The sequence below is a fragment of the Lolium rigidum genome, chromosome 4 (genome assembly GCF_022539505.1).
Source record: "Lolium rigidum isolate FL_2022 chromosome 4, APGP_CSIRO_Lrig_0.1, whole genome shotgun sequence".
Classification (NCBI taxonomy): Eukaryota; Viridiplantae; Streptophyta; class Magnoliopsida; order Poales; family Poaceae; genus Lolium; species Lolium rigidum.
In genome coordinates, this window is record NC_061511.1 from 196,881,638 (window position 1) to 196,953,726 (window position 72,089).

The following is a 72,089-nucleotide window of genomic DNA, read 5'->3' on the forward strand; positions in this document are numbered from 1 at the left end:
GGAGTAACCCTTCCAAGGTCCTGTAGAACATGTCATCCCCAATCAGGACGTACTTCATGGCCTTGTATCTTATCCGTTTAGGTGCCCCCCGAGCCGAATCTTTCAAGTAATTGAAAGATTCGGCTCTCCAATCATCTGGTTCCATGAACTGCACCTGGACATCGGTTCCATCTGCTACGTCCTTGTATCCTGATGCCATCTGTGCGAGATCGTTCGCCTCGATATTCTGCAACCTTGGGATCCAATTGAAATTCATATACCTGAACTGTGCCATCAGCTCACGGCATTGTATCCATAATGGGAAGAGCGACTCGCTCTCACATTTGTATTCCTCCGTGAGTTGGGAAATCACCAATTTGGAGTCTCCAAAAATTTCCACTGCTTCTGCCCCGGCTTCAAATAGCAACTCCATTCCCTTGCATATTGCTTCATACTCAGCGACATTGTTGGTGCAAGGGGTAGGTAGCCTGATGGAGAAGGAATATGTTGCCCCCCGAGGCGACACGAGTAGAAAGCCGATGCCGCAACCATCCTCACAGACCGATCCATCGAAGAACATGGCCCATGCACGCACGTACGGTGCTCGCTATATCGTTGTTTATTCGTTCAGCAATAAGATCGGCCAACGCCTGTCCCTTGACTGCTTTCGCAGGTTGATACCGGATATCAAATTCCGATAATGCAAACATACATTTACCGAGTCGACCTTTGAACACAGGAGCCGACAACATATGCTTGATGACATCCGATTTGCATATGACGATAATTTCGCCGACGACAAGATGTGCCGAATCTTGGTGCAGGTGAAAAACAAACAGAGGCACAACTTCTCGATCTCGGGGTACCTCGTTTCGCATCCAACATCCTTCCGTCGGGGTAGAAAACCACTCTCTCCAGCACCATCATAAACTTGCACCACCACCGAGGCGATGGAGGTGTCGCCTATCGACAAGTAAATGTAGAATGGCATGTCTTGCTGTGGCGGAACCAACACAGGTGGCTTCGTTAGATACTCCTTAATCTCGTCAAATGCTTGCTATTGCTCTGCCCCCAGCGAAACTCCTCATCAGATTTAATTTTCACCAAGCCTATGAATGGCTCGATTCGCCCTGACAGATTGGAGATGAATCTTCTGACGAAGTTGATTTTGCCGATGAGACACTGGAGTTCTTTCTTCGTGGTAGGTGGCTTCATCGTTCGCACTGCCTCTTGGCTTTTCAGGCCGATCTCAATTCTGCGTTCATGAACCAAGAAACCCAAGAATTGACCGGCCGTTACACCAAAAGCACACTTCTTTGGATTCATTCTTAGTCCGAACTTTCTAGTTCGGTCCAGGACGTGTCGCAAATCCTCCAAGTGTCCTTCCACTGCAACATGACTTGACCACCACGTCATCAATGTAAATCTCCACCAATTTGCCGATCAGATCATGAAAGATGTAATTCATGGCTCTTTGGTACGTTGCGCCGGCATTTTTCAGCCCAAATGTCATGACTACATACTCAAACAAGCCCACCGAGCCTGGTACTCTAAATGCAGTCTTGTGTATATCTTCTGGAGCCATGAAAATTTGGTTGTAGCCGGCATTGCCATCCATGAAACTTAGAACCTTATGACCAGCAGCTGCATTAATCAATGTCTCTGCTACCGGCATTGGGTACTCATCCTTTGGAGTGGCTCTATTGAGATCCCGAAAATCTATGGCGACGCGCCATCGGCCGTCCTTTTTCTCTACAGGTACGACGTTAGAAATCCACTCAAGCATACCCGCATGGCCTGATGAATCCGGCGTTCAGCATTTTCTCGATCTCTTTCTTGACTTCTACCAGAATTTCGGCCTTCATCTGTCGTGCTCGCTGCTGGAACGGCCAAAATCCTTTCTTCAGAGGGAGTCGATGCTCAATGATGCTCCTGTCTAACCCTGGCATCTCTGTGTAATCCCATGCAAAACAATCTGGGTATTCTTTCAACAAAGCTATCATCAGGCTCCTCAGATGCGGATCTAATTTTTTGCTGATAAATGTTGGTCGTGGCTTATCCCCAGGACCAATGTCAATCTCTTCTAGCTCATCAGCTGATGTAAACCCATATCCTAGCTTTCCGTTGCCTGCTAGATCGATGCTGAACACAGGCAAAACATGTGGTGAGGATAATACAGGCCGATTGCTTGAATCGGCCTCCTTTTCCATTGCATTACTCAATGAGGGTTTACAACTTAATTGTGCTCTACGACAACTACGTGACATGCTTGAGGTGAGATCATTGCTTTTTATTTTTTGGGGCCGATCGCAGGGATCGGCCTTGCCACGTACGTCCATTGACTTTAGTATTGCTCCTCTGTCAGGCCGGTGGATAAGACCAGCCTCACCCCGTTTTTTGAAGCTTCGATGCGCTCACAACCATCCAAACTGATTCCAGAGATCGGCTCTTGGTCGTCTGCATCCCAAATATTCATGCCAGCTAGTGAGATCTCGATCGAGTCATCTGCATGAACGACCTCCACTTCGTCTCCATCCCACCGTATCGAGCATTGGTGCATCGTGGATGGAATGCGACAGCTTGGCGTGAATCCAATCCCTCCCTAGCAGGACAGCGTAGGTGCTTTTGCTGTCGACGATGAAGAACGACGTAGGGATAGTTTTCCGGCCCACGGTTAGATCAACGTTCAGAACGCCTTGTGCTTCTGATGCTTGGCCGTTGAAATCGCTTAGCGTGACGTTGGTCTTGATCAGATCTACATTAGAGCGTCCCAAACGCCGTAGCATGGAGTATGGCATTATATTGACTGCCACTCCCGTGTCGACCAACATCTTGTTGACAGGCTGCCCATTGATATAACCTCTTAGGTACAGGGCCTTCAAGTGCCTGTAGCTCCTCTCTCGTGGCTTCTCAAAGATAACTGGCCGTGGACCGCAGTCAAACTGTGCTACTGGCACCTCTTCAGTTCTTGGAGCATGAAACTCCGACGGCATTATGAAGACCATATTTGTGTCAGCCGATGCCTTTGCATCGGCTTTTGTCTGCTTGGGGCGCCATTCTTTCTTTTGCGGGCGCGTCTCCGTCTCCAATGTTTGCTGAATTTTCACGGCCAGATCGGGCCGTGCTTTCCTCAACGTGTACAGGTACTGCGCTTCGGCTTCCTCCAAGTTACGTAGCCTCTGAACCCTACGCTTTTGGGAATGACTGAGTCCATCAGGGCACCACCTTGGCCGGTGATACCTATCTTCTTCTTCATCTTCTGACTCCTCGAAGTCTTCATCTCGAGATGACTCAGCTCGTCTGTTCTAAGGTGGGAGAGGCCCTAGACGCTTGAACACTGAAACCTCGTTTGTGTCCTTCCTCTACTGTCTACATTCTGGGCAGTTGTCGATTGTAGGCAATCGGCTCATTCCTGAGTCCCAGCAGTGCTTAAAGAAAGGACACTCCCAGTGCCTGTCCATGTCTTCCTGCTCTCTTGACCTCCCTTTAGCGCGGTGTTCATATCCTTCGTCGTTTCTATCATATCGATGATGCTTTATGTTGTCTGCATCAGACCGACGATATCTGTCGTCATCTACGTCGTACCGCTGGCGTCGGTCGTACTGATGCTCATATTTGTTAAGGAGATGCGCGGAGAGTGGTCGTTGGTACCGCACGCTTCTCACTTGTTCCTCGGTGAGGTACCGTTTGTCATCATATCGGGGCCGGTCGCGTGGATCGGCCTCCTTCTTATCCTTGCCACGGGAGTGACTGCTCTCCTCTTTATCTTTGCCATGGCGGTCTACAGGCCCTGCCATGTTGATATCGAAAGAGAAACCTGGCTTGCACCTCATGGAGTGATCGAGTTCCACCATGTTGACGCCAGGAAACGGTTGTATGTCCACTTTCATGGCAAACTGACCGAAGATCAACCGGCCTTGCTCTATCGCCATTTGAATCTGTCGACGCAACTCTTTGGAGTCGTTGGTGACGTGGGTGAACGTGTGATGCCATTTGCAGTACGGTCTCCCGTTCATCTCTTGCACCGTAGGGATTTTATGGCCTTCGGGTAACTTCAGCTGTTTTTCCTTCAGCAGCAAATCGAAAATCTGCTCAGTTGTGCTTATATCAAAGTCAAACCCTTTCGCACGCCCTGGTTCTTTCACCCATTTGCAGGACACGGGTACTGCCCCCGAGCCCATTCAGCCACGGCGACTTCCTGATCTTCTGCAGAGTCTTCAACTTCTTCTACCTCGACCAGGCTTATCGGGCGTTTGAACTTGTCTTGGTACAATTCTGGGTGGCGCTGCTCATACAATGTTAGTTTCTGGACCATGTGCGCCAGTGAATTGTAGTCCACTTGGAAAGCCAAATCTTTGATCGGCGCTGCGAGACCCACCACTGCCAGATCGACTGCTTCTTTCTCAGTTAAACGAACCGAATAACATCGGTTCTTGACAGTCTTGAAACGCTGAATGTAATCAGACACCGTCTCTCCCCGCTTTTGCCGCACCTGCGTCAGATCGGCAACGCCAGCCTCGGTAGCTTCTGAGTGATATTGCACATGAAACTGCTCTTCCAGTTGCTTCCATGTCCGGATCGAATCTGGTGGCAACGAGGTGTACCACCCAAAAGCTGGTCCTGTGAGAGACTGCGCGAAAAACCTTACTCGTAGCGGGTCTGATACTAAAATCATGCCCAATTGTGCCAAGTATCGGCCCACATGCTCAATTGAGCTAGACCCTTCTGATCCACTGAACTTTGTGAACTCAGTGAGCCGATACTTGGGCGGCAGCGGGATCAGGTCATATTCGTTGGGGTACGGCTTGGAATAGCCGATTGTCCTCCTCTTTGGCAGGATACCGAACTGATCTCTCAAGATTGTACTGATTTGATCCACGGTATGAGCTGCAGGGGCTGAGCTTTCATGACTCGTTCCAGTGGCATATTTAGCTAACCACGCCTGTTTATCAGCGTCTGCTCCAGAACTCCCTCCTGCTCCAGCAATTCCTCCTGCTGTAATCTGGTTCGTGCGCGCCCAGTTATTGCAATCCGGCACGTATGTGCATACGTATCCATGTGGGATCTCTTTGGGCGGCTCATACAGGAATTGGTAATCGCCAGGATGACCTCCAACCTCGTAGACGACGTATGCCGGTGAACCCTGTGGCTCTGGAGCTGCAAGCGTGAATGGTAGTTGTGGTCTGGTGTGGAATGGTATTTCTCCCTGGTGAGTCCCTAGGGCAGGTCCTGACGGAGAAAACTGATGCTTCATGATTTCCTGAACCACGCGAAGTGCAACACGCTCGAAAGCGTTCACCGGGCTCTCAGAATGACGATGTAGAGAATGAGCCACCAAATAATTGGTTTCCTGGCGCAGGGCTCTGGTGCGCTCCTCCGAAGGAAGAGACAGATCTACTCCATCGAGCACGCCTTCGGGTGTGAATCCTTTGAACCTAATGCCATGTGAACGGGTTTTTTCGAAAGAGCCGATGAGATCGGCTTCGAAGAGAGCCTTAAGCTCATCATACTTCTTCTTGTGCTCTTCAGGCAGATCTTCGTACTTGACTGGTTCGTCCGACATCTCAGCTGCAGATGTTGACGTGGTTGCTGCAGATTGTCCCACCGGGCGTGCCAGAATGTGTTGCCTGGCCAAAACCCACCGGCGAGCGGCCGACGAGCAACACGAAGAGCCGGGAGGCTCCCGAGACTCGCTAGTGGGCCCTGGTCCCTCGGGCGACGGCCCACAATGCTCTGGCACACGTCCTGACGGTCGCAAGGGCGTGCCACCTGACCTATACCTGGTCTGGAAGGTGTTTGATCGCTTCGATTAGTTTCCTGCATGGTAGACACGTAAACATTAAATGAGCCTCGATCGGCTCTCAGGTTACCTCGCTCATCGGCTCAAAGAGCCGATTGACCCATGGTTCATATTAGATCTTGCAATAACGTGGGTATCCTGCTTCATTAATATTAAGCTAAATCGATCTACGACAGTTTAGGGTTTTCACCGCATAACCGGAACATCCTACACGTAGTTGAGTCTAGCAGATACGAAAGATGATGGAAAACTAACCCTAAAAGAGGCCTAAAAACCAACACGGAGTCGATTCCCGGAACATCCCTTCTAGGATCGGCAAACCATACCTAACGCACTACCGGATCGTTCAACCCGTTTGCAAGGCCTAACCATACGGATATTAAACTAATCCTTGAAGAACAAGGAGCAACTATAACAGATCAAATCTACTAAATAAAGACGAAGCAAGATGCCGCCCTTACACCTAAGATAGGTGTAAGGGCGGCTAGATATCGAGGGGCAGCATAGCTAAGCAAGCATATCGAGGGGCTAGATAACAAGGCTTTAGTACGAGCAACACCAGATAACGAATAAACCTATAATGCCTAGATCGCAAGATGCGATCTAGGCAGCATGATGCTTACCCGGAAGAAACCCTCGAAACAAGGGGTGGCGATGCGCCTAGATTGTGTTGGTTGTGAACGTGATCGTCCTCCTTTCTCAATAACCCTAGGTACATATTTATAGTCCGGGGACTATCTATCTTTGGAATACACCTAACCGTGTACGGGCTAAACTCTATCTCTTGATTCTAACGAAATCTACCATAATATACAGATACACGGGCAATCTAGCCCAAACTCTCGTACAAGGCCGATTCAGAGACACTTCACGTGTATATCCTTCAAGCCCATCTCAATTACGGCCCATCTCCTGATTTGGCCAAAATCTGGTGATAACACATAGAGGGTGAAATTCTGGAAACCTATAGCTATGAAGATGTAATTGAAGACTTTAGAAGCGAAAAAGGTCGGAGAGCTGATCTTTAGTATGTAAATCATTGGCCTGCGGTCAAACTTATTCTTAGTATGCTATTGTGTTGTATTTTGTTTTGGAGCAGTTCATGTATGATGATCTGCTGGACCAATGTAGTACTTATGAAATCTGAACTAATGTATAGTTTTGGAGCAATTCTCTGTGTCTTCTCTGATTTCGCCCGCCCAGGTTTTTCTTTCAAGCTCCGCCACTGCCTACATCCGCCCAGGTTTTTCTTTCAAGCTCCGCCACTGCCTACATGGTGTAGTGTCTTCGCCACTGAGAAGGTGCTTGGGATAGTGGGTTCGCACGCCAGCGGCGCCATGGGTGTCCCTCATCTTCGTCCACCAACGTGGGAGTGCGGAGGTTCGGTTGCTTCGAGCGAAAGCTGACGGCACGACAGCTGCGGATGTCGGGTATAATCATTTGGAGAAGATAAATATCAGTAATCTTATTTTTCAATTTGGCAGCAAAGTAGATCTTCAAAATTCTAATATATTATCCTAACATAATTTATTTTTCCGAAATTCCCTAACATAACGTTTTACACCCTTGCAAAAGAAAAAAAATCGCAACGGGAGAAGCACTTCTCTCTCCTCAATCAGTCTACAGTCCCCACTCTCAAGCTTCATCTCCGCGTAAAACGTTATCCCCTGGCTGCCGCGTCCATCGCCTCCCCGCTGCCGGCGGGAGGACCGCGCTCTCCCCTCCGCCGGCGCGAGGGCCACCCTGCTAGTGCCGCAAGCTCTTCCCCTCCCTGCCTTGGTAGCGCTCCAGGGACGGCTGGCCCTTTCCCTACTCCCTGCTCATGTCGCCATTTCCAAGCGTGGTCATCATGCCCTGATCTTGTTTCTCCCCTCTTCGCCCATTCTAGCTGGAGAAGAGCCCGAGGAGGCGCTGGAGCTCCACCCTTCCTCCAAGCATCCACAGACACAGACCCCTGCATAGCCAAGTGCGCAGATGCCTTCGATGTGCAGCTGGAGGCGGATGAAGTGCTTCCACCGTTGTCGACTCTGTTGCTTCTGATCTAGGTTCGTTTCTGCTTATTTACCTTTTCTAGAGCATTTATTTTGGCCTGCTGCTTCTCAAGCCACTTCAATATCTGTCTTGGCAAGCATCCCACTGAACAAACAGTTTCATACATGTTAGTCTTGTGATGAAATACTTAACTGCGCATTCAGGACACTTTCCAAACCTGTTTTAGTCCCGATCAATTCTGGTAGAATCAGCGTATCTACCAGGTCTAGGGCGGAGATTGTAGGGGAAGGAAGGGGCGGTGTGCGTGCGGAGGCGAGGGCGCCGGCGGCAGGGCGCCGTCGCGCGGCTTGGGGAGAGGCGGCGGCGTAAGGCTGGGCGGTGGCTAGGGTTTGGGACTCCGACTCCTGAGGGAGTCGGCAACAAAATATGTTTATTGCTTGATTGTTCTTGTCGATTACAACTCATATATATAAGAGAAATCTGCTAAAACCCTAATCTGCTAATTGGGCTAAGCCCCTAACTAAGCCTGGCCGGCCTGGCCGGTGGGCCCCCTGCGGCGGTAGACCAGCCCGGTCATAACATCTCTCCCTGCCTGCGCAAACAGCTCGTCCTCGAGCTGGTAGTCTGGATAATGCTGCTGGAACGCCTCACGTGGTTCCCAAGTCGCCTCCTCAGCTGGAAGGCCCTCCCACTGCACCAACAAGTGCCAAATATCACGACGTCGCTGGGTGCGCCGCACCTTGGCCAGGCTGGGAAGCAGACGACCCTCTGCCGTCGGCGGAAGTGGTGGAGTGGCGACCGGCGGCTCGCCGCGGTAGGGCTTCAGCAGCCCCACGTGGAAGACGTCGTGAATGCGTGCCCCATCAGGCAACTGAAGGCGGTACGCCAAGGTCCCAATCCACTCCAAGATGACGAAGGGCCCCGCATAGCGCGGACCAAGCTTGCGCTTTGCTCGCGGGTCGAGGGACTGGTGAGAGCGGTGTAACAGACGTAACCACACCCAGTCACCCACCGCGTACTCCACCTCACGGTGACGACCGTCATAGTAGTGCTTGGCGACCTGCTGAGCCTGGACAAGACGCTGCCGCACCTCGGCTAGCATCTCGTCGCGGGTGCGGATGAGCTGGCCAGCTGCCTCCGTCCGCGCCGTTGCCGGGTCCACCGGCAGAATAGGCGGAGGTGGCCTGCCGTAGACCACCTCGAATGGCGTGGCGCGCAGGGCGGAGTGGTAGGAGGTGTTGTAGCAGTACTCCGCCCATGCAAGCCAATCCACCCAAGCGCGAGGACGATCACCTGTAACACAACGCAAATACATGGCGATCACCTTATTGACCACCTAGGACTGGCCGTCCGTCTGGGGGTGGAACGCCGTGCTGAATCGGAGTTGGACCCCCGCCATGCGGAAGAGATCCCGCCACACGTGCCCCGTGAACACCGGATCCCGGTCACACACGATGGACGAGGGAAATCCGTGTAGGCGGACGATTCCGTCGAAGAAGGCGCGGGCCACCGACGAGGCCGTGTAGGGATGGCCAAGCGCGGTGAAGTGGGCGTACTTGGAGAAGCGGTCAACCACTGTGAGAATGACAGACTTGCCTCCCACCTTAGGAGGGCCCTCGATGAAGTCCATGGAGATGTCGGCCCACACCTGCGATGGTACGTAAAGCGGCTGCAAAACGCCAGCTGGACGCAACTCCGTCTTGTTGCGCTGGCACGTCTCACACGAACGCACCCAATCCTGGACCATGGCCCAATCGCCAGGGACGTAGAAGTCAGAGCGGAGGCGGTGGAGTGTCTTTTGGACACCCTCATGACCCGCGGAATGCGCCAAGAGCAGCACCTGGTGGCGGAGGTCATCGTGGTCGGGCACGAACACGCGGCGCCCATGGAGGAGAAGACCGTCGGCGAAGCGCCAGGGGTCGTCCAGCTCGCCCGCGTCGAGCTGCTGCCGCAGAAGCTGGGCGTCCGGCGCGGTCGCGGTCGCCTGGCGGACGCGGTCGAAGAGGGCGAAGGAGGGCCCCGGACGGATGCATAGCAGGCGCCCCTCCGAGGCGCCCTCGGCAGTGTCTGGATCGGCGTCGCGGCGGGACAAGGCGTCGGCCACCGTGTTGAGGCGCCCAGGATGGTACTCCACCGTGAATTCGAAGCCGAATAGCTTGCTGATCCACTGGTGCTGTAGCACCGTCGACAGCCGCTGGTCCAAGAGGAACTTAAGACTGTAGTGGTCCGTACGTACGCGGAACGAGCGCCCCCATAGGTAGGGTCGCCACTGGCGGACGGCCGGGACCAAGCCAATGAGTTCTTGCTCGTACGCCGCAAGCTTGAGGTGGCGTGCAGCAAACGACCGGCTGAAGTAGGCGAGCGGCCCGTCGCCCTGGTGAAGGACGGCGCCGAACCCCGCTCCGGAGGCGTCGCAGTCGACGATGAACGGCCTGTCGAAGTCCGGCATCTGGAGGACGGGACCCGTCGTGAGGGCCCCCTTGAGGGCCTCGAAGGCAGCGGTAGCCTCGTCGTCCCAAGCGAAGGCATCGTGCCGCAACAGGCACGTGAGTGGCGAGGCGATGAGGCCAAACTCCCGGATGAACTTCCGGTAGTATCCAGCGAGGCCCAGGAACCCGCGTAGGGCGCGTGGGGAGTGCGGCGTTGGCTAGGCGGCGACGGCCGCCACCTTGTCCGCATCCATCGCTACCCCGTCGGCGGAGATGACGTGACCGAGGTAGGCCACAGAGGTCGTCGCAAACGAGCACTTCGAGCGCTTAAGGTGAAGTCGATGCGCTCGAAGCTCGTTGAAGACGATGGCGATATGCTGCAGGTGCTCCGCCCATGATGCACTGTAGATCAAAATATCATCGAAAAAACCCAGCACAAAACGGCGTAAGTATGGGCGGAGTACGTCGTTCATCAGGGCCTGGAAGGTCGTGGGCGCATTGCCGAAGGGCATCACCACGAACTCGAAGTGGCCATGATGCGTCCGGAATGCCGTCTTGGCGATGTCCTCCGGGTGCATGCGCACCTGATGATTGCCTGATCGGAGGTCGAGCTTGGTGAAGAATCGCGCCCCGTGGAGCTCGTCGAACAGTTCGTCAACCACCGGGATCGGGAACTTGTCCTTGAGCGTCAGGGCGTTGAGGGCGCGGTAGTCGATGCAGAAGCGCCACGTGCCATCCGACTTGCGCACCAATAGCACCGGCGCGGAGAACGGGGATGTGGAGATCCAAATGATGCCCGCCGCCAGCATGAGCGCGCACTGGCGCTCCAGCTTGTCCTTCTGCAGCTGTGGGTAGCGGTATGGGCGCACCGCCACTTGGCGCCGACCCTGGGAGCAGGTGGATACGGTGGTCACACGCGCGTGGGGGCGGCAGGGCCTGCGGCTCCTCGAAGATGTCGTCGTGCTGCTGCAGGAGGTGCGTTAGGAGGGGGTGCTCAGCGTCGTCGGCCCCGAAGACGAGCTGAAGGTGCGGTGCGGGGGCGGCGCCCCCGAGACCCTCCCAGCGAATGTGGCGACCCTGGCGCCAGAAGGTCATCATCAGGGCGTCGAAGTCCCAAAGGATGGGACCGAGCGTCCGCAGAAAGTCGACGCCAAGGATGAAGTCGAAGCAGCCTAAGTCGATGCCGGCGCACGTGATGACGAAGTGCTCGGCGCCAATGGTGAGGGGTACGTGCTGGACCACCCCATGGCAGTGAAGACAGTCACCATTGGCCACGGTCACGCGGAGGTGATCCCCGCCTATCGGCTGTAGCGCGAGGCGGTGGGGAGAAAGTTGTGCGTGGAGCCCGTGTCCAGCAGCGCCACCTGGGTCTCGCCATGGATCGTGACCGGTAGCAGCATCGTCCGCTCGTGGCGGATGCCGGCGAGTGCGTGGAGAGAGACGACGAAGGCCGTGGCGGCCGCGGCGGTCGGCTCGGCCGGCTCGGGCGTGGTGGCCACCGTACCGGTCGTCGGGTCGCCCTCCTCCACGTCGACGGTCTCCAGGTTGAAGAGGCGCGGGAACACGTGGCCGGGCGTGTAGGGATCATCACAGTTGAAGCAGAGCCCAAGGCGGCGGCGTTCGAGCTGCTCTGCCGGGGTGAGGCGGCGGAACGTGCGAGCAGCCGCGGGGGCGGGGCCGGTCGGTCCCGGTGGGGCGGGGCGGGTGGCAGCCGCGGCCGTAGGAGGAGGCCGAGCGGCACGGGCGCCGCGGGACAGGGGTGCCTGCTGAACCGCCTGGGCACGACGCTCATAAGCGCGCGCGTAGTGCATCGCCGTCTGGAGGTCCTGCGGGGCCTGGAGCTCCACGTCGGCGCGCAGCACCTTGACCGGGATGGGAAGCAGACGACCCTCTGCCGTTGGCAGAAGTGGTGGAGTGGCGACCGGCGGCTCGCCGCGGTAGGGCTTCAGCAGCCCCACATGGAAGACGTCGTGAATGCGTGCCCCATCAGGCAACTGAAGGCGGTACGCCAAGGTCCCAATCCGCTCCAAGATGACGAAGGGCCCCGCATAGCGCGGACCAAGCTTGCGCTTTGCTCGCGGGTCGAGGGACTGGTGAGAGCGGTGTAACAGACGTAACCACACCCAGTCACCCACCGCGTACTCCACCTCACGGTGACGACCGTCATAGTAGTGCTTGGCGACCTGCTGAGCTAGGAGGGCCCCGAACGGATGCATAGCAGGCGCCCCTCCGAGGCGCCCTCGGCAGTGTCTGGATCGGCGTCGCGGCGGGACAAGGCGTCGGCCACCGTGTTGAGGCGCCCAGGACGGTACTCCACCGTGAAGTCGAAGCCGAACAACTGCTCTTGGCGCATTCCGCGGGTCATGAGGGTGTCCAAAAGACACTCCACCGCCTCCGCGCTGACTTCACCTCCAACGCCGCCGCAGCTGCTGCTGTCCTCACCGACGCTGTCCCTGCCGTTCGGTGGGCAGCTGCAACAGCAGCAGCTGCTGCCGTCGCCACCAACACCGCAGCAGTGGCTGCTGCCGCCACCATCGCCGTCCCTGCCTTTCGGCAGTGTGGGAGCGACCTTGGCCCCGGGCTCTACATCGACACTGCCCGGGATGCCCTTCCACCAGGTCCGTTTCCCTCCGCCGCCGTCACCGCTACCGGCTTGGATCGCTATCCGCCACGTGTCGGCGGCGGTGAGGCTGCAGGCTGCTGCGTGCGGCCTCCTAGTGCGTCGGCGTGTGCAGAGATGCGTGATCTGCAGCTCCTCCAAGTTGCGCTTCGTTGCGCAACGGACCTCGATCTCGTCCGCTGCGTCGGGGATCTTGGGCGTGTGGTTTCCCCCACGGGCGGCAGACATGTTGTTTTTCCCGCGGGCAGCGACCTCAAAGTCTGCGCCATCGACAGTCATCCGGCGGGGAGAAGGCGTGGTGTCACCGACAGGAGCGAACCGCGTAGCACCACTGCATTTCGCCGCCGGCCGCCGCGTGGGCTCCTTTTGTCCCGCTGGTTTCCATGGGATCCAGGTGGCTGTACAGGTGCACGTTCGACGGGCGGATGGTGTCCACTTTATGTTCAGGGGTCAACAATAAAGCGTCCCAGTCCATTTCAGGTTGAGAGAAACAAGCCGAGATGTAAAAGACTTGTTTTTTAGGTGTTAGGTTTGTGTTGCGTCGAGTCATGGTTTGTTTAGGTTGCAGCTCGAGGACGAGAGGTGGGGTGTAGTGTTAGAGTACGTAATGGGCTTGGGCTGGCGGTATAGCCCGTTAGTCTTAGGGTTAAGGGTCGCTTGCTTAGGGGTCAAGTAAACCTCTCTATATATGGAGAGGAGACGTATCAATCTAAGGAAGCAAGAATTAAGAAGGAAATCCCTTCCCTCTTGCCATCGGCCGTGGGCAAGGCCCCCGACCGGCCCTCTCGCGCCATCCCTCTAGCAGCACCATAACAAATTCCTAGTAAAATTAATGCATTAATTAATTGTTCCCCCTTCCTTTCAGCAAGGAGTATTTCGTATATATCTCTGTACAAACGATCAGCCTACAAAATTTTATCAACTGAAACCATCGTGATTGCAAAAGTGCAAGTTTCTTCAACAGCCATTGTTTCACAAAATAAAAAATGCACAAGATTAGTTTTATAAAAAAATGTACACGCATCCCTGTCAATACCTGTTTTGTTCAGTTTGTGCTTGTGAATGTTAACTTTCAACATCTGAATTTCTCGGGCAACAGCTAATCCAATAGCCAGTAAGCTATACAACCATAATCATTCAGAAGTTCCATCTGAAAGGAAATGGGCTCCAAGTTGATTGTTTTTGCTTTGATGCATGAAACAGATTAATAATAATTTTTTTGACTTGCTCGTTCTTGATAGCTCCTATAACTACTATATTAAATGGCAACAAACATCTTTTTTCTCCTAATTTTGAGTTTTTTTCCGGATTAACACTGATTTGACACGTCTGCTCTCTTGTAGTTAATTGCCCTTTTGATTTTCTTGTGTACACTTTCGGTGCCTCTTAGATGTTTGGTTGTCACTTTTCTTTGTTGCGTGAGCATGATGTGCTTCTTTCCGGTCTAGGTGGACATAGCATTTTTTTTTGAACCGCTTTGACCGCTCCCTCGAGCTCCTCTCTCCCCATTATCTCCTCAGCCATGAGCTCCTCCCCATTACTCCCAGCGGCATCCTTGCCCCAGGGCCGCCGCCCTCCTCCCCTTCTCTGGCCAGGTTCGGCGCTGTCGCCTCCTCTTCCCCCGTTTCCACACCACCGTGGAGCTCGGCAGCGCCCCTACGCGCGCGCTCGCGAAATCCTAGGCACGCCCTGGGCTTGGTCGCCGGCATCCCCGGCCACCATGGTGACGGCGCCCCTCCACTTGCCCCCTTCCTCCTCCTAAATCAATGGATTCAGGCCACTACAACCTGCTCACAGAGTTAATTGGATTCTTGCATGTCCTTCGGCATCCCCAGACACCATTGCGACGGCGCCCCTCCACCTGCCCCCTTCCTCCTCCTGAATCAATGGATTTAGGACACTATAACCTCTTCAAAGAGTTAATTGGATTCCTGCATGGAGTAGCTACTACTGCTGCCCTGAACATAGCCAAACAGGTGAGATGTGCACGGTTCGGTACGGTCAACATCACCTAGCTAATAACTGTGTATTTTGCTTTCTTCCAATGTGATTGATAACAAAATATTTCCCTTCCTGAAGCAAGGCTTTCATTTCTTTGGCCAGGGTAATTTTCTCTGCATTGACATCCGACGAAACCTTCGTCCGGTGACTCTGTGCCGCTTCCACATGGTGAAGTCTGAAGTGCCACCGATCAGCTGCAATGTCATGTCTAGCAACAGCGGAGCACATGACCTTTAAATGTTTCTTTATAATGTTTGCACAGATTGATTAAACTGAGGTAAATCGATTCCCTTTCTACATTATTATGTATAGTACTTTATTTTTCAACATACCAATTAATGTATATATATGTATTTAAAGTGTGCAGTTGATAATTTTGTACACCTGCGTATTTGAAGTGTGCAATGGATAATTTGTGTTGCTTACTTCGATAATTTGTATTCATGTATAAGTCGCGGGGAAAAAAGTAGGATCTACCACAAATGTCATTTTCTCTATTGTTTGCTGACTGAATCTTCATCTTCTCTTCTTAACTATAAAAATCTGTCAAAATCTTATTGGGACTGTAAAACATCGAGCATCATATGCATCAAATCTGTGGTGACAATAAATGAAGAATACATACTAACTATTGTACACCCTTTGACCACACACTTATGTACATTGTGATTGCTTATCATGTTCTATATTATTTTTTGAAAGAGCTTGGCTGAGAGATGCTTTACATGCAGATACTACAATGCAGATCCGTGGTTGAGACCACTTGCCAACCAAGTGATCAGGTTTAGTACTTCAGTGCCTTCAAACCTCTTCAACTTTCTTTGGATTGACACTTTTTTCCTTTCACTATAGGGATTGCTAATGAGGCACTGTTTTTTTTTTCTTTACTGTATCTTGGATGTAAAAATTGGGAGAATCATCGTATTTCTGATATTGCAGCTATTTAGTTACATTCAGATTTGGTGTGTACATAAGTACTATGTTCAAATCAGACTTCAGAACAAAAAAGGTTGTGATAGAAGTTCACTAATGACTTGCCCTATGATAAGATACTGCAAGCGCATGCTAATTTACTGCCTAGCTAAGAAGACGATCCACATGGGGGTGCTTGAGATCATGCTACTGTCTGAGAAGGTGGGCTAGGTGGTTGGTCTGGGTCTGTAATGTTATATAGGGTCTTCTATTCTATTTTTCTTTCAGGAATATGTACTATATATCCTAAGAGCGATCTCTCTGGTCTCCTCTCCCTCATCCAACAGCAGGTGCAGCGACGGTGAAGGCCACCACGTCAACCACGGCCTCGGAGGTGACGAGAGCGGAGCGATCGACGAGGATGGAGACGGTTGCGACGCCATGTGAGCTCGATCGCAGATGTCGAACTTTTGTTTTTTCACATGTTTTTCCTTTTTGTGTTCTTTCTGTGAATTTTGCGGACATTTGTATGGCCAGATATTGATTTTCACATGCTTTTCGTATTTAGGTTTATTGATTTTCTTGCATATTGTACTTCACTGAAATCTTATTGATGAATGGCATGGCCGTAAAAGAACATTAGAAAATCTGCACTTCTCGCCCTTATTTTAGGCATTGGTACCAGATTAATCAAGTTTTCTATTCATTCAGAGTTGCACTTTCTGTCCAATCTACTTTTATATCTTGATATTTGGGATCAAACAAATTATTGCGGGTGCGGGAAAAAGTTGCATCATATCCTGTCCTTTCTGGACTAGCAAAGCTTTTCTATCCTGTAGTAACTAGGCGATAGTTTTCATCTTCCCCATTGAGAGGGCACTCTCGCTGATGAGAATGATACCTGGTCTTGGAGAATTCCAGGTTTTAGCATCTCCAAGGGATATATAAAGTTCACACTGAATATTATACTATCCATGCAAATTTTCATTAGTTATGAAGTCATGTACTCAACTCAACCGTGTTGTTTTTCTTGACTTTACTTTTGGATAGGCTGAACACAAGAGACATGTTGCAGCGTCGATTTTTTTTTAAATATTAGTGGTGTATAATGTAAAACGAACTCACAATTGAGGGGAACTCTCATTCTTTCAACACAGTTTGCCTAGACATGGCTGAAATTATCTTTATTCAGATCTCACGGCTACAAGTTCAATTAATAGTAACACTCGAAATATGTTGATTGTCCCATTTCATATGAAAATTATTACATCAATTTTCTGGAGTATCTGGTGGCTATTTTCGTACTTTTTACCCTCCAAATAAAATATTGTAGCTCATATGGACCCTCAAACTGATTCTGCTACCAGTATGTTCATGTTTTCTTTTCAACTGGAATCCAAAATTTACATATCCATGGCTATATTTTCTTGACAGCTTTGAGAGATGCAGAGTAATAACTGCCTTTTCACAAATTTTAGTTGTTACTTGTTAGTAACCACCTGTTCATATGTTCCTGTTTTTTTTCTATCATATATAGATAAATGAGCAAGGATCCATTTAGTTTGGTTTCCAAGTATTCCATTAGGGATTGCACATTATTGAAAACTCTACAAGTCCGAGTAGTTTTGATCTGTTTTGGTGCTGCCTAGGTTGTGCACGAATTAATGAATATCAATCATTATGGCTTCCTTTATGGAATCGAAACTGATAATACATCTTAGAATTGATCTTTAGTTGGTCCTTCCGGAGTATACAACTATTATTGACCAAATTTATCGGAGTGGAATATGTAGTGTATCATAATCCAATACACAATGCCCTTCAATTTTTTAACTGTCGTTGTATTTTTTCATTGTTTTGGTGTGCTTGATTAGTTGATTTTGTGATAACACAATGGAAGGGTTTCCGTAGCAGATAGGGATGGGCTTGGATGGATGAGAAAACACCTTGTTAATGATCTCTCGAGTTCAATAGAACTATAGTTGCCCCCTTTATTTGAAAATATGAAGCAGGTGGTTTCCATCGGGTGGAGGTAGAGACAACAACTTATTCCATTTGGTTTCGTGGCAACACCGAATCCTCACTAGAAAAAAAAACTTTGAATGGTCAATGCAACTATGCAGTAAAGAGGGACCAATAGTTTATTTTTTTATTGAGCAGCTCCAGAACATATTACATGTGCTTGAATATCTACTTCAGCTTATTTCCAAAGGTGGTTGCTGTAATGTCTCAACAACCTAACTAAGTAAAAAAGGTTTTAGAAGGTATCTCTCCTTTCTTTCAGAATATTTTCATCTATCTACTGTTGTATTTGGATTTTTTGGTCTATTGTTCAGATGATTCATATGTGCATCTAGGTTGTTCTCATAAGTTCTATATTTATTTGTCATTACAGTGTCTTTGGTTTGTCGGCGCAAAATGGAATGTACTTACATTTATTCAGTTATCTCTGAAAGTTTAATTGAAGTCTGAGTGATCGACTTTTTGTTTATATGCAGATTCTACGGAGTGGTCCATCCTTACAAGTCGTTTCTACAACTTATTCCAGGTATTTGAGGTTGCTTCTCTTTTGTATGGAAATCAATCAGCCATTTGCTTTCTCTGTGTTAATGCATATGCAAACATTGTCTTATCTGAGGTTGCCTCTAAATATGATTACAAAATATTATATGCACATACTACCTCCTCTATCCAACTATTGAAGAATGTCTCTTCTAAGCTATTGCTAACATGTAGTTATTCTTATAAGTATCAGCAAAAGGTACTTGTATGCTTCAGTGATACTGATATCGGTTGGCGGTATGGTCCACAATTTCTAGAGCCCACAGAAAAGTCAATATTGTTACCAATCAGACACCAATTGTGTTAGATAAATTATAAATTTCTTAACTAGGGCAAAAAAGAAAAATTTCGGTTACATTTGTAGTTGTACCCGTATGTTACTAGCACTAGGTAATATATTTGGATTGACGTTTAGATTCTCCACCTTGACGCAAAGAGCAGACCCAACAGTGACACTACAATCAAATATACACTTTCTCACCATGGAACTACTTCAAGGAAAACAAAGCTAGCCATTACCTTATAGTCCTGGCAACACTCGGCAGAATACCTGCGCTAACATGTTGATGGTTGCGGCCTAACATGCATATGTGCACTGGTATGGAATACTTGCCAGAATACTGTTGCCAAAGGTCAATAGCAACACGAAATATTTCAACGTACATACACGACCACTGCTATTCTCCATATAAAACATGGGTGTTAGTTTTGCTCCAGGTACAGGTAAGAACGCTCCAGTTCTCTCCGCGTACTTCTTTTGGTTCTTTCCAGGTATAATATATTATGTTATTTCTCAAATGTTTTTGTTGCTGCAGAAAAGATTTCTGCCATCCCAGAACAATTGTTCCTTTATACTTTTTAAATGTTTATCATATGCCTAGATCAATTTTTTCTTTACCACTTTGATGTCCTTTCCTTGAAATTGTCTGTATCGGAATCTTTTTCTTTACTGCTTACTCAGTTCTTAGAGTTTTCTCATTCACACACAATCTAAATTTTCATAGTATATTTATTGTTTCTGTACATGCCAAGTATGAGGCTATGAGCATTCAAGAAGGCTACGTGGTCGAATTCCCCTCAGTTTTAGAGATTGGCAACTACTCCCTCCGTACCGCTTTAATCGATGCACAGTGATGCCTACCCAAGCATATACGTATGTGATGGCCGGCGTCAATTAAATAGGAATCGAGGTAGTAATTACAGTAATTCAATCTATTCCAGGGATATGTTCATTCATTTCTCTGCAGTACCGGTTATCACTATCAGATTTAATTTTTGTGTCTTTTTAATGCTTGCTTATTTACTTGATGCTTAGAATCAACTTTTTATGCACATAATTTCAATGTATGATGTATCAAAAAAAAATCAACCACCTTGAAACCAATTGTTTAAATAACGAAATATACGTTATTTTTATCAATTCAAGTGTGATGTTGGCGCGGCGTGCCGCTGCGCCCATTTCTGCTAGTGTGTTTTAAAGTAGTACACTGGAGCACAATTCTAGTGCGCCGTCGGTGAGGATAAAAAAAACAAAAAAACATAGACAAATTGGAAACAAGAAGTCTTATTACCACAAAGGGATCTATATTATTCTTGTTAGAGACATTGAGAGGCCTATGTACCCAGCTGAAATCAGGTGATATTGAACAGTTGGAACTTAATTAGAGCACAGCTCTGTAGGGTAGTAATGCTAGAGATAAGCAGAATACTCACGGGCATACCAATTATGCCACTCTGTCCTTTGCATTCTTGACTAATTTCTTGCGTTTGGTGACCAATTCTTACGGTTCATTCATATGAACACATCCCTGCCATCACAGCAAAACAGATAAGCCATATACCATTACTACAAAATTGGCTCAAATTAAGTTTATGTACCATTTGTATGTGTGTTAGTTACGTTACTCAATGGGGTACGTTGTGAACTCCGCAAACTGTAGAAGCTTGACACATCTGCACACCATTTACATACTTCGAGTTGCAGCCTTCTTCTGTTGGCGGGCTATACGTTGCCACTGTAGATACTCAGCTTTTTGTCGATAGACAATCGAGGACGAAATTCAGCAGGTTGTGAAGAAGTTGCATCCGTTTGATGGATAGTCGCATTATTGCATCCCAAACAAGCCTCAACACTTGAACGGATCGCAAACATTGGCAAAGAGATCATTGGGTGAGTGAAAAAATGAAATAACAAATTATCTTACCCGATAATGGGTTGAGTGAAACTGCTTCAACCAATTTGGTTTGCGACAAGTTATTAATGTGCAACGCTCTGGACTCATCTAATTGTGAAGAATCGAATTGTGAAATCTGTGATGCATCTATTTGCTGAACAACTGGAGGCATACCTATTTATTTTGCAACACCAAGTTCAGTTTTTCATCATAATCTGTATTATGAAAACATGGCACACATATGTTGTCAGTTTGGAACATATGACCTTCTGCAGGGTGCATGTTTTCGTCATTCACAGGGCTGCTGATTGCTTTTTAAGCTCCTGTGATTGGCGGAGGAGCTTTCTAATCTCGTCCTTCTTATTTGCATACTATTCCGTATTCCTCTACTTTTGACCTCTTTAGGATCTACATAGACTACCTCTTTGTGAAAAAAATCATAAGGTCCTCTAATATTTGTGACGAATCAGCTATAGTCATCAGAGATGCTCCGCTTTGCCAGTCTTACAATTACATTGCAGACAAAAACAGCATTCCATATATAAATTTGCAATACAAAAACATGTCAGCCATATGTCGGGAGTTTAGCACACATGACTCTCTGTACTATTGTTGGGTGAATTCGAGTTGTCCAGTAGTTGGAGTATCACATAAGGTCTTCTTCAAGTTCACCGGGTCGAGTTGTCGAAGTGTCAGAGTGTCCTTTTCTTGCTATAGAGGGATACAAAGAAAATAGAGGGTAGCGTTGTGCAATTCTGAAATCAAACCTTGATTGATTTTGCAGACTTCAAACTTCAAAAGAAGCGTGCAGGGATGTAGGGTTGGCTCCGCCCTGGGCGGCTGTCATCTCGTTGATTTGCGGATGGACGGTTGGACGGCGGTGCAGCGGACGCGACGGCGGTCGGCGGTCGGTGCCCGGCGGTGCAGATCAGGCGGCCGTGCGCAAGTCGGCTTGCAGGGTCAAGCGCGGCGGGCGGCTGGCAGGATCAAGCACGGCGGGCGACATGACGGTCGTGACTCGTGACCGCGCCGGAGGCATCGACGTGTCGTGGACGCACGGCTGCGGTTACCCTTTTGTATGCCTATTTTTATAATTAGGACGATCAATTCACGGGAGCGGGATGACATGTTTTCGATCGAACAGTTCGCCTTAGTCCGCCTTGGATTGTCCTCTCTGTCTGTAATCCTTAGATGGACAATGTATGGACGTGATTCGTTGAATCACCCCACACTCTCCCTTTTAATAGTAGTGGTGATACAAGCAGAGCCGCCGTGGGGTACTTTGGTCCATTCGTGAAAAAGCTAACTGAACAACGTGACGGAACCAACAACGGTGTCATATAAGGCAAAACAAATTGCACAAAGTGTCATAGGAAAGAATGTTTCGGCCAGTGTCAAATAAGGAACCTCATTTTAGGGAGTGTTATATAAGGAATTTTCTCATAAAATCAAGGACATATACCCAGGTTCAGTCATGAGCGAATAAAATCAAGGACATATACCCAGGTTCAGTCATGAGTAAATAAAACAAAGGATATCTACAGCATGATATGCTTCCATTGCCCAAAGATATAATTAACAAACAACTGGATTACATATTTGAGTAGAAAGGTTACTTGAACCAAAAATAGCACCAAACCAGAGTCGGTCCAACGGCTGCGCCCAAATTTGTACGGTTGTGCCTAAACTGAAGCATCACCTAAATAACACTTGATTTTCGTGAAAAGATACCGAGATTCATTCATGAGGTATAAAATCAAAGACATCTATTGCATGCATTTGTTATCACCAGATTTTGGCTAAATCAGGAGGTGGGCCGCGATCAAGATGGGCTTGGAAGATTACGTATGGAAGATATATGAAGCGGCCTTGCACGGAGAATTTGGGCTTAATTGCCCGTGTATCTGTAACATATTAGATCGTATCTTAGTTTAGAGGTAGAATCTTACTCGTGCACGGTTTGGTGCACGCCCGCATTAGAAAGTCCGCTGGACTATAAATATGTATCTAGGGTTTATGGAATAAACAACAACTCACGTTCAACCCCAAAAACAAACCAATCTCGGCGCATCGCCAACTCCTTCGTCTCGAGGGTTTCTATCGGGTAAGCGACATGCTGCCTAGATCGCATCTTGCGATCTAGGCAGCACAAGCCCACGTTGTTCATGCGTTGCTCGTACTTGAAGCGCTTTTGATGGCGAGCAACGTAGTTATCATTAGATGTGTTAGGGTTAGCATTGTTCTTCGTTTAAGCATGCTTACGTAGTGCAACCCTTGCATATCTAGCCGTCCTCACGCCTATCTCAGGTGTGGGGGCGGCACCCGCTTGATCTTTATTTAGTAGATCTGATCCGTTACGATTGCTCCTTGTTCTACGGGGATTAGTTTAATATACTGCAATAGTTTGGCCTTACAAAGGGGGAGGATCTCGTGGCACGTAGGGTGGCGTTCGCAAGTCCTAAACGGGATGTTCCTAGGATCAACTTCATGTTGGTTTTTTGGCCTTGTTTAGGATCGGCTTACGAGCACCGTGCGTGGCCATCCGGCCCAACTCTGGAGTAGGATGATCCGATTATGTGGTGAAAACCCTAAATCGTCGTAGATCTCATTAGCTTCATCTTGATCAAGCAGGACCACCAAGTATTCGTACACCCCGTACGGATCACGGGTGGATCGGCTCTTTGAGCCGATTCACAGGATAACCTGAGAGCCGATCGAGGCTCGTATTTAACGTTTACATGTATGCCCTGCGGGAAACTAAGCGAGGCAATATCATCACCTTCCCGACCAGGTATAGGTCGGGTGGCACGCCCTTGCACTTCGCAGCGCCGCGTGTGACCGAGAAGAGCATTGCGGGCCGTCGCTCGGAGGGGTCTCGGCCAGCCGCAGCTCTAGGCTCCCCCGGCTCTACGGTGTTGACAAGGCCGCTGCCCGCCGGTGGGTTTTGGCGAGTCAACACATTCGGCACGCCCGGTGGGACAATCGTCTACATCAACCACATCGCCATCTACATCCGAGATGGCGGACGGCACGCCGGTCACCTACGAGGATCCGCTCGACGACCTCAAGAAGCAATACAACGAGATCAAGGCTACCCTCGAAGCCGACCTCATCGGCTCTTTTCGAGAGAACCCGTTACGGTGGCATCGGATGGAAGGGGTTCTCACCGGAAGGTGCACTCGATGGGGTAGACCTTTCTTCCCCGTCGGAGGAACGCACCGAGGGTCGCGGCAAGAGATCAACTACCTGGTGGCTCACTCGCTACACCGCCACTCCGAGAACTTGGTTAACGTCTTGGAGCGTGTCGCCTGCGCGTGATCCGAGAGATCATGAGCCACCGGTACTCGCCGTCGGGACCAGCTCTCGGGACGCATCAAGGAGAGTTGCCATTCCGGTCCCGTCCACCGCTGCCATTTGCGTTGGCGGCACCTGCTGAAGTGCCGACTACACCGGCATTCCTCGTTTACTGAGGTGGTGGCGACCCCGGTGACTACCAGTTCTTAATGGAGGCGCCTAAGGAGATCCCTCATGGGTACGCATGCATGTATGTGCCGGATTGTGGTGGCTGGGCACTCACTAACCAGGCCACAACATCGGGGACTCCGGCGAAGACGGGAGGAACGTCGGCGACGGAGCGGACGTGGCTAACTAAATACGCCACACCGACGAAACTCCCGAGCCCGGCTCCTGCAGGCGGCTCGGAGCTGGAAAAGCAAATGTGGCGAGGCCAAGTACGCCACCCCGGCGAATCTTCGAGTGCAACTCCTACGGCCAGCACGGCGGATCGGATCGGTACCATGCGAGAGACCGGTTCGGCATGATGCCGAAAAGAAGGGCGGTCGGCTATTCCAAGCCGTACCACGACGATTACGAGATGATCCCGCTGCCACCAAAATATCGGCTCCACGACTTCTCCAAATTCAGTGGATCAGATCAATCCAGCTCCATCGAGCACGTCAGCCGATATTTGGCTCAACTAGGACCGGCTTCAGTGTCGGATCAGCTACGCGTGAGGCTCTTTTCACAGTCCCTCACGGGATCGGATTTTGGATGGTACACCTCTCTACCAGCGAACTCCATCCAGTCTTGGAAGCAATTGGAAGAACAGTTCCATATGCAATACCATTCGAAGCTTCCGAGTCCGGCATTGCCGATCTAGCACAACTACGTCGAAGCGCGGGAAACGGTGACAGAATACATCCAGCGCTTCGGGAATCTTAGGAACCGATGTTATTCGGTTCGTATAAGCTGAAAAGGAAGCAGTCGAGTTGGCAGTAGCAGGCCTTGCAACACAGCTCAAGGACATGGCCTCCCAAGCAGATTATCCCTCACTGGCGCACATGGTTCAGAAACTATCGGCATATGAACAGCGCCATCCCGACCTGTACCAAGACAAGTTCAAGCGTGCAGTAGTCATGGTCGATACGGAGGAGGATGAAGTGCCTGCGGGAGGCCAAGAGATAGCGATGGGCTGAGTGGACTCGGGGAGGAACCCTCGTGGCCTGCAAATGGGTAAAGCCACCGGGGCCGCCCGGGGGATTTGATTTTGACGTGACCAAGACTGAACAAATCTTCGACCTCCTGCTTAAGGAGAAACGAGTTGACGGTTCTGAAGGTCTCAAGTTCCCCACGGCGAAAGAGCTAAACGGAAAGCCGTATCGCAAATTCCACAACTCGCTTTCCCATGCCACCAACGACTGCCGGGTGTGGCGTCGGCACATCCAAGCGGCGATAGAGAAGGGGCGGCTAATTTTCAACCAGGTACGCCATGAAGGTCGACACCCAACCCTTCCCCGCCGTTAACATGGTAGGAATCACCTACCACTGAAGGTTGCCGGCCAGGCCCCTCGTTCGGCATCAACATGGTAGGGCCTGGAAACCACTCCGGCAAAGATGGAGATGAGGGCAGCTGCTCTCACGGCAAGGATACGGATGAGGCCGCTCCATGCGATCGGCTCCGTCATGATGGCAAGCGCTATGTCACGAGGGAGAGGTGAAGAATATAAGATATCAGCGACCCCTCTCTGATCACCTCCTCAACAAATATGTTAATCACTATGGTCAACGCCGGCGACCCTATTACAGTGATAGAGAAGATCGTTTGGCTAGAGAAGCCAGAAGATATCGTCGGCAGGATCACGATGAGGAGGAGCATGAGCGCTATGCCACGGAAGCATCAAGGGAGCAAGACGACAACGCCGGGCATTGGGACTGCCCCTTCTTCGACACTCTGCTGGGATTCGGGAATGAGCCGATTGCCCACAATCGGCAATTGCCAGAATGCAATCAGAAAAAGAAGGAGGCAGCCAACGTGTCTGTGTTCGAGCGCTTAGGGCCTCTCCCACCACAAAGCAAATGCGCTGAGTCACCTCGTTGGGCAGATCTTGAAGATTCAGAAGACGAGGGAGAAGTGGAAGAAGACAGGTACCACCGGCCAAGGTGGTGCCCCGACGGACTCAGCCGTTCCCGAAGCGCGGGGTTCAGCGATTGCGCGGCCTGGAGGAAGCCGAAAGGTTGTACCCGCATACGCTAAGAAAGGCACGGCCCGATCCGGCTGCAAAGGTTCAGCGAACCCTGGATGAAGAGGGTCGTCCACGGAAAATGGAGTGGCGCCCTAAACGAGAGGAAAGCCGATGATGAGACATCGGCTGGCACAAACATGGTACTCGTCTTGCCGACGGAGCGTAGCGCTCCACGACTCTACGGAGCACACAAGGTGGACGACGGCGGGCGCATCAAGTCGGAGGTTGGGTTGGTTTCATCCAGCCTGACCAAGTAGCAAGATCAAACCAATGAGCAAATCAGGAGAGGCTGATCCTTGTGATCGGCCCCAAAAAAAAAAAATTATGAAGGGAACTTACGAAACCTTCAACGAGCAAGCAACGTGGAGGCCGATTCCAGCAATCGGCCAAAATTATCCTCACCCACCATTCTGCCTGGGTTCAACATGTTATCCAACAGAGCCGATACCATCAATTCTCTTGACAGCATCGGCTCGGGGGGCACCTAGATAGATAAAATACGAGGATATGCAACGGAAGCATCTCATCTTCTGGTGATGGATATTGGAGTATGGGGGCCGATACACAAGTCGGCCGAAAAAATTCGAAAATTTTCAAGAATAGCCGATGCTTATCATGGTCGATACGGAGATATTGCGCCCAGAATCTGGAGGGCGTCAGAAATGCGAAGACGTTCTCACCGGAAGTTGCTTCAGCCTGCCAAAGATGACGAGCTGATCTGATCAGCAAGGCGCAAGGTTTGGACTGAAGAAGCTCGGGGGAGGGCGGCTCGCCCTGAAATTCCCTCACTCTAAAGAGCCGATTTTGTTGAATCGGTTGATACGGCGTTGCGAGCTGGAAACCAAGGACGATTGACGTGATCAGCCCGCTGCTATTCTCACCCGACTAAGGCCCGGGGGGCAGCTCACCTTGAAGGTTCTCTGCTCCGGGAGCCGATTTCGTTGGAATCGGCTAAACTCTGCACCACAAGTTACCTGAAGGATGGTGCTTATGTTGCAAAACTATCATAGCCTGCTGGATCGGCTGTATGGACCCTCGACGGAAGGGAGGTGATCGGCTGGTGGCCCTGCAGGATAGCTCTCTTGGACAAGGTTGAGCCCGCCCCGAAATTTCAATGGTGATGATCCATTCTTTATCCTCGCCTTGGCTGAGACTCGGGGGGCAGCTCGCCCTCGAGGTTTAACCAACTCTGTCGAAGTGGGCTCACTCTTCGTGACGGCTCGTTCAAAAGACAGTGATTGTTGTAGAAGGAAGCTGCCGGAGCTGAGCGGGCAGAATTCGGAGAGGATGATTTAAAGGAGACTTGACATTATTTCAGGAGTTTTGCCGCTAAGTTCAACATGCCATCTTGAGAGATCTGCGGATTTGCGCGATTAGGGCTTGGCCTTGTTTGGCAAGGAGTTTGGGTCTGGGTGGATCTATCTCGAAATCTATCGTGAGAGACCGATGCGATGCCATCGGCTTGTTGGGCATTGTCCAGTTTGGCAATCGGCAGAATCAGAACGAAAGACAATCGGCTAAATTATCATAAAGGGAATCGGCAAAATCGAGTTGGGGAATTTCTTCATTGATAAGCCGGATTTCTTACATAGAAGAGCTGATTGCTCTCAAAAGGAAATACCAGGGGGATACATTGCCCCGTCCGCTCATCGCTAGCCCTATGCTAAGACCCTATCTAGGGGCCGCTGCTGCCCTCGTCGTCGTCGTCGCCACTGCCGGCGCTGCTCCCTGCCGGTTCGTCATCGCTGCTCCAGCGGCCGCCGATAGGACCCTCGTCGTCTTCATCCTCTTCGTCAGCGTCGTCGTCACTGTCGACGTCACTGAAGTTCCCGGGCCAGAGGTGGCGGCGTTTGGCCGGCGGCTCGTCGGAGGAGCTGTCTTCATCCTCCTCCTCCTCTTCCTCCTCCTTCACCTCCTCGGAGGTGGTGAAGTCCGCCCAGGAGAGGCGGTCGTCTTCGCTCTCCTCCACCACTTCCTCGTCGGCAAGGAAGCGGAGGTCGCTCTCCCCGTCGGTGTGGGATTTGTCATCCTCGGACCCGACGGAGGAGTCATGGTCCTCTTTGTCCCACTTCGTTGGGGCGAGGATGTCGTACGCCGCTTGCGTACCCCACGAGGGCGTCGACTCTCGGATGGGAGAGGACACGTGGGAAAGGTCCGACGAAGAAGAAGAGGAAGAGGAAGAGGACATGGTTGCAGGGGAGGGTTTTTTGGAGTGCTACTGCGAAAGGGGTAAAGAGGAGAACTGTTCGATGCGGCTAAATAAAAGGGGGTGGGGGTTTTTAATTTCCGAGCAGTTCTCGAGGACATGGTGCCAAAACTGTCAAATCGTGCAGAGAAGTTGGGAAGGCAAGTCGTCATGATGAGGCATGCTGCGACAGTTCCGCTCTGCCGTGACACGACCCCTCTGAGGAAAAAAACAGAGTGGTTTTGAAATTATCATTACCAAAACCAGGGGGGCATGTGTTATCACCAGATTTTGGCTAAATCAGGAGGTGGGCCGCGATCAAGATGGGCTTGGAAGATTACGTATGGAAGATATATGAAGCGGCCTTGCACGGAGAATTTGGGCTTAATTGCCCGTGTATCTGTAACATATTAGATCGTATCTTAGTTTAGAGGTAGAATCTTACTCGTGCACGGTTTGGTGCACGCCCGCATTAGAAAGTCCGTCTGGACTATAAATATGTATCTAGGGTTTATGGAATAAACAACAACTCACGTTCAACCCCAAAAACAAACCAATCTCGGCGCATCGCCAACTCCTTCGTCTCGAGGGTTTCTATCGGGTAAGCGACATGCTGCCTAGATCGCATCTTGCGATCTAGGCAGCACAAGCCCCACGTTGTTCATGCGTTGCTCGTATCGAAGCGCTTTTGATGGCGAGCAACGTAGTTATCATTAGATGTGTTAGGGTTAGCATTGTTCTTCGTTTAAGCATGCTTACGTAGTGCAACCCTTGCATATCTAGCCGTCCTCACGCCTATCTCAGGTGTGGGGCGGCACCCCGCTTGATCTTTATTTAGTAGATCTGATCCGTTACGATTGCTCCTTGTTCTACAGGGATTAGTTTAATATCTCGCAATAGTTTGGCCTTACAAAGGGGGAGGATCCTGTGGCACGTAGGGTGGCGTTCGCAAGTCCTAAACGGGATGTTCCTAGGATCAACTTCATGTTGGTTTTTTGGCCTTGTTTAGGATCGGCTTACGAGCACCGTGCGTGGCCATCTGGCCCAACCTGGAGTAGGATGATCCGATTATGTGGTGAAAACCCTAAATCGTCGTAGATCTCATTAGCTTCATCTTGATCAAGCAGGACCACCAAGTATTCGTACACCCCGTACGGATCACGGGTGGATCGGCTCTTTGAGCCGATTCACGGGATAACCGGAGAGCCGATCGAGGCTCGTATTTAACGTTTACATGTATGCCCTGCAGGAAACTAAGCGAGGCAATATCATCACCTTCCTGACCAGGTATAGGTCAGGTGGCACGCCCTTGCACTTCGCAACGCCGCGTGTGACCAGAAGAGCATTGCGGGCCGTCGCTCGGAGGGGTCTCAGCCAGCCGCAGCTCTAGGCTCCCCCCGGCTCTACAGTGTTGACAAGGCCGCTGCCCGCCGGTGGGTTTTGGCAGTCAACAGCATTGCTGGAAAAGGCGACACTTAGACGACGCTTAAGCACGCTTAGGCACTAGGCGATAGACAAACTCCTCGCCTTGGACATAAGCTGAATTCTTAGGCAGTGCAACCTACAAATTACCATCTCCAGTAAAAATCATTTCATATTTCGGTGACCCTCTCGTTAGGGTTTCTGTGCTCCGGGGCGATTTTCTCACCTCGTGAGATCGGTTTCGTTTCCACCTCCCTTTCGTGTTTCTGTTCCATCTAATCTGTTATCCGAGGCTGGGTGATTCAATCCATCCCTCGCTCGTGTTTCCCCTGGCCCGAGGCCCGGTGATTTAGGGTTTGGTTCGTCAAGATATGGCAACGAAGGATATGGCGGCTGCGTCCGGATCAGAGATCGATGATCTACTCGCGCACCTAGAACTCCGTGAGGACGAACTGGAGGATGTGGTTATTGGCGAGGAGATCGTGAAGGAATACCAGAAAGAGGCTAGATGGCTGGCGATCGGCAAAGTCCACACATCAAGATCGTTTAGCGCAAATGCTCAGTTTGGCAAGATGAAGGCTGTTTGGAACTTGTCAAAGGATCCGATCTGCCGGGAGGCGGGTGAAAACTTGTTTATTTTCCAGATGCATTGTCTTGGAGATTGGAAGAAGGTCGTTCATCAGGGGCCGTGGACGTTCCGTGGCTGGGCAGTGCTTGTGGAAGATTATGATGGAAGAGAGGACCCAGAGAAGATCAAATTTGGAGGGTTATACGTCTGGGCGCAAATTCATGGGATCCCGGAATTGTACAGGAAGCAAGATGTTGTTGATGACCTTGCCCGCCGGGTGGGGAAGACGAAGGAAGTCCAGATGGCACCCAAGTTATTCTTTGAAGGAAACTATGTCCGTCTTCGAGTCATGATCGATGTTAGAAAACCATTGATGAGGTTTGTGTCGCTCTCAGTTCAGGGGGAAGGGAGGAAGAGACTGGCAGTGAAGTATGAAAAGCTGCCTTATTTCTGTAAACGCTGTGGTTTACTTGGACATGACCATGAAGAATGTGGTGTTGGAGTTTGGGAGGCAAAAGACCTGCAGTACGGTGATTGGATGATTGCTGTGCGTCGCAGCTCGATGATATCTACTGAACCCCGTCGCTTCCAACCGCGGGCTCCTAGTCGCGGTGGATGGTCTGGTCGAGAGCTGGCAAACACTGCAGCAAAGAAAAGATCATCCCAAGATGCATCATTAGATGATGAAGAGGAGATTAAAGATACTGCTGAGAGCCCTCTAAAACCTGGGCCTATGGAGGAGGATATCCATGATGATGAATCTAAAGCGAGGAGGAAACTCCAGCTCGGTGACGCGACCTCTGGCGACACTGGGAGCATTGCCCCGGGCTTGGCTGAAGGTTTGGAACCTATTCCACCACCGCCACTAGGTTACACAAATCCTCGTGAAAGAACAAAGCAAAGTAGAACAAACCCAGAAACCGACTTGGCAACATCGGCGGCCTCCCTCGAGGAGGACCGTCGGGCCCAATGACGATATTAGGATGGAACAGTCGTGGGGTGGGGCCGCCACAGACTGTTCAAGAGCTGGTCTGCTTAGTGCAGACATATAGGCCTAGTTTGGTCTTCATCTGTGAGACCAGACAGAGTAGGGAGAAAGTTGAAAATCTTCGTTTTCGGATTGGTATGAAGGAGTGTTTCCATGTCAAGGGAGATGGGAAAGGAGGTGGCATTGTTCTGTACTGGTCGGAGGAGATAAATGTGGAACTCCAATCGTTCAGTAAGCGTCATATTGACGTACACGTCAGTGGGGGGCCCTTTGAGCAGGAATAGCGAGGGACATTCGTGTATGGGGAGCCAAAGCCATGTGATCGGCATAAAATGTGGACAACTCTTCGTAGACTTAAATCCAAATCAGATCTTCCTTGGCTTATGATGGGGGATTTCAACGAGGCAATGTGGCAGGAGGAACAATTCTCTCGAGCGCGAAGAGCTGAGAGATTGATGATGGACTTCCGTGAGGTACTATCGCACTGTGATCTACATGATCTAGGGTTTATTGGGACCCCATGGAGCTTCGATAACAAGCAACGGGGTGACCGTAATGTCAAAGTCCGCTTGGACAGAGCGGTGGCGACCCCGGGCTGGTCGACTATCTAATTTCCAAACCATAGACTCCGCCATCTGCTGTCGTCTCGCTCTGACCATTGTCCGATCCTCCTTTCGGCTGATACTGTCCCTCACCGACCAGACATTCCAATAAGGAGGTATGAAATTGCCTGGGAGCGGGAACCTTCACTCCCGGCGGCTGTTGAGGAAGCCTGGTCTCGCCGCATGCCATGCAAGGACTTGGGGGATATCCACACGTCGCTTAAGGCAGTTAAGTCCAGTTTGTATGGGTGGAAGAGGGAACATTTTAAATCTGTACCAAGGGAGATGGAGAAGAAACGTCAGCAACTGGACAGCCTGAGTCACTTGACGGATGACGCGGGCTAGGAAATCTGTTTTGTTGAAAGAAATGGACGAACTCCTTTATAGGGAGGAAATCATGTGGATGCAACGTTCTCGCATAGCTTGGCTGCGGGAAGGTGATAGAAACACAAAGTATTTTCATCGTCGCGCTTCCTGGAGAAGGAAAAAGAATGGCATAGGCAAGCTGAAACGACAAGATGGCACCTGGACTTCGGATAAAACTGAAATGGAGGACATGGCAAAGGATTTCTTCCAGAGCTTATACATCAGAGACGAGCATATTAATCCCAGTATAATAACGGACCTAATTCATCAAAGTGTTGATGAGGAGATGAACAAGGGCTTATGCGCTCCGTTCTCAGAGAAAGAGATTAGTGATGCATTGTTTCAAATTGGGCCTCTCAAAGCCCCGGGACCAGATGGCTTTCCCGCCAGATTTTTGCAGCGAAATTGGGGGTTACTGCGTGATGAGGTAGTTCGGGCAGTCCAGGATTTCTTTGATAGTGGTATCATGCCAGATGAAGTTAACGACACAACCATAGTATTAATTCCGAAGAAGAATGATCCCCAAGATCTGAAGGATTTCCGGCCTATAAGTTTATGCAATGTCATCTTTAAGGTGGTCTCCAAGTGTTTGGTCAACCGTATGCGACCTTTGCTGCAGGACCTCATATCTCCTATGCAAAGTGCTTTTGTTCCTGGACGCCTCATTACTGATAATTCTCTGATGGCTTTTGAATGTATTCACTCTATACAAACCGGCTCAGCTGCTCGTAGGAAGTTCTGTGCGTATAAACTGGATATGGCCAAAGCTTATGACCAGGTGGACTGGAGATTTCTTGAAAGGGTTTTAGCGAAGATGGGCTTTCATAGTCAATGTATTCGGTGGGTTATGGCGTGTGTGACCACCGTACGCTACACGATTCGCTTTAACGGAAACATGTTGGATCCTTTCACTCCATCCCGTGGTATTCGCCAAGGTGATCCATTATCGCCTTACCTTTTTCTATTTGTTGCTGATGGTTTGTCTTGCCTCATCAGAAGGGCGATCGAAGTTAAATACCTGCGTGAGCTGCATATATGTAGAAGGGCACCAGGGATCTCACATTTGCTATTTGCGGATGACAGCTTACTCTTCTTTGAAGCATCGGTTGATCAGGCTGTTGTTGTAAAATCAATCCTGGATAATTATGAACAGAGTACTGGACAACTTGTGAGCCTAGGGAAGTGCTCTGTATTATATGGTGATCAGTGCTCTTTGGAGACGCAAGCTCAGCTCAAGCAAATTCTCAAATATGACACTACATGTTTCGAGGAGAAATACCTGGGACTCCCGGTTCCAGAGGGTAGAATGAAGAGCGGTAAGTTTAAACCTACTAAGGAGAAGTTCTCTAAACATGCTAGTGATTGGTCGGAAAAGTACATGTCGTCTGGCGCAAAAGAAGTCCTTATCAAATCAGTCTTGCAATCTATCTCCACCTATGCAATGGGGGTGTTCAAATTTCCTGCGGGGTCTATTGAGGATCTGTCACACATTATCCGCAATTTCTGGTGGGGCGATGAACATGACAGAAGGCGAATGCACTGGGCATCTTGGGACAAGCTCTGCAGGCCAAAATCGCAGGGTGGCATGGGTTTTAGGGACCTCAAGATATTCAACCAAGCCTTACTTGCTCGGCAGGCTTGGCGACTTTTGTAACACCCCGAAAGCTTGTGTGCCAGATTGTTGAAAGCTAGATATTACCCTTATGGGGATGTTCTGGACACCGCATTCATACAAAACCAGTCGCAGACCTGGCAAGGCGTTTTACATGGACTTGAACTTCTTAAAAAGGGCATTGTTTGGAGGATTGGATCTGGCACAAAAGTGCGAATATTCCGTGATAATTGGTTGCCTCGCCCTGATGCTTTGAAGGTGGAAGGGAGGAAAGGCCACACTAGAAGACGCTGGGTCTCGGAGCTTATTAATCCAGTAACCAGAGAATGGGATGAAGTTGTGGTGAGAGAATGTTGTTTTCCTCGTGATGCCGAGGCTATCCTTTCAATCAAGCTTCCGGCTAGATGGTGTGAGGACTTCGTGGCGTGGCAACCGGAGAGCAACGGTATTTTCAGTGTCCGTTCAACATATAGATTGGGTCTTCAGCCATCTATTGACACTCTGGGCAGGGGTCAGTCAAGCTCAGAACCCTCCGGTGACAGAGGTGTTTGGAACCTGGTCTGGAAAGCTAAGGTTCCCCAGAAGCTTCGGGTTTTTGCTTGGAAGGTGGCGACAGATTCCCTTGCCGTTCGCCTTGGCTTACACCGGAGAATACCCACAGTTGACCCTGTCTGCAGTATTTGTGGCCAAGAGGACGAGAGTGCTCATCACGCTCTTTTACGCTGTACTCTGGCCCGAGCCCTGAGAGACGAGACTAGGAAAGTGTGGACACTGCCGGCGGAAGAAAATTTAAGGTTCTCTGGTCATGAGTGGTTCCTGAACCTTCTTGGGAATTTATCAAGTGCGGATAGAGATCGGATGATCTTCTTGCTATGGCGGGTCTGGCATCATCGTAACAATGTGGTGTATGGTGACGGTAAAGCATCAATCGTGGCTTCAGCGTGTTATATTGCAAATTATTACGACTCCTTCATCGCTGCACCGGCCCAAAACCCGACAGTTCATGCTAAGGAAAATATCCAGGGGAGAGGAAGCTCTGGACCTGCAAGCTTGATACCTTCCTCCATGTGGAAAGCTCCTCCAGAAGGTTGTCTCAAGGCTAATGTCGATGCTGGTTGGGATCCATCTTCCAAGAGGGCCGGCTTAGGTGTAGCCATTCGTGATTGGAAGGGCCAGGTGATTCTCACGGAATGGAAATTTGTTCCTATATGCACAAGTGCAGAAGAAGCAGAAGTCCTTGCATGCTTAGAAGGCCTAGGGCATCTCATTGATTTACGTCAGTGGCCAGCAAGTCTGGAGACAGATTGCCTCCACGTGGTACATGGAATATCAGGCCATGATCAGAACCGTTCCTTGAGCTGGACTTCCTATGATGAAGCACGTGAACTTCTGAAGATCTACAAGATATTAAAGTTGTGAAGGTAGATAGGGCGAGCAATGCTGTGGCTCATGGCCTTGCGCAGTTAGGGAAGTCTGGTTCTAGTGGTATGCTACGTGTTTCAGCTCCTACATGTGTGTTGGAGTTGATTAGGGAGGAGTGTGAGTTTCTCCTTGGTTAGTTGGTTGTGTTTGAACACTTTGTAATCTCGAAAACAACAGGTTTCTTTCGCACTCTTTTCCTTATCAGGGTACCGAAGGGGACTGGAAGGTTTTTAATGAGGCGGCATATTGTTTATTAATATATGTGTTCTGACCTCAAAAAAAAAAAGAATCAGCTATAGTCATCAGAGATGCTCCGCTTTGCCAGTCTTACAATTACATTGCAGACAAAAACAGCATTCCATATATAAATTTGCAATACAAAAACATGTCAGCCATATGTCGGGAGTTTAGCACACATGACTCTCTGTACTATTGTTGGGTGAATTCGAGTTGTCCAGTAGTTGGAGTATCACATAAGGTCTTCTTCAAGTTCACCGGGTCGAGTTGTCGAAGTGTCAGAGTGTCCTTTTCTTGCTATAGAGGGATACAAAGAAAATAGAGGGTAGCGTTGTGCAATTCTGAAATCAAACCTTGATTGATTTTGCAGACTTCAAACTTCAAAAGAAGCGTGCAGGGATGTAGCGTTGGCTCCGCCCTGGGCGGCTGTCATCTCGTTGATTTGCGGATGGACGGTTGGACGGCGGTGCAGCGGACGTGACGGCGGTCGGCGGTCGTGCGCAAGTCGGCTTGCAGGGTCAAGCGCGGCGGGCGGCTGGCAGGATCAAGCACGGCGGGCGACATGACGGTCGTGACTCGTGACCGCGCCGGAGGCGTCGACGCGTCGTGGGCGCACGGCTGCGGTTACCCTTTTGTATGCCTATTTTTATAATTAGGACGATCAATTCACGGGAGCGGGATGACATGTTTTCGATCGAACAGTCCGCCTTAGTCCGCCTTGGATTGTCCTCTCTGTCTGTAATCCTTAGATGGACAATGTATGGACGTGATTCGTTGGATCACCCCACACTCTCCCTTTTAATAGTAGTGGTGATACAAGCAGAGCCGCCGTGGGGTACTTTGGTCCATTCGTGAAAAAGCTAACTGAACAACGTGACGGAACCAACAACGGTGTCATATAAGGCAAAACAAATTGCACAAAGTGTCATATAGGAAAGAATGTTTCGGCCAGTGTCAAATAAGGAACCTCATTTTAGGGAGTGTTATATAAGGAATTTTCTCATAAAATCAAGGACATATACCCAGGTTCAGTCATGAGCGAATAAAATCAAGGACATATACCCAGGTTCAGTCATGAGTAAATAAAACAAAGGATATCTACAGCATGATATGCTTCCATTGCCCAAAGATATAATTAACAAACAACTGGATTACATATTTGAGTAGAAAGGTTACTGAACCAAAAATAGCACCAAGCCAGAGTCGGTCCAACGGCTGCGCCCAAATTTGTACGGTTGTGCCTAAACTGAAGCATCACCTAAATAACACTTGATTTTCGTGAAAAGATACCGAGATTCATTCATGAGGTATAAAATCAAAGACATCTATTGCATGCATTGCTGGAAAAGGCGACACTTAGACGACGCTTAAGCACGCTTAGGCACTAGGCGATAGACAAACTCCTCGCCTTGGACATAAGCCGAATTCTTAGGCAGTGCAACCTACAAATTACCATCTCCAGTAAAAATCATTTCATATTTCGGTGACCAGTCAGATGGGTAATATTGCAATGGTAATTGTTGGTAGTTTATTTTATATACACTAAATTAATGTGTTTTCACATATAATAATCTATATACACACTTGATAATAAAATTGTATGCTAGCAATATTGTGGCTAGGCATTTTCCTAGTAGTGCACCATCGCGTCCTGCTAGATTCCCACCGCTCCATGGCCCACCACAGCCCCGAGATGATGCAGCAACACGCGCTTTGTTATATTGTGATCTAAATTCATAACAAGGCTAACTTCTGACGAGCGGAGCGAGACCCTTCGTCTGAGGCTAGTGTTTATCAGAGTATAAGATAACACACGATATTTGTAAACACTCCCAGATATAGTGAAATTTTTGTTGGCCGGTGCCCGTAGTTTACCCCCTCTGTGTTGCAGGGATTTTCCACGTTAAAATCTCGTGTCTCCGCTGCGATTTTTTTCTTTTCGGTCTTCGTTATTTGCTTATCGCTTTTATAACAAACTCTCACTCCCCTTTGGCTTCACAACTGTGGGAGGGGGGTGGGGGGCAAGAGAGAAGTGTGTTTTCTTGAAGGTAAAAGGTGAAACAACTTTTGGGGGCCATTAGTCCATTACTATTCCTTTTTTTTAGATGCTCATTCTGGAAATGACAAGAGATGTAATAAATTGATAAGAAAGCCCAAAAATGGAAGACCAGAACGGAGGAGTCGGGAGAAAAGAGGGTCTCCCTCTCTCTGAAAGGCAACCACCCCGGAGCGCCATTTTCCCTCCATCTCTCTCCTCCTCTCCTTGCCTAGCTAGAGGGAGAGGAAGAGAGAGATCCTGGCCGCAGCGCGTCGTCCGTCCACCGTATCTAGGAGTTCCCTCCTGCCGGAAGCTCTCTCGCGCACACCCTCTCCACCCCAACGACGTACGTGACGTGACGCCGCGCGCGCGGCCATGGGCAACTGCTGCGTTGCCCGGCCGTCCTTCAAGCGGCGTGGCGGCGGCTCTCCCCGGCACCGCGGCGGCCGGCTCGGAGGCGCCAACGTCCGGTGCTTCTCCACGGTGTCCTCAGTCACCGACACCCCGCGCGCCGCGGCCCAGCCGTGGACGCCGCTCACCGTGCTGGGCAAGGGCCTGGCCGCGGCGGAGAGCGCCGAGGGGCTGCTGCGGCGTTACCAGCTCGGCGAAGAGCTCGGGCGCGGCGAGTTCGGCTTGACGCGGCGGTGCACGGACGCGGTCACGGGGGAGAAGCTTGCGTGCAAATCGATCAGCAAGCGGAAGCTCCGGAGCAGCGTGGACATCGAGGACGTGCGGCGGGAGGTGGCCATCATGCGCTCGCTGCCCTCGCATGCAAACGTGGTGCGGCTTCGCGAGGCGTTCGAGGACAGCGATGCCGTGTACCTCGTCATGGAGGTCTGCGAGGGCGGCGAGCTGTTCGACCGAATCGTCGCGCGCGGCCACTACACCGAGCGTGCCGCCGCCGCCGTCATGCGCACCATCATGGAGGTTGTGCAGGTACGTCCGTGCTTTCATTTGGTTGCTTCGCGGCTACACGCATTTAATTTTGATCTTGTTTGAATGGACTGATTGTAAGTACATGAAACGCAATGTAAACGGATTCTGCACGAATCAGAACTTTACATCCAATAATTTAAAAAATTCAGGAATTTATACCGTGTTTACAAGATTCAAAAGTTATCTGTGCATATCACCATCTTCCAAATTATGCAAAAGCTTATGTGAAATAGTTTTATGCTATCACATTGTCATATGGCATGTAAAATATAAACTCACAGACACGATGAACTGAAAATGGGGTACAATACATAACCTTTTGCAGCATTGTCATAAGAACGGTGTCATGCACCGGGATCTTAAGCCTGAAAACTTCCTGTACGCCAATTCATCTGAGATCTCCCCTCTCAAGGTCATCGACTTCGGCCTGTCCGTGTGCTTCAAGCCAGGTATAAAATCTCCTTTGCATCTTCATGATTTCGTTGGCAACATATCACAAATACTTGTATTATATATGTGTTTTTTAATCTTTTTTCTCAGGTGAAAGATTCAGCGAGATCGTGGGATCTCCCTATTACATGGCGCCTGAAGTCCTCAAGAGAAACTATGGACAAGAAATCGACATCTGGAGTGCAGGGGTCATACTGTACATCTTGCTATGTGGTGTCCCTCCATTCTGGGCCGGTAAGTTCAGAGTACTTTCATATGCCCAAATAGTGTTCATTCTCACAAACTGATCAAGTTCAGTTTTGATCTTTACACAGAGACGGACGAGGGCATAGCGCAGGCCATCATCCGGTCACGCATCGACTTCGAGCGCGAGCCTTGGCCCAAGGTGTCGGACAATGCCAAGGATCTCGTTAGCAAGATGCTTGACAACAACCCTTACGCCAGGTTAACGGCTCAGCAGGTTCTAGGTCAGTATATTGTCGTTACAATCCCTTTCACTGCTTGGAGATCGATCATCGGCCTGAATCTAACAACGGTTTCGTATCATCGGGAGTTAAGAGCATCCGTGGATACAGAATGCCAGCGCGGCTCCGAACATTCCTCTGGGGGAGGCAGTTAGGTCCAGGCTCAAGCAATTCACTGTCATGAACAAGTTCAAGAAGAAGGCCCTGCTTGTGAGCTCACAATTTATATTTTCTCCTAACCGTGGTTTTCTTGAGACTACGGATGTGGGTGAGCATATGTTTGCTGAATTTTGTGTTTGTTGGCTAGGTGGTGGCGGAGTACTTGCCGGCCGAAGAGCTGGAGGCGATCACAGAGCTCTTCCACATGCTGGACACAAACAAGGACGGTCACCTGACAATTGAGGAGCTCAGGAAAGGTCTGCAGATGATAGGGAACAATGTCCATGACACAGATGTGGATATGCTCATGGAAGCTGTGAGATCCTGCACTCTCAGTTTTTACCAAAATATTTGTGATGAATTTTTGGATGCAGATATTTAATTATTTTCTGTTTTCACTCTTTAGGCAGACTTAGATGGAAACGGCACCTTGGACTGCAAGGAGTTTGTGACAGTCTCTATCCACCTGAAGAAAATCCGCAGTGAGGAACACCTCCCCAGGGTATTCAACTACTTCGACAAGAACATGAGTGGGTTCATAGAGATCGAAGAGCTCAAGGAAGCGCTCTCCCCAAGAGGCGATCAGAAAGCCATCGACGACATCATCTTTGACGTTGACATCGACAAGGTCAGTGAGATCTCTATCACTTGCCAGAATGATTAAGAATTACATCAGTAAATTCAGTAGCTAACTGACGAAATTTATGTGTCCTGAAGGATGGCAAGATAAGCTACGAGGAGTTCGAGCTGATGATGAAAGCTGGAGTGGACTGGAGGAACACCTCACGGCAGTACTCGAGAGCAGTTTTCAACACCCTCAGCCGCAAGATGTTCAAGGATGTGTCGCTGAAGCTTGATCCCAGCAGCCCGCTCAGTGCCGTGGGGAAAGAACTACGAGATGTTAACTGAGAAATATGTGACTGCTACCTGCATACTCGCGTGTAACAGAGAATGCAAGATCTGTAACTATTTTCCTTGTTCGTGTAGAGGTCACCACATTTTTGGATGGGGAAGGCCATTGACCTTGATTGTTTCAGATGCACCTTTGTTCGTGTAGAGGTCAAAGAACTCCCAGAAATACACCCTTTCTCTTTTTTCATGGGAAAAAAGGGAATTCCACGATTTGTCCACCCCTTCAGGTACCATTTATTTTGTCGAAAGGCAACTTTTAGAGCATCTCTAACAGTAACCGAAAAATTTGGAACCGAAAAACATGTATTCAGTCTCTCGAAAACGTGGTTTATGATGATTTTGCAAACACGAACTGAAAAAACGCAATTGAAATCTCGCGGAAGAATTCGTCGATGATCATATATATATGGTAGTCTGATGCTCCGATTGAGCATCAAAATTTATATAATATAAACTACAAACCTAAATTAGATACTAGCCCTAACCGCGCGAGCTGATTCCGAGCAAAATGAGGCCCGAATGGCCTCTGCGCGCGGCGGTGCCGGTGGTGGCGGAGCTTGAGCATCGAGGCGGAGGACAGCATCGACGCGGAGGACGGTGAAGAGCTCCTACTCGTTGTCAAGCTCGACGATCTCGAGCTTGACGTGGCGGACGCGCTCTTCCCGTCGTGCCGCCTCGTACTCCCGCACTTGGTGAACAGCGTCGGCCTCCTCCCGGCGGAATCGAGCGCGGGCCTCCGCCTCCGTGATCGCCGCCACCTGCGCAATCACGGCGTCCTCCTCATCGGAGCCGTGGACGTAGTATCTCGCGCGGCGACGAGCTCCTCCTCCTCGGAGCTGTTGTAGACGGGCGGGCGCGGTGGGTGGCTCGAACCGCCGGAGGAGGAGCCCTCGCCGCTGTTGTTGCCGTACTTGGCGAGCTTCCCTGGGGGCGTGAGCCTCCAGTTCGTCCACCGGCGGCCACTGCGCTTGCGCGCGTCCTCCGACCGTTGAACTTGCACCGTTCCGCCTCCGTGCGGAACACGGGGGACCGCGGCGGCGAGTCCCCGCCGCCCAATCCTGTGCTGCCCCGTGCAGAGCTACCACGCGAAGCCATGGCGTCGCGGAGCTGGGGCGAAGCGTCGCTTCTGCGCGTTGGATTCCTCGCCGGAGAGGTGGTTGGTGGCGGCGGAGCGGGTGGAAGCGGTGGAGGGGAGTAGGGTTTGGAAACCGAACTCCCCTCCACGGCTCGCTTTAATACAGGACGGCCGCCGAGTTTCTCGGGCCCACGAACTCTGTTTACGGGCTAGGCCGCGAGTTCGGGCTCCGTTCTGGACCTATTTCGGCCTAAACCCATAAACTTGCCGGATGTTTTTTGGCTCCGGCTCGTTTTTCAGTAACTTTTAGAGATGCTCTTATCCAAGTGCTCGACTATGCAACAACCGATAGAAATCGAGAACTACATTTTAACTGTTTTTTTTTACATGGAACACTCGTATTCCATTAAGACATGGCTAAATCGCCGGTCACCGGACGGGTTACAGAACTAGGGTAGCTCGATGTCCACAGACTATGGTCTCCGTGAGCTACACCTACATCCAAAGCCGCTAACTCATGTGCAGACTTGTTACGAGGAGCAAAGACAACACTAGCCTCCATATAATTCATACACAATCTAAACGTTAAATTGCTGAAAATGACACCCAAGTGGAGCAAGATCGTAGTCTGTAGAAGTCATTGCACGCTGAAGGTTTTTGCAGTCTGTTTCAAAAACAACACGTCCTACTCCCAGATGTTCTGCAACCTGCCATGGATTGGATAGAGCTAATGCTTCAGCATGCATAGCGCTAGAAATATCCTCAATCGGTCTAGGAACAGAAAACTGAATCTCTGCGTGCCCCCCACCCTTTAGACTTGGTCTCTTCTCTGAACGCTGTGTCAATATTTATCTTGACGAAATCTGTTAATGGTCGCGTCCAACTTTTCTCTATTTTTTCCGTTGTGTCGTTCCGTTTAAACAGATGGCGCCTCTATTCATCCACATGGTGACGAACAGAGAACTGGAAATGATCGATCGACTTCCTCTGTTCCCCATGATTTCCCCTATTACGTTCAGACCAACAACTCTACAAAAAAAGCCGCTGACAGTAGTTGTTCGTCTGTTGTAAGATTTAAAATTTCCTTAGAACTTCGAGTGCGGACTGGCAAGGGAGCAACTTTTTTTTTTTTGCTCCCTTGAGTGTTTAGGCGGTCGTCTTCGAGCATAAGGCTACGCCATCTCTGTTTGACAAACTTGCAGCTCATGAAAAGATGCCCTCCATCCTCAAATAATCTGTGGCAAACGGCACACCGAGTATCTAGCTCCACACCTCTCCTTGCAATGTTCATATAAAGTGGATGATTGTTGTTATGTGCGAACCGCCAAAGAAAATGGTGTACTTTAGGTGGGCATTGGACTTTCCATAGCTTGTGAAAAACTTCAGTTTTCAGAGATTCATTTGTAGATCCTTGTCCAACCTGAGTAACAGAAGCCCTCCTCTCCATATCGACATGAATTTTATATGCAGATTTCACTGAGAAAATTCCTTTGGAATCAAAGTGCCATGACACAAAATCTTCCATATGTTCACCTATGGGGATGCTCAAAATATTGGAAACATCAGCTGGCAAGAAATGTTGCAAAAGGAGTTGCCTATTCCATGTACAAGTAGTGACATCGATTAGCTCGGAAACCATGTCTAGCTCGCAGTCACCCTTGTGAGTCATGGTCTACGAGTAACTCCAGCGGGCACCCATGGATCTTCCCAAATCCTCACATTGGTCCCATCTCCAACTCGCCAGATAATACCTTCTTTAAGCACCTCTAAACCTTTTAGAATACTTCTCCACACATAACTCATACCCACCAAAGGCTTGGCTGCCAATATGTTACCATGAGAGAAGAATTTTTCCCGCAAAACATGAGCGCAAATTGACTCAGCTACTGGCAGTAGGCGACAGCGCTGGCGTGCTAACATGGCGAGGTTGAAAGTGTATAGGTCTCGAAATCCTAGTCCTCCTTCCTCTTTTGATAATTTCATCTTTTCCCAACCAACCCAATGCATTTTCTTCATTTCGTCATTCTCAGACCACCAATATTGATATACCAGTTTACAAATATCATCACACATCGATTTAGTTAGATCAAAGCATGTCATGGCATAGGTGGGTATAGCTTGGGCCACCGCCTTAATGAGAATATCTTTTGCCATCGACATAAATTTCTCCTTCCACCCTTGTATCCTCTTCCAAATCTTCTCCTTAATATAATAAAACATTTAGTTCTCGATCACCCAACATAGGTAGGCAAACCAATATAGTTACCCTCGGTTAGTTGAGCTCCAAGTTCCAAAATTTGTAGCAATAAAATTTTAAAGTTAAGTTTTACTTGTGTACTAAACATAACCGAAGATTTTTCCCTATTGATCATCTGACCAGACCCTTCGTCCTATATTTGCATAATTGACTTCATGGTCTCCACTCCCTGGACATTAGCTTCCAAAAGTAACAATGGGTGGTGACCACTCCGAAAAAAGAAGATGATTCAAGCGTGGTGCCGCTGTTGCAAGTTTAATACCACATATCAACCCTTCATTCTCTGCCTTGTTCAAAAGCGCCAAAAACCTTTAGGACATAAAAGGAAAAGATAAGGAGATACTGGATCCCCTTGTCTTAACCCTCTACCAGGTATCACCACACTTGTAAGATCACCATTAACTCGGAAGCGATAAGAGACCATTGTTACACACTCCATGATCAGCCAAACAAACTCTTATGTGAAACCCATCTTCCTCATAATGCCTTCCAAGAATTCTCATTCGACCCTATCATGTGCTTTGCTCATATCCAACTTAAGAGTCGTATGCACATCCTTTCCCTTTCTCTTTCTTCTCATATAATGTGACACTTCATAGGCTAGAATCATGTTGTCTGAAATGATCCTCCCAGTCACAAAAGCACTCTGGTTCGGAGAGACAATCTCCCCCAAAATAGTATTGAGTCGATTGGCAATGACCTTGGAAATGAGCTTATACACAACGTTGCAGAGGCTAATCGGGCGAAGATATTTTAGACAATCAGGGTTTTGAACATTCGGGGTCAACACAACAATTGTTTCATTCCATCCAACGCAACACATGTAAAACCTCCTTTACCACTGTATCAGCAACTGTACCCTAGAACTTCTTGTAAAAGATAGCTGGCATACCATCCGCACTAGGAGCTTTCAGGTCTCCCATATCATCAAGAGCCATATTAATCTCCTCCGTCGTATACTCCGCCGTGAGAATATTATTCATTTGTTCAGTCACACTTGGAGTCACGGCCTCCAACACTTTATGCACATTTGGAGCTGCCATAGGAGTAAACAGTGATGAAAAATAGTTAGTTACAAGAGCATGCAAGCCCTCCTCCCCCTCCAGTAGGACACCATCCTCTCCTTTAAGTTTCTTGATGGTATTCTTCTTTTTTTATCTCAGTAGCTTGCGCATGGAAATAGCTAGTGTTATGGTACCCTTTCTCGAGCCAATGTGCATGTGCCCTTTGTCTCCAAAACATATCTAATTGTTACTCAATTTAAACGGGGACACTTGCTCCTTACAGACATTTGCCTCGGAGACAATGTGGCACCTGATTCCTTCAAGCTCATCATGCTTCTTCTTTATCCTCTGTTGCAGATCTCCCAAAACATCACGGCTCCAGAGACCGACTTGAGAAAAGACATAGTATTCAATGCTCCCCCTTCAGTAGCCTCCTTCTAAGCTGACGTAACGAATTGCTCACTCTCCTCCTCCATAAGCCACCATGCTTCAAATGCTTATTTAATAAATTTTGTCTCGGTCGACTTCTTTTCCAAGCCCCATCAACCAACAAGTGAACATGCCAATGATCAGAATGTTGAAGGGGATATGTGTAATGGGCTGAGTTATGTTTGTGTAGTTTTTAGCCGTTACCTTATGCGCTATCTTATATTCTATATTTAGACGGATGTTGTAGCGTGTCTCTATTGGTTTTAGTTTTGCTGCCGCTAAACCCACCATATAGCCAAGCAATATATAGCCCACCGGCAAGCATAGCCGTTTCTAGTCTCGCTTGGTACATGACTTGGTACTTACACTCCGCTTTCTTCCTCTCTTGTCGACAACCCTTGGCCCAACTTTTGATAGGTATGAGATGACGACGTTAGCAAGATTACCCTTCCGGCTTGGTCTGGGCAGGGTTATGGACACCACTAGTTATCTTCAGGACTCTTCATTTGTACCTTGTCCGTACTCGGACGCTTTATTTCCTTTATTTGTGACTTGGATCTTTGTATTGTATTTTGTATTCTTAACTCGTTGGAGTTGTTGTTGTAATATTAGTTCTTTTGTGGGTTCCATCGCGAACTTGTTGTGATGTAACTGCTGATGGTAATTCCTCTTGTATCACGTGTGATTCGTCACGCACGTTGTGTAGGAGGGCGTCTCAAAATCGATATCGTGCAGATTTCGGCGGGATCGCTGAAATCCTCATGGTACCTATTTTGGGGTGTCACAATGATGGATAAAAGTTGTGGCATGTCAATCAAGACTGCAAATCTATTATTCCGCAGGATATTTTATCTCCGACCCTCTTGGTACCCTAATACAATATCTTTAACATGTATTAAAAAAAATGCTAATGAGATTTATCATGGAACTATGAGTAGAGCAGTAGAAGGGCAAATTAGTAGTAGCAAGTAGATGATAGCTTAAAAAGGAATAATGCATAGATCAAAAGTAAATGATGTCCCTGTACATGCCAATTGGTAACCAGATGGCGAACATATATTTAGTACTACAAGATTTAAAAACATGCAGTTTAATACTGTCGACTAATCACTCTGCAGGTTTGACTTCTCCTATAGTCATACAAGATAGCACCAAACATATTGTGGGAAAATCATACTTTCAAACCCCTAAAACAGGTTTCACCAAACTGATGTTTGGGAATGAAATGCATAACGGAAGCGGATACACACCAACCTTCGCATGGGGAGTGGCCGGGTTTACGCTTTCACTACTAGGAAAAGGGCTATAGTTGCATGATACACTGTCGGTGCACCAAAAATAGCATGCGCTGGTGGAAAATACCGCCGGCGCACCAGGAGAGCGCCGTGTCGGCGAAGCACGGTTACTGCCGGCGCATCAGAACTGTAGTGCGCCTGCGCTAAAGGTAGGCCGTGGCTCCGTCCGCTCCGGGGCTGGCCCAACAATTACTGCTGGCGCACCAAGCCAGAGGCGCGCCGATGCTATCTTAGTATTGTCAGCGTGCGTGTGTCCTGGTGCGCTGGCAGTAATTGTTGGGCCTGGCCCAGAGCAAATACACACGGTTGCTCCCACTATCGTCGACGTACCCTTACCTTGGTACGTTGGCAGTAACCTGGGAACTATTCCCTAGTTCATTACTGCCCACACACACACCCCTCATCTCACTCTCTCCTCCCACACACTCAACCCAACCCTTCTCCGAACCCATCTTATTTTGGCCCATTTCTACCCATAATTTAGCCAATTTGACCAAAGAAGTTGATATGTTTTTAGCAAATCTTCCCGTCCTACATGCATCACACATCCTCTATGTAGATCTAGATCTATCTACCCCACACTGACCACTCAATCTGGATCTAGAAAATAAGAACCCATACGTCTTGGTCGACGTGATGTCTCGATCTTGTCTACTTATATATCAACCAAATAGGTGATTAATGAACAAATTGCGGATGAAATCTCCTATTTGTATATATTGGAACTTTGAAGAAAAGCGTGTGGCATATATTGTGTTTGTGTTTGCGATTGAATGATTTGATGAGATGAAAATGAGTTGCCAATGTTGCGCCAAAATGTTCATTCGTTAAGTTTCCGTTTCGGCACATTTCTGGCGCTCCTAGATCCTACTGTTGTCAACACCCGGATTTTTAAGTCCAGATGCCTATTATGCCGTACATCGCAATCCCAGGATTATTGTTTTTGCGAGACATAATAGATTGATATCACAACACATCATTCATTACATACCATAATCGTCTTACAAATAGAGGACTGTAACACCCCACTTTTTGCAACCTTGTTTATTTGTCCATAATGCAAAAATTAGGGGGAACAAAAACTTTTTCTTAAGACTAGATAGATGAATTGCCTTGATTTGCTTGTTGAGTTTTGTCTTGAGCTACCTCATAGAACAACACCCCTAGTGGTTAAACAAGAAACTCACCAAATAAAACACATGTGTGACTTAGGAAAGGTTGTTTTCCTTCTTACTACATCAAACCTCTCTCCTGATGACAACATGAGTGTGCCATCTTGATTTTTCTCTTTGTGGTACAAGATAGCTCAATCATCCTTAATTCAAAACTTGGTACCATCTACCCCTTGCTACATCCCTCTCTTATACCCACTCATCCTTGTTGGTTTTGAGGCCATGTCGACCCTCCGTGTTGACGAGGCTTAAAATATCCAGACTTTGGCATTTGATCTCTAAGCACCCACAACTGTTATTGTTGACTTCAATGCATGGATCTCATCTATGCAACATCCTCTTCAACCTCCACGTCCTGCATGTCCCAGTCAATCCTTGCAACTCATATATTCAACTTGATCTGGTATCCTATCCCATAGCACCAGATCACTTCTTCCTCTTTTACCTCTTGTTTTTATTCAAGTTTAATCTTCACAAAACCAAGAGTGGGAATGATGGGTACATTTTGTAGCCACCATCTACCCTTGAGAACACTCCTCCCTAAATTAGTTTTCTCTCTCAAAAGTCCTATTGATTCTCCTTCTCTAGTTTTGATCACAAAAACTACTTCTAGTTTTATTAAATCTTTTCAAGATATGTCTTTAAAGAAAACAAGGAACTGAAATGAGTTTTGTTTTCCATCCCATTTCTACCAAATACTGGTTTCTAAAACTTTTCTTTCTATTTTGCTTCCTTTTTAACAAAAGGTTTGTTTATGGTACCTATGCCATTTCTTATTTTCCTCTTGCTTATTTTACATTTGAGAAAAACTCTACTTTACTTGAGAAAGTAAGTAGAATATTCTGAACTCCTATGTTCCAACTAGTTTTCTCTCAACCTTTTCAAATTCCATTTCCACTTGGGTTCTTCCCCAATTGTCTCTAGACAATTGAGGTGTGCCCTATACCTTTCAATTGAACTCTATTTCAAATGACAATTTTTGCATATCTTGCACATCTCTGATCTACCCCATTGTACCCCCTCATCCTCCAATTCTTGATCAAATGGATGATCATTTGATGCTTTCAAATCACTCCCAATTGACCTCTCATTTGTAGAGCAATTTATATTCTTTTCCATCATCACCTTGACCTCATGAATTCATAATTTGTGTCACCATATTCATCAATGTGGGTATATGGTTACTTCTCTCACCATCTCTCTTAACCTTGCCCTATCATTGACTAAACCACCATCACCATCCCATCTATCTTGACATGCTCATGCATTGTTGCATGTGGTCAATCCCAATCTTTTCAATTTTGAATTCAAATGAAAACTTCTATTCATCAACTCTACCTCGGGAATTATCTTCTTCATAAGTTGGTCTCAACCAAAGTGGTGGAAATTATTCTCATGGCACATGTCACCTTCATACTCCTTTTTTTATCTATATGTATCTACTCCTATACTTATCATCATCCAAATCACTCATGGACATTATATCCTCAACATCATGCCTTGGACTATACACATTGATGTTGTGCATCTCTCTCACATTTCTCACTTGCTCATGACAAGAAAGGAGCCGGCCATGACTTGAAATTCGGCCAGCCCCTCCTCCTCTTTTTCTTCTCTTGCAAGCCTTGTCTCCCAACTACCTCAACAATTAAATGGGCAGCCACCCACCTTGGCCAATCAAAAAGGAGGCAGCCACCCCTCTCCCTCTATAAAAACCCCCTAGCCGGCCACCTCCTCCCCTTTGCTTCATTTCTTCTCTTCCTCCACTCCCTCACACTCTCCTCCTCCACTTCCCCACGAAATGCTGCTGCCCCTTGCTTGCATGGCCGGCCATGGCCATGGAAAGCCACCAAGATAAAGCTCCCCTCCTCCCTCAAGCTTCCCCTCACCATGAGAGACTCCCTCTCCATCTTCTCCCCAACCCTAGATGGATTAATCTCCTCTTCTTCTTCCTCCATTGCTAAGATTGGATCTTGATGCAGGTGCATGTTGGTCCAAGCATGGAGAAGGTTGAGCAATCCTCAGATCTGAAGCTCTTGACCAAAGTTCGTCCAAAAACTTGCTGTAATTTCTGCTATCTTGCTGTTTCAGATTCTGGTACGATCTTGTAAAATCCGCCAAATCTCGTGTGCAGATCCAAATCGAGTGATTCAAAGTTCCGCAGATAGGTATCGAAAAGATCTACAACTTGGCGTTGATCTCGTTCTCAAATTCGTTACGGATTTTGCATGGTAAATAAAGTTCTGTAAACATGCAGAATCACTGTTTGTTAGATTTATCCAGTTTTACAAAACCTTTTTGAGCAAACTCAACTGTAGGTGAAATCCCTCTTCAATACCTTCATTTTGGCGGTGGTTTCACTTAGATTGACCTCCTGAAACTGAAATGGTTCACAGATCAAGATCTGGTCAGATCTGACTTTGTCGAATTAAACCAGGAGCTTGGAAACGAATTTTTGAATGAAACCAGTTGGGTAAGAACCAGCTTCTCAATACCTTTCAGATGCAGATGACCTCATATTTTTATGATTGATGTACGATTTGTGGTGAATTAAACTTGTTCTGTGTGTTCTGCAGACATGACTGTTAGCTTTTAAATCACCAAAAATCCATATTTAAATCTAATTGAGTGATTCCAGTTCTGTAGGACTACTGAATGTTTTCTTAATCTTCTCAAACAAGTTTCAAACATTTATCTTTTCTGTAACTCCAGAGGTAAAGCAAATGGTGAAAACATGCAGTAACCTTGTCTATCCATTTGTGAGAGTTTCAGAAACAATTTGGACCCAAATCCAATTGTGTTTGCATCTCTGATTAATTACCTTTCAAATGCAAGTGGCCTCATATTTTTAGGATTTTTCTACGATTTATGGCTTACAGATCTTGTTTTCTGTACAGTCAGATTCAAAGAAATTCCTAAAATTGTAGGTTTAATATTTTTGGGTGATTCCAATTGGGTTAGTCTTGTATTAGTGCTGGCTATATAAGAAAAATATTATTAGTCTCTGTTCATAAATATTTGTTACTGTTAGTAAGGTATATGTGTGACATGCTTTGTTGGACCAAAACTTGTTGGTTTATTTAAAACCCTTGACCAACTCTTTTTATTAGAAATGGGCAACCTTTGTTTTATGATTGAAAAACAAAACCTTTGCAACTTAAACAAGTTCTATTGTTTTGCTTAAGTTTTCAAATGATGTGATATATGGTTTGCTTCCTATTTTGAATGTAGTGTTTTGGGAGCAAATTAAATTGGGAAAACTGATTTCTACTTTTCCAAAAATGTTTAAAAATTGTATTGTGAATGTTTGTGATGCAAAACTAATGCACTTGTCCTCTTTATGATGTTATCTACCAGGGTGTGTTTAGTTCATGCCATGGAGATAGCCGAGAGAGACAATTGCTAAGTTATGATGCACTCGTACCTTTACTAGGTAAATAAAATAGGTTTTCTTCTAGTTGCTTTGAAGTACCTATAAGTATTTTGTATGTTAGCCCTTAGAAAAGTGGTTAGCTATTGATTGCTGAATGTTGCATGCTTGTTATGTTTGGAGCAATGTATTGATTGTGTTCCTTTTATATTTTCCGGCGATAGATGCGAACAATTCCGGAGAAGGAGAAGAAGTGCAATCGGACGAGGATTTTATTTATATTGTTGGAATTCTTTTTGATGGAGTTGAAGAAGTCCAGGGACAAATAAGCCAAGGCAAGCCATCTTTTGATCTCTGATTTGGTGTCTAGTTGGATGTCATTTGTTGATGTCCAAAGCACCTTGAATTCTATGTGTGTTATTCTCTCTATTTATGTCATCTATGTGTGTTTCCAAGTGGGGTACTCCCTAGTGGTGATACTCCACCTTTGTCATGTGATTATGGGATACATGGTATCATGGTCGTGCTATTCCACTTGGTCATCTTGTATGCTCAACTTGAGCATCTTCCCTCTCAAGATAGTAACTTTCACCACACTCACAACTTTTGTAATTTAGAGGTATCAATGTCATGATGTTGGTGTAATTCTCAACTTGAGAGGAGTATGCCGGGTACCCTATTGGAGAGTTGGTTGGGTAGTGATTCTCCACCATCCAAATTTTATAGTTAGTACCACAAATCTGAAAGTATAATCCTCTTTGTGTTGTCATCATACATGCTTATCTTAAGCGAGTATGATCCACCCATTACCCCTTTATACCTTCTATGGCAAGATGACTCTCATCTCGGCCATAGTGCAATTCTAGTTCAACTCATGAAACTATAGGTTGGGAACCCCTCAAGGCTTACCTTGTTGTAAATGTTTTATGAAAACCTTGGGTGTGTTAACCCAAGCGTATGGTTTAAGAAAGCAAAGGATCTTGGTAAAGATGATCGAAAAAGTGGTGTATGGCTGTTTGTTGAACAACCAAGGTGTTGTGGGAAAAATGGTTTTAAAAAGGAGCACTGCGTATAAGTGTACACCAGCCCAAGTTTTATCGCGCAACCACTCTACCCTGGTGTGGGACGGGGCTTAGCCCGTAGTTTGTTGAAGCTGGCAGGAGCACCCTTCACAACTTTCTAGGGAGGGTCACGACGACCTCCGACGCTGGGTTGCGCTCTGGAGGAGGCAATACACTGTCTAGACCGATAGCCGGACGATTACTGAGGGTCTTCCGTCGTGGCGCCGGAGATACGCTCAAAAGGAGGTATGCTGCCGGGGTACCGGGAAGGGGTAAGCCCGCAGGGAAGGACTCATGCCAGTGGAGATGGACGAAAGGTTATGTCCGGGTATCCGTCGTGGCATATGTTGTTATGCGGGGATGATGCCCACACGATAGGTATCCGGATAGTTGTGGGGAAAGTGCGCACACTCTGCAGAGTCAAATCTATTCGAATAGCCGCGTCCGCGGTCATGGACGGGTTGCAAAGGTCTACCTTTACCGGGGCTTGAGTTTTGTTTTGATAAATGCTTTGCAAAGAAAGTGTTGTGTTGGATGTACCGGAAGGGTACGGAAAAAAAGGGCGTGTGTCGACCATATGGAGATGGTCGTGGAAAAATAAGACCAAGTGGGGAACTTTTTCCTAGTGTTTCATGTAGAGGAACTCTTCTTTAACAAAGATATAGAGATGTCATAGGTATCTTTTGAAGTATCTTCTTCAATAAAGATATAGGTATGTCACAGTAATTCTCTAGCATTCCCGTCAACTGAGATGGACTTATGCTACCTCATCCTCAATAAAGGTCTAGATATGTCTTAGAACTTCCTAAGTGTTCCCATCAATTGAGATGGCGGTGTGCTATCTTTCCTCCTAGATGTTTAGTGGGATGTCCTTGAAACACCATAGTGTCCGCATCACTTGAGATGCCGGCATGCTATATCCACAAGAGAAACTGATTCTCTTTCACATACTATATCCACAAGAGAAACTGATTCTCTTTCACATACTATATCCACAAGAGAAACTAATTCTCTTTCACATGCTATATCCACAAGAGAAACTATTCTTCCTCTCTTGTCTCTTTTAGTTAGCTCTATTAGCATCTTTCTTGATGTTTTGCGAGTACAATTCCAAATGTACTCACGGCTTTGTCCCTGGCTATTTACTTGGCCAGACTTGGAGGAACACGACGGATGAAGAAGGAGTTGGCGACGTCTATGCGAGCTAGGAACGTCTTCCCGATCGGTTGCTCGTAGGGTTATGGAAGATGACTTGGGTACTGCGCTGCTGAAGTGATGATGCTACTCTGATGTTTAGTTAGGCCCTTCGAGGCTATTATGTAATTATCGGTCATGTGACCATGTTGTAATTTTCTTATTCCTCTTTGTAATGGATGGTGTAATTTGATATCAGTTCGGTTATGTGTTCACGACGCACTGATCATGGGATCGTGAACTATATACATAACAGGGAATTTCGGACAGCTAGTCCGGGGTCCCCACAAGGACCACATGATCCAGTCTTACAACATAGTGGATCTAGAGATCCAAATACAAAACACATAGCGGAAGCGAAGTAGCGGTCGTGGTCCATCTGTTCCACAGGCAACTTTTGACGTCAGGAGCAGTCCTAGTTATCATAGACGTCTTGTTGTCCATCTTCCTGGTACTGATACTCCTCTTCATACTCTGGCCATTTGAATAGCTAGGGACAAAGCCATGAGTACTTTGAAGTACTCGGAAACTAATACTAATGTAAGTACTATCAACTATGGTAAAGGGGTGCTAAGCTCTAGGTTCATTTGCATAAAGCTAGTTTTATTTCATAAGCACTTTAGTAATAAAAGACTCATGATTTGCCTAGCTTACTCAAGTGGGAACATTAGTGTCATTCCCATAACTCTGTTGTGATCAATTCAAATTCACCTTTCAAGTTCAAGTCACAAGTCACCCTGCACAGGTCACATTTTGAAAATGGTCTGATGACGAAACAGTGTGGCCTTTCCAACCGTCCATAACCGTGGACACGACTATTCGAATAGTTTTACACTCTGCAGAGGTCGCACACTTTTGCCACAACATTTGCAATAATCCGTCAGGGTTAACTGGCCCTGATTTATCACACTCCGTGTGCGGACTACCAACCATAACCTTTCATTTACATACCCTAGTATAGGCACCTCTCCCCATGAGCTTGGCCTCCCAGTGAAGACAAACCGTCAACCTGGGAACTACACAAGGCTTGGGCCGGACATTCACCTCATTTCACGTCATTTCACATCAGTTCACATTTCAATGGAGGCAGCCTCGGCATAACCCCTATGACGCTTGTTTAGAGGGAACCCATAGTAAGATACATAAATTTCCAGTTAAGCCCTTACCCATAATCAGGTATTGTGGGGGTACTTGTAAAATTGGAATGGTATCGCATCCGAACCCAACCATCAGTTTTTGTAAAGTTCACCAGGTCATTCACAAGTCATATTCACCTTCAAAATCTTTCAATAGAATGACTCATCATTCTAAGGTTTTCAAAGTCATTTCATTTCACATGTTCCCATCTAGAGTAGTCACTTTTAGTTTTTAGCACTAGCAACTAGTCATGAGGGGTGCTAATTAGCTTGTATTGCTCTAGGCTAAATTTGATACTCTGGTACTACTCTATATCTAGACCAAGTGAATGATGAATCAAAAAGTAAACTTTGATAAACCAAAATAAAAAAAACTTGTAAGGTAAAAACTTGGGATGGGATCATTAAGCATAAAGTAGTATGTAATGGTGCCTTGCTCTTGTAGAGCTTTGCCTTTGGGTAACTTGCAAGAGTATAGCTTGCCTTGGTTGGTGTATTGATCAAACTGGTCTTCTTCTTCCTGGAAGTAGACCTCCTCCTCCTGGTATTCCTAGGTACTAGCGTCTATAAACGAATACGAGATATACAATCACCAAACAAACCTTAAGGGCTATACTAAGCACACAAATGGTTCACACAAGCTATTCTAGCATTACAACATTATTTAACATGTTGGTTGACTTTTTTTTCTTTTTAAGAAAAATAGTTTCCTCTCATTGAATGTATTTATGAGGGTTTCCATTTAGTTCTTTGGAGAAATAATTTCCTCTCATTGAATCTTGTTAAGATTTAATTTCCTCAAGTAATAATAAGGTATGAACACATGTTGACCAAAGTCAACACTTCACATTTATCATTTGAGAGAAAAGTGATTTAAATGAGGTACTACACCTCATGCAATTTAAATCCTATTTTGATTTAATATCCACAAGTAAGCAATGATGAGACCATGCAAATAAGGTCATCACTTTGCTTCACATTACTTGGGAAGATGATTTAAATGAGATGCTACATCTCATAGATTTGAAATTCCAAATTTGAAATGATTTAAATGAGCTAGAAATGACTACATAGCCATTATTTGAATCTAGCCATTGTTTTTACATAATCAATTAGACAATATGAAATGTGATTTATGACAGTTGGAATCAACTCAAAATCACTTATGGTTGATTTTTAAGAATTGTTTGAAATCTGCAAAGTTACTGATTTGTTATTTTTGCTACAAAAGATCTAAGAAGAATTTTCATTTGGGGCCAGTGGGGTTTGACAGAGCATTTCATAAGCTTTCCAAATATATAAAATTTGTCAAATTTGGTTCAGTATATTTCTCCAATTTTAATTTGGAAAACAACATCTGCAGGGAATTTGAAATAAACTGAACAGATCAAATTCAAACACGTGGGCCTGCGCGGGAAAGATAAACGGGCCATAAGGGAGAAAAAGAACTAGGCCGGCCCAGCTACGCGTCCAGCGCGAGCAGGCCGCCTGACAAGGTGGGTCCCAGGCGTCAGTGACCCTTTAAACCCGAAGCGGTATGCGATGAGGTGAGCCGTTGGATTAGATGGCAGATCAACGACGCACATTCTTCGTTTACGTCGACGAGAGCTAGGGTTACTGCAGCGAGGCTAGGGGGTCGGAGGGTCACCTGGACTCCGGCGAGGCTCGGCGACGAGGTAGGATGAGGTTGTCGACGACGGCAAAGTCAGCGGTGGTTGTGGGAGCGGCGGAGGTGGACGAAATCGACGGCGGCTTCTGCTACTGGCTCCGGCGGACTCCGGCTAAATTCTGGCGAGAAGGAGCTTAATCGAGGAGGGGGAGTAGTCAGGGAGGCTCAGGAGAAGGAGGGGAGGCGACTGGTGTGGAGAATGGAGGCGAGAGCGTCCTCTTTTTATAGGGGCGAGAGGTGGCCGAGGGGTGCGGGTGAGTTCGACCATGGCGACGTCGTCTGGAGCTGCGAAGGGGCAAGGTGAGGGGCGCGTAAGCTTGCTGGCATCATGGCGGTCCTGGTGAGCGTGATGGCACGGTGAAAGGAGGTCTGAGGCGTGCAGGGGACGTCGCCATCCTTGCAGTACGGGTGCGGCAGAGGTTGATGGTGTCGTCGTCTACAGGGCGCTGGCGAGCCGATGGGGTTGTCCAGGAGCTAGCTGACGTCGAGGGGAGGCTGTAGGTGCAAGGAGGGGTCGAGGGGAGGACGACAACAACGAGGACAGGAGGTGTCTTGGCGCGTCCAGAGACCTGCCAGTGCACGCTCTGGCGCGTCTGGCCATGGTGACCACGAGCTGCCCAGGGCATGTCGTGTTCCTCTTGACTTGGGATCGTGTCTGGCGTGTTCAGCAGCGTGTGGTGAGGCTAGATGACATGGTCGAGAGGGAGAGGAGAGGTCCTGGAGCAGGTGGTGTCATAGTGGTGATCATATGGATGGCATGGGTTGGCAATGGTCCTTGCAAGGCTACTCTTGGGTCAACTCTGGCATGGTGAGGTTCAGTAGTCTAAGGTGAGTCTATTTGACAAGGTGAGGTGACCAGAGAGGGAGGAGGACAATGGTTGGCATGATGATTTCAATGGCAATGGCATGGGATTGGCATGGTCCTTTGTGCCATATTTTTCTTGGTCTTGGAGTGCTGCAAGCTCAAGTGGGGTGAGACCAAGGTATGTGGCATGGTGAGCATGGTTGGAGAGGGCTATGGTGTGCACATTGGATCAAATCAAAAATGTGTATGTGGCACATGCAATGATGGTGGCATGCTTGGGCATGGTGATCATGGTAATGTTGGGTCACTTCATTGGTGCACTTTAGGGTACAAGGTGTACTATCAAGAAGGACAAGAGAGAGAGGGTGGAAAAGTGAAAAGTGGTTGAAAAAGTGATTTGTACTTCTAAACTAAACTATGTGTACTTCATATGTGACAAGCAAAGGTCTCTCTTGTGTGTAATTTTGGCCAAAATTCTTCATGAATGTGCTCTATATAATGTTGGGCAACAATGGGTGGCATTAGTTTGAATTTTGGAAAGGTTTGATGAAATTTCTAAAAAGTGGGGGAATCTAGAATCTGTTTCAAAGTGGCATCTTGGCTTGACTAATTTGAGCAATAGAAAAAGATCTGGTCAAAGTGGTCAACATCAAAAGTGTTCACCTTGATGAGGTCTTGGATGAGGAGCAAAGATTTGGGAGGGTTTGGTTTATAAAACTCTTAATCCAGGGGCTCAAAGTGGGCATCGTGAGATAAGTGGCAGATTTGACCATTATCTCATGTGAGTGAGTTTTGCATTTGGATTTGATTTGATTTGAGTTTCTTTGCTTTCAAAGTATTTCCTAAGTGTTTAATAACATTACCCAACCATTGGCACAAGTCAAATTGGCCTAGGTTAAGTATTTTCAAAAATGTCCATAAGCCATATGTGAGGGTTTTTGCAATTTTCTATTTTTCATGGTTTTGGGTTGCTTGAGTGTGAGGTTGAGTTGTTCAAGGGTTTCAAACAGTGTTGGTAAGGTAAATAGGGCATAGACCTATATTTGCAAGTATAGCTATATGCCCACATATGCCTCTCTTTTTATTTTATTTTAATTTCTTGATTTCTCCTTGGTTTTGAAAAGTGGTAGGGTTTAGGGTTTTGGCACTTTGTCAATGATTGTAAACACACAACATGGCAATAACACAAAGATTAAGTATGAGCACTATGCATAGCACATGATGTAATAAAAGTTTTTGTTGGTTCTCATTTGTGGAAAAAGGGAAATTCATTTTCTCTTTTTTTTTAAAAATTTGGGATGTTACAAACCCTTCCCCCTTAAACAAATCTCGTCCCGAGATTTTAAGAAAAGTTAGGTTCCTAAGAGAGATTGAGCAATTTGATTAACAAGAAAACATACTTGGCATGGCCTGGAGGGGCTTCTCGGGCTATCATCGTTGCATTCGATGTGTGGTAGGAGACTGGCCGTTGTTGCGGTTGTTCCGGGTTCCTTTTAGCTCTGCAATTGTGTCTTGGGGCAAATCCTCCCGTTGAATTGTTGCGGTACCTCTGTGCATTGCTGGGCCCATTCTGGTTCATCATCCTACGCTTGCGGTTCTCGTTGGCTTGGTGCAGTTTTCCTTCCATCTGGATGGCAGAGTCTACCAGGGCTTTGAGGTCAGCAAACGGGATGTTCACTAACACAGTCTGCATCTCATCATGCAGTCCGTTCAGAAATATCTCCTTCCTTTTCTCGTTGGTGTCGGTCTCATCCGGGGCGTACCTTGACAGAGTGAGGAATCTGTCGCGGTATTCTACCACGGACATCCTTCCTTGTTTGATTTCCCGGAACTCGTCTCTCATCTTCTTGATCAATCCCTGGGGTACATGGTACTTGCTGAACTTGAGTTTGAAGTCTTCCCAAGTCATCATTTTTCCCGCATTCATTGCGCGGGCACTTGTCCACCAGGCTCTGGCAGGTCCTGACAGGTAGTGGGTGGCGAACAGTACTTTTCTCGCGGCTTCTACTCCCGCAACTTCTAGGTTGTTCTCCATTGTTTAGAGCCAGTCATCAGCATCTAGGGGCTCTTCTGTCTTGCTAAACATTGGAGGGTTGGTGTTCTGAAAATTCTTTAGCTTCGATCAAGGGTGATCATGGTTTCCATGGCCTTGATTGTTCTGAGCTATCTGCTGCAGTGCGGCAATGTTGGCTTGTCGTTCAGCTCTCTCGGCTTCGCGGTCTGCCATCATCATCTGGAGCATCTGCATCATTGCATCTTGGTTGGTGCTGCGGGTTGGTGGGGCCATCTGATCATTGAGGTAGATGATAAGATAAGAGGGAAATTTCTATGGTTTGATTGGTCCAAAGCTATACACGAAGAGGTGAATTCGCTCCTTTCCACGTATACATTTGATACCTCATTGGATGGCATACTACTTCATGTGAATACCTTGTGTTCAATCAGGTACATCGATCAAGACACAAGCCATGGAGGCCAAGCCAATGGAGAGGGAGCTGAAGATGAAGAAGATGGAGCTCCAGCGCCCCAGCCGGAAGTTCCGCCCAGATGCTCCCAAGATGCTGTCCAGCGCCCAAGAAAGAGGATCCGGCCGGAACTTCCGCCCCTGAGGATCGGAACTTCCGCCCGCCGGAACTTCCGCCCAAGTTCCGCCCCAGTTCCGGAAACGCGCCAAAACATCCCGGGATGTTACTGCAAGGAAATTGGTCGTTTCCGGAACTAGGCCGGAAGTTGGCCGGAAGTACCGCCCAGATGCCCAGGAAAGAGGATCCAGTCGGAACTTCCGCCCCTTAGGACCGGAACTTTCGCCCGACCGGAACTTCCGCCCCTACAGACCGGAACTTCCGCCCGCACGCGTTTCAGCACCAAAACTGGCAGATTCAGCTTGTAACTTACCCCTTCGCCCCACCAACTATAAATAGCCATGTTGGCTCAGATCTGAGATTAGACTTGAATTGAGATTAGAAATGAGCTTTGCTCCTCCCCCATGGGAAACCCTCCAGATCTGAATCTATGGAGTGTATCACAACTCTTCTAGGGAATCGGTCTCTTCCATTCTAGGAATTCTGGTGTTTGGATCTTTTGCTTCTTGCAATTCTATCTTTGCGCTCTTTTCCTCTTTGGAACTCTATCGATTTCTATTGCCAATCTTTTGTGAGGGCTTCTACTCCTAGTGGGTCTTTTACCTCGCAATTCTATTGGGTTGGTGTATTGGGCCAACGAAGAACAACCGGTTGTGTGTGTGCGTTGCGTTTGTATCTTGGATCCACCCCGCTTTCCACCGTGTTCTTCGCGTTCCTCCACCTCCCCCCACGAACCCCATCCAAATCCGTGAAGATCGGGCCTCCCCTAGGGCTCATCCCTTATCAGGAAGCCTTCGAATGATCTTTCGATAAAACCTCATCTAAAGATGATAGTTGAGCCAATGCATTTACGCGCTCGTGAATCCGCTTGTTCTCCTCAGCTGGGTTCAGAGTTATAACTAGAAAAATAAACGAAGGAAGATACGAAGATGTCTTTGATGGAAAACAAGGAGCAAGAGGACAAGGGCGCTTACAGTTCAGACTTTCTGTAGCTCTATGCAACTCAGCAAGAGCATAGCGTTATGCGTCAACCGCAAGTTCGTTCTTCTTCCTGATAATAGCAGCCAAGGCGTAAGTAATGCGCATATCCTTTTCCATCTGAGCGATTCGATTCTTCATGCGCTGGAGTCGATCACTCTCAAAACAAGCACCCGAAGAATCATCGGTAAATGAAGGCACAGGAAAAACCTGCAAAAAATTGTTAAAAGGCATGATGGATTATATGGATTCAACACTGGAATTTACTCCCATCGGGAGCGTGCGAATAAAAGTGTTATAGCAAGAGGACACTGGCAACATTGCCAGCACGGAATTTGTTACAATCATAGAAGTCTTACGACAGGACATTGTTTCAACCGAGCAAGATTACAAGAATGAAATCAAGGGGCCTGGGTCTGGTTTGACAAGCTTGGTCCAATGGACGGTTTCTTTGCCGAGACCAGCTCAAGGAGCTGGCGAGCACACTTTAGTGCCGAGGTATTAAAGGCACCCAAGTCAACAAATCACCATCTTGCTCTTTCGGCAGCTCTTTGGACATCTCTTCAATATTGGCTTTGAAGCCATGACCCACATAAGCTGAAAGGCTAGGAGGGCACCGTAGGTACGCGGAGTACGTTTGAATACCTCGATAACCTCCCTCGTATTGATGGCAAAAGCGTCGATCAGCTGCCCCAAGGTCTTGTTCTGATCAATCTTGGGGAAGATCATCGAATGCATCCTCGCCATGGCTCCCTTACCCTTCTGAAGGAGGTCCTGAACAAGCTGGTGAGACTCGAGGGTCATCGACAAAGCATTTGCCGGAGAATTGTTCGGGAGTTTGTCCAGAGCTTCAGCAGGGATGTCGGCAGCCTCTACAAAGAACGAAATAGGAGGAGCTCATTAAATGGGAATTGAATTAATAAAGCAAAAATCAATGAGAGAGCGAAAAGGGAATTACTGAGCAAGGCCAAAGAAGACTGGCAAAGAAGATCATCCTTTTCGATCATCCGAGCTTCGGCAGCAAGCCTGGATGCTTCTTCATCCTTCAGCCCCTCGAGTTCATCCTTTAAGGAATCAACCTCCTGGCGAGCCTCGGTAGCTATTTTTATTGCACCCTCCAACTTCGAGGAAGAAGACTTGACCTCCTTTTGCAGCCGGGCCTTGTCAACTTCCAGAGAAGTATATTGGGAGGCGAAGGCCTCCAGAGAAGAGATAACAGCTCGCAAATCCTTAAGAGATAAGGAAAAATGATTATTAGATGGAGAACTAATTGTCAACGAACTAATAATTTGATCAAGGTCCACTCGGGAGATGTTGCAAATAGATATATCATTAAAGCAGGAAAGGCTTACATGTTTCCCTAGAGGAGAAGCTGTAACTGCGGCAGTCAAAGGAATCTCCTTCCCTTTGGAAAGGGAAGAAGCTGTCGATATCTGGGCCGTGGGGGCTGCAGCGAGGGTCGAAGCCTCGGAGGCTGCGGGATTCGGCAGGTTGGTACAAGATTTAGCCTTCTTGGACGCAGGCTCAATGAAACCTTCGTCACTGCAAGAGTGATAAACTGGTAAAGTCAGAATCGGATACGAATGGCAAAGACAGAACCCAACCCTGGAAAAAGAAGAAAGGACTTACAGATCGTAAAGATCATCTTCGTCGGCAAAGCCGCCGGATGGTCTCTTTGAGGGCAGCGCCTCGGCCTCCTCCACAGCTGCATCAACAAAGGCAGCACGATCAGCGTCGTCATCATGCATTGACCCCGCTGTATCACTTATATCATCGGCAGAGGATTGAGGATTGATGAAGACAGCTTCAGGATTTATTGGATCATCATGTTCGTCTTTTGGACTTGCATTTCCTTCAGTATGAGATCCTACAGGGACTAAGGAATCCCTTTTCTCGGAAATATCGTTCGACAGGTCTTGCAAACGTTCGGGAGCTATAGGGATCCGTCGAAGTAAACAAATGAGAATAATGGCGAGTTACAATGATCAAGAGAAACATGACAATAAGAGCACGGAGGGAAAAATTTACCTCGGTTGGTAGATGATCAGCATCGAATGGTGGTTGGGAAGATATCAGTGGGATTGAATCTTCTTGGCTAAAGAGAGTGAGGCGCCGGACTTCATCAAGCAGTTCCTTTTCGGATAACTCAGCGATATTTACTCTAGTATCGTCCTTGGGACCCGAATATAACCACATCGGATGGGCCTAGACATGATCGGATGAACTCGACGTTTTAAGAACACATCGGCTACCTCAGTACCTATCATTGTTTGACCATCGGATTCCTTGATCCGAAGGAATCTATCAAACAACTTATCCACTGTTGGTTTCTCATCGGGTGAAAGGATATTTTTCCAAGACTTCTTGGGTCTGGCTTCTAGAACATCGGAGAATTGGGGGGGGCTGGGAGTCGGCTGCTGATGAGTCTCTGATATAAAACCACTTCAGCCTCCATCCTTGCACAAACTCTTTCATTGGAAAGTTGAAGTAGTTAACTTCTTTGCGAGCAACAAACCCAACTCCGCCAATGACGAAAGACCCACCGCTGCAGTTGTATCTTTTCACGAAGAAAATCTTCTTCCACAAACCAAAGTGGGGCTCAATGCCCAAAAACGCTTCACAGAGGGTGATAAAGATGGCAAGATGAAGGATTGAATTGGGAGTCAACTGCCATAATTAAATCTCATACACTCGAAGGAGGTGGCGAAGAAATTTGTGAGCGGGGAGTGAAAGACCTCGATACAAGAAGGATAAGAACATCATAGTAAAACCGGCGGGGGGATTGGGCCGTGAAGTCGCACCTGGAAGAATAACGTTCCCCTCATCATAAGAAATTATTCCGAGGCTCCGGGCCTTCTTCTCGTCGCGTTTTGTAGTAGTGGAAACCGGCCAATCACCGGGGTTGGGCCCGGCCATGGAGCTTGATGGCGCTGGAGGCGTCGGAGATGGGGGGAGGAGCGTCTGACGCGCTTCTCCTCGACGGGTTTGGAGGAGTCTTGGCGGCGGCGTCACTGCTCACAGCACTGGTGGCGAGAGTGGGGTTCTTCTTCTTCACCTTTGTGAGATCGGAGGAAGATCTGGAAGCGGCGGCGGCGCAGTAGTTGTGAACGAAAAGGATGAATGAGGAGGAAAGGACGCGAGGATGAAGTGTGGAAAGGGGAGAGTTTACCCCGAGAGATTATTAAGTAAAAGGAAGCCTGAGGATTGAGCGGGCATGTGTCGTTGTCTCTAATTTATTAAGGGGATTTCTTCTCATCATCGATCGCAGAAATCGAGGAGTCACCTTGGTAACTGCACGCAGGTAGTGGTCATTTCTTAAACAAAACCGCGCAGAAGTAGGATGGGCCCGTCAGGTCACGTCTTGTCAGTCAGAAATACAACAGTAATTACGTCATCAGTGACGTCGTGAAGTCCGCTTGAGGTATCCGAAGAAAATTCAAAACTATCGGATGGCCAATTTGAGTCTACGCACGGATTGCAAGCATCCGTACCTAGACTCGGGGGCTACTCCCATCGGGAGCACTGGACGCGCACCCGATAAATTTGGACTCGAAGACTTTCTTGCAAAGAAGGGCGTGAAAAGAATATCTGAAGAAAAGGTTGGAACGTTCGGCTCGAGTCTGCACCCGGTTGCAAGCACCCGTGCCCAGACTCGGGGGCTACTCCCATCGGGAGCGCCGATTGCGCACCCGATAAAAAAAAATTGCACTCCAGGATCATGCCCGGGGACTTGATTCTGTGTAGAGTAGCGTTGTTTTTCCATCGGCAGTTAACCAGCAAAGCTAGGCACGTTACTCAATATCCTTTACGCATTAAACCTTACTTGAAAAATTGAAGCCCCGATGCAAATGTATCGGATGACCTATGAAGACCTGCCGAAAGCTTTGGCAGAAGAAGACATTCGAGTGGCACAACTTGAGTGTACGCACGGATTGCAAGCATCCGTACCTAGACTCGGGGGCTACTCCCATCGGGAGCGCTGGACGCGCACCCGATAGAAGGAGATGATGATGTTACAAGGAGGACAAGAATTATCAAGAGAGAAGAACATTCGGTGGAGGCATGCTTTAGTCTCTACCCGAAATATCTTCGGCTAGACACTCGGGGGCTACTGACGTGGGCATTACCCTTCGGGTAACTGTTATTGCCCTATCATGTACGGCCCAACTGGAGGCCCATGAAGACACCCAATGGCAAGGTGGGCCACTACATCGGTGCCGAAGAAGCTTCCTTGAAGAACAAGACGAAGATACGAATCAAACAAGGAAAGTCTAGAACTAGGGTCCTTTGTAACCTAGTCGTACCCGGACAGATCTCTTGAGACCTGGCTCCCTATATAAGGGCCAGGAGAGGGGCTGCCAAGGGACACAATCAATCTTAGCAATTTTAGCCACCATAAGTCCAGAGCTAGGTCCCCGTAGTACTTAGCCTCTCGACGAGATCACAGCCGAAATCTTCGGCACCCCATTGTAACCCGATATTTTCATAATCAAGATCAGACAGGCAGGACGTAAGGGTTTTACTTCATCGAGGGCCCCGAACCTGGGTAAATCACTTTTCCCGCTTGGTTGATAACCGATGTCTCGTGTCAGCCTACAGGATTCCATCTACCCTAAGCCCCAAACGGAGGGCAATGCCGAGGAGTACCCTCGACATCAGAGTACAACAGAATATTCAAGTCTGTCTCTAGTTGCTCTAGCTTTGATTTCCCCCTAGCGATTTTCGTCTTTTTGAGAAGCATGTCTTCAAGATGAGGGTCCTGCACGACTAAAGCTAGCGGCACCTCTTCTTCGTCATCAAAGTTATTGTCCGCATCTTCAACATTTTGTTCATCACGATACTGATATGCATCATTGTGTGCGGCAAACTCTTCATCGTCATCAATATCATGATGCCCTTCTTGCCGGCCATTACCATCTCCTTTCGTCGCCCCATTGACCTCCGCGTCATCATCATCATCACTCATCCATTGAGTGTGTCCCTGCATGAAACCACTCGAGAGACGGTGCCCTGAAGTTTGCTTGAAAAGGGGTCAAGCTATTTCCCTATTTTGCATCTTCGACACAGACACAATATCTCTGTAAGTTTATTTCGATACATGTCAGCGATCGCGTGTTTTAGATATCTCATCACGATGCTTTCCCTCATCTTGATGACCATTATCGCCTGCACGACAAGATAATTGATTAGAACCATGCATCCGTTGGTAATTTTCATGGAAAATTTCGGGATGGCCTTCCTAGACAGTTGTAACATCCCAAATTTTAAAAACAAAGAGAAAATGAATTTTCCTTTTTCCAAAAATGAGAACCAACAAAAACTTTTATTACATCATGTGCTATGCATAGTGCTCATACTTAATCTTTGTGTTATTGCCATGTTGTGTGTTTACAATCATTGACAAAGTGCCAAAACCCTAAACCCTACCCCTTTTAAAAACCAAGGAGAAATCAAGAAATTAAAATAAAATAAAAAGAGAGGCATGTGGGCATATAGCTATACTTGCAAATATAGGTCTATGCCCTATTTACCTTACCAACATTGTTTGAAACCCTTGAACAACTCAAACTCACACTCAAGCAACCCAAAACCATGCTCTTTGAGATCAAAGGGAAGCAAAGAAGAAAAATAGAAAATTGCAAAAACCCTCACATATGGCTTATGGCCATTTTTGAAAATACTTAACCTAGGCCAATTTGACTTGTGCCAATGGTTGGGTAATGTTACTAAACACTTAGGAAACACTTTGGAAGCAAATAAACTCAAATCAAATCAAATCCAAATGCAAAACTCACTCACATGAGATAATGGTCAAATCTGCCACTTATCTCATGATGCCCACTTTGAGCCCCTGGATTAAGAGTTTTCTAAACCAAACCCTCCCAAATCTTTGCTCCTCATCCAAGACCTCATCAAGGTGAACACTTTTGATGTTGACCACTTTGACCAGATCTTTTTCTATTGCTCAAATTAGTCAAGCCAAGATGCCACTTTGAAACAGATTCTAGATTTCCCCACTTTTTAGAAATTTCATCAAACCTTTCCAAAATTCAAACTAATGCCACCCATTGTTACCCAACATTATATAGAGCACATTCATGAAGAATTTTGGCCAAAATTACACACAAGAGAGACCTTTTCTTGTCACATATGAAGTACACATAGTTCAATTTAGAAGTACAAATCACTTTTTCAACCACTTTTCACTTTTCCACCGTCTCTCTCTTGTCCTTCTTGATAGTACACCTTGTACCCTAAAGTGCACCAATGAAGTGACCCAACATTACCATGATCACCATGCCCAAGCATGCCACCATCATTGCATGTAACACATACACATTTTTGATTTGATCCAATGTGCACACCATAGCCCTCTCCAACCATGCTCACCATGCCACATACCTTGGTCTCACCCCACTTGAGCTTGCAGCACTCCAAGACCAAGAAAAATATTGCACAAAGGACCATGCCAAGCCCATGCCATTGCCATTGACATCATCATGCCAACCCTTGTCCTCCTCCCTCTCTGGTCAACTCACCTTGTCAAATAGACTCACCTTAGACTACTGAACCTCACCATGCCAGAGTTGACCCAAGAGTAGCCTTGCAAGGACCATTGCCAACCCATGCCATCCATATGATCACCACTATGACACCACCTGCTCCTGGACCTCTCCTCTCCCTCTGACCATGTCATCTAGCCTCACCACACGCTGCTGAACACGCCAGACACGATCCCAAGTCAAGAGGAACACGACATGCCCTGGACAGCTAGTGGTCACCATGGCTAGACGCGCCAGAGCATGCACTGGCACGTCTCTGGACGCGCCAGGACACCTCCTGCCCTCGTCGCTGTCGTCCTCCCCTCGACCCCTCCTTGCACCTACAGCCTCCCCTCGACGTCAGCTAGCTCCTGGACAACCCCATTGGCTCGCCAGCGCCCTGTAGACGACGACACCATCAACCTCTACCGCGCCCGTACTGCAAGGACGGCGACGTCACCCGCACGCCTCAGACCTCCTTTCACCGTGCCATCAGGCTCACCAGGACCGCCATGATGCCAGCAAGCTTACGCGCCCCTCACCTTGCCCCTTCGCAGCTCCAAACGACGTCGCCATGGTCGACCTCACCCGCACCCCTCGGCCACTTCTCGCCCCTATAAAAAGAGGACGCTCTCGCCTCCATTCTCCACACCAGTCGCCTCCCCTCGTTCTCCTGAGCCTCCCTGACCACTCCCCCTCCTCGATTAAGCTCCTTCTCGCCGGAATTTAGCCGGAGTCCGCCGGAGCCAGTAGCAGAAGCCGCCGTCGATTTCGTCCACCTCCGCCGCTCCCACAACCACCGCTGACTTCGCCGTCGTCGACAACCTCATCCTACCTCGTCGCCGAGCCTCGCCGGAGTCCAGGTGACCCTCCGACCCCCTAGCCTCGCCGCAGTAACCCTAGCTCTCGTCGACGTAGACGAAGAATGTGCGCCGTTGATCTGCCATCTAATCCAACGGCTCACCTCATCGCATACCGCTTCGGGTTTAAAGGGTCACTGACGCTTGGGCCCCACCTTGTCAGGCGGCCTGCTCACGCTGGACGCGTAGCTGGGCCGGCCTAGTTCTTTTTCTCCCTTATGGCCCGTTTACCTTTCCCGCGCAGGCCCACGTGTTTGAATTTGATCTGTTCAGTTTATTTCAAATTACCTGCAGATGTTGTTTTCCAAATTAAAATTGGAGAAATCTACTGAACCAAATTTGACAAATTTTATATATTTGGAAAGCTTATGAAATTATCTGTCAAAGCCCACTGGCCCAAAATCAAAATTCATCTTAGATCTTCTGTAGCAAAAATAACAAATCAGTAACTTTGAAGATTTCAAACAATTCTTAAAAATCAACCATAAGTGATTTTGAGTTGATTCCAACTCTCATAAATCACATTTCATATTGTCTAATTGATTATGTAAAAACATGACATAGTTGTGTGCATGATCATGAGCTAGATTCAAATAATGGCTATGTAGTCATTTCTAGCTCATTTAAATCATTTCAAATTTGGAATTTCAAATCTATGAGATGTAGCATCTCATTTAAATCATCTTCCCAAGTAATGTGAAGCAAAGTGATGACCTTATTTGCATGGTCTCATCATTGCTTACTTGTGGATATTAAATCAAAATAGGATTTAAATTGCATGAGATGTAGTACCTCATTTAAATCACTTTTCTCTCAAATGATAAATGTGAAGTGTTGACTTTGGTCAACATGTGTTCATACCTTATTATTACTTGAGGAAATTAAATCTTAACAAGATTCAATGAGAGGAAATTATTTCTCCAAAGAACTAAATGGAAACCCTCATAAATACATTCAATGAGAGGAAACTATTTTTCTTAAAAAGAAAAAAAAGTCAACCAACATGTTAAATAATGTTGTAATGCTAGAATAGCTTGTGTGAACCATTTGTGTGCTTAGTATAGCCCTTAAGGTTTGTTTGGTGATTGTATATCTCGTATTCGTTTATAGACGCTAGTACCTAGGAATACCAGGAGGAGGAGGTCTACTTCCGGGAAGAAGAAGACCAGGTTTGATCAATACACCAACCAAGGCAAGCTATACTCTTGCAAGTTACCCAAAGGCAAAGCTCTACAAGAGCAAGGCACCATTACATACTACTTTATGCTTAATGATCCCATCCCAAGTTTTGACCTTACAAGTTTTTTTTTATTTTGGTTTATCAAAGTTTACTTTTTGATTCATCATTCACTTGGTGTAGATATAGAGTAGTACCAGAGTATCAAATTTAGCCTAGAGCAATACAAGCTAATTAGCACCCCTCATGACTAGTTGCTAGTGCTAAAAACTAAAAGTGACTACTCTAGATGGGAACATGTGAAATGAAATGACTTTGAAAACCTTGGAATGATGAGTCATTCTATTGAAAGATTTTGAAGGTGAATATGACTTGTGAATGACCTGGTGAACTTTACAAAAACTGATGGTTGGGTTCGGATGCGATACCATTCCAATTTTACAAGTACCCCCACAATACCTGATTATGGGTAAGGGCTTAACTGGAAATTTATGTATCTTAGTATGGGTTCCCTCTAAACAAGCGTCATAGGGGTTATGTCGAGGCTGCCTCCATTGAAATGTGAACTGATGTGAAATGACGTGAAATGAGGTGAATGTCCGGCCCAAGCCCTGTGCAGTTCCCAGGTTGACGGTTTGTCTTCACTGGGAGGCCAAGCTCATGGGGAGAGGTGCCTATACTAGGGTATGTAAGTGAAAGGTTATGGTTGGTAGTCCGCACACGGAGTGTGATAAATCTGATGGGGTTCGTAGCATAGAAAACAAAAAAATTCCTACCGCAAAGACGAATAAATCCAAGATCTAATCTACGGAACACCCAAGATCTAATCTACAAGATCGAAGCAACGAGATGGAGATGAGAGTAACCCTTGAAGATTCCAAAGCTTACGAGATTAATCTCGTTGTTGGTGTAGACGATCGTTCCGGTGCTGCAATCCGGCAGCACTTCCGTACTCGGTCGCGCGTACGGTGTCGATGAAGCTCCTTCCTCTCCCGTTCCAGCGGGCAGCGGAGGTGTGGTAGATCTCCTCCAAGTTCTAGCAGCCCGACGGCATGGTGGTGGTAGTGGAGGAAGAAAAAAAATTGCATGGCTTCGCCTAAGCCGGAGCAGCGTATGGTGGAGGAGAGAGGCGGCCAGAGGAGGGGGCAATGATGGGGTAAGGTGGCCGGCCACCCCCTCCCCTCTTTATATAGGGGGGCAGGTCGGTGGGGTGGCCCCCCTTCCCATCTAGGGTTAGGGGGCGGCGGCCAAAGGGGGGAGAGGGATTCCCCCCCCCCCCCAAGTTGATCCCCCCTAGGGGTTGGCCGGCCTGGGCCTTGGGGGCATGTGCCCCCGGCCCATTAGGCCAAGGAGCATCCCCTCGGCCCATGCTAGCCCTCCTAGGTCGTGGGCCCCATGGTGGACCCCTCTAGAACCTTCTAGAACCTTCCAGTCAACCACCGGAAAAATCCCGAACTTTTCCGAAACCCAGAAATCAACTTTCCTTATTGAGTAACAGTAAAATGGAACCACCTAGGACCTCTCTCAGCGATTTGACACTGATAGCCGTCCGATCATGTGTTTGCACGTCCCAGATTCATTTGTCGTTCCAGCGAGAGTCGTTGCGTGCTTTTCACCGCATCCCACACCCGCATCACGTCCTGTCAGCCATAAAAGGGCTGCTACTCTCGAAATGGACCTGCGCGTCTTGTTGTTAACCGGGCCGACCTAGCCCAAACAGGTAGGGTTTACTTTGGGCCCCCTTTACATCTGAACCCTCCCTCGTCTCTCTTCGACGGGTCCGACCCCTAGTCCCTATATGCGCCGCCGCCGGAAGATCGACCGCGACCTTGTTTCCCTTCGTCGGCCCTCCCCACCCGCTCTGCCCCGCAAGTGCAATACGCGTGTGAGTTTTGACCACCGTCAAGGAAGGAAGAGCGTGGGAGAGGCGAGGGCGAGAAGATGTTAAGAGAGGAGAAGGATGGCCAGGGAGGAGCATGGTACCAACCATCCCGGCATCGAAACTGACGGCGGAGGCGGTGTGCCAACCCTCCACATTCCATCCCGTCGAAGGCTTGCAATCTAGACTACCGAGTTGGTTCGTTGGTTTCCCCAACGCCACTGCCTGTACTCCCATCATCAGTGTGCTAACCCTCACTGATATGTGTTTGGTCTGTTGGCCAGGTCGTGAATCATGAAGAACTTCGACAATAACCTTCAGCGCCTTTGCTTTTGAGATGGATTTCGGCCTATGCACTAGAGTTGTTTGATGAAAATCCAGCGACAGTGATGTGCAAATATGATCCCATTGTTCGTCGTTCCTTGGCAATTCTCTTCTAAGGTAATTTATCCATCATGATATTATTGTCAATGTTTATCCTTGTTTGTCACGAGTAAATGTTGCCTTCTGATATTGTTATCTTCCTTTAGTGACGGCAAAGAAGACAGAACATGTAAATGATCTGGTTAGATGCTCCACTTGATGACTCCGGATGCCTATATGTACATGGGATTGGCACTTCACAGTTGCTTTCATGATATTTCATGCACGGATCTGTATATACACATCACACTGTTAGTAGTTGACTATCAACTAATGTCTTTGGTTCATCTACCTAGCTTGGCATGACAGAGATCGACTCGGTCTATCTGAATTTAGCATGATGAAGCTCCCATTCTGAGTTTCTAAACCATTTTTTAGAATATTTGTCTAGATATAAATCATATTTTTAGATGTTAGGGAACACTAGAGCTTGGAGCAAGTCCGTCAAATTAATAGCCTCCCTGTTGCTTCAGACATGCATACTTTCACATCAAACGAAGTACTTTAGAGTCCCTAAAGATTTAATTCTGAGGAGCTTTTGGCACCTACTTGGTATACTTAACTATGCATGAAGCTAGATTTCATATTCTTATTCCAGAATTGAATTTCAAGTTCAACGTAGCTGGAGTATTGTATGATCCATTGGCTTAATTGGAATGTGGAGGCCTGGATGACCTGGATCCACTTATATTGTATTACTGAAGTTACTCTGTCGACCAAGTGGACTACGGAGGCTCGAATCCTTGCCCATGTATTTTATCACTCCAGGTTGCGCAAGCTATCTAAGCAAGGTATTTGGTAGAAGAATAGTAATGCTAAGTTGGATGGG

General features: G+C 47.7%; 1 protein-coding gene and 1 long non-coding RNA gene across 13 annotated transcripts; both read left to right on the forward strand.

The window, feature by feature from the left end:
* Positions 1 to 7,428: 7,428 nt before the first annotated feature.
* On the forward strand, positions 7,429 to 35,873 carry LOC124706811. Of its 12 annotated transcripts, none has more exons than XR_007004589.1 (6): positions 7,429 to 7,558; positions 7,668 to 7,824; positions 14,656 to 14,796; positions 14,924 to 15,098; positions 15,553 to 15,955; positions 16,081 to 18,433. It is a non-coding gene; the product is annotated as an uncharacterized LOC124706811 (long non-coding RNA). The 12 variants fall into 12 exon arrangements; XR_007004598.1 differs by lacking the exons at positions 7,429 to 7,558; positions 7,668 to 7,824 and adding an exon at positions 35,764 to 35,870 and having other exon boundaries at positions 13,704 to 14,796; positions 16,081 to 16,176; positions 18,232 to 18,281; XR_007004597.1 differs by lacking the exons at positions 7,429 to 7,558; positions 7,668 to 7,824 and adding an exon at positions 21,254 to 21,373 and having other exon boundaries at positions 13,704 to 14,796; positions 16,081 to 16,176; positions 18,232 to 18,281.
* Positions 35,874 to 37,791: 1,918 nt separating this feature from the next.
* On the forward strand, positions 37,792 to 40,453 carry LOC124648995 (calcium-dependent protein kinase 29-like). The gene is made up of 8 exons (XM_047188679.1): positions 37,792 to 38,367; positions 38,693 to 38,816; positions 38,908 to 39,051; positions 39,132 to 39,284; positions 39,376 to 39,491; positions 39,589 to 39,756; positions 39,847 to 40,068; positions 40,158 to 40,453. Exons 1-8 carry the CDS (start codon positions 37,807 to 37,809, stop codon positions 40,347 to 40,349), a joined length of 1,680 nt encoding a protein of 559 aa, XP_047044635.1. The 5' UTR covers positions 37,792 to 37,806; the 3' UTR covers positions 40,350 to 40,453.
* Positions 40,454 to 72,089: the final 31,636 nt, after the last annotated feature.

Coding starts and splice junctions, on each gene's coding strand:
- LOC124648995 (XM_047188679.1), top strand. CDS start 37,807: ATGGGCAACTGCTGCGTTGCCCGGCCGTCCTTCAAGCGGCGTGGCGGC. Junction 38,817..38,907: donor GTCCGTGTGCTTCAAGCCAG/GTATAAAATCTC, acceptor CTTTTTTCTCAG/GTGAAAGATTCAGCGAGATC. Junction 39,757..39,846: donor TGGATATGCTCATGGAAGCT/GTGAGATCCTGC, acceptor TTCACTCTTTAG/GCAGACTTAGATGGAAACGG.